This window comes from Juglans regia, chromosome 1 (genome assembly GCF_001411555.2).
Source record: "Juglans regia cultivar Chandler chromosome 1, Walnut 2.0, whole genome shotgun sequence".
NCBI lineage: Eukaryota > Viridiplantae > Streptophyta > Magnoliopsida > Fagales > Juglandaceae > Juglans > Juglans regia.
Window position 1 is genome coordinate 20,643,736 of NC_049901.1, and position 72,089 is coordinate 20,715,824.

The following is a 72,089-nucleotide window of genomic DNA, read 5'->3' on the forward strand; positions in this document are numbered from 1 at the left end:
AAGTCGCATCCTAAGGGGAGCAGAAGTCAGATATATGCGAGTAGAGATGTAGGCGTTGGCCTTTGTGACAGCGGCCAGGAGGTTATGCCCATACTTTCAGGCCCACTCAATCAAAGTGCTCACAGAAAGCTCACTGGCAAAGGGTTGCATAGGTAAGACAGCTCGGGAAGATTAGTCGAGTAGTCTATCAAGCTTAGCAAGTTAGACATCGACTACTTGCCAAGGAAGGTCGTGAAAGGGCAGGTGTTGGTGGATTTTATTGTTGAATTCTCAGGATTCCCACTAGAAATGGTCGCTGCCCCGATAAGAAAATCCTGGATCCTTTTAATGGATGTCTCTTCTTTTCATGCTAACAAAGGGGTATGAGTCCAAATAATCAGCTACGAAGGGTAGGAACATCACTACATGGCAAGGCTCACATTCAAAACCACCAATAATGAAGCAAAATATGAGGCACTCATAGCAGGGCTCTTAGTGGCCGAAACATTGGGGGCAACCGAGGTAGAGGTGAAGTCAGATTCACAGGTAGTAGTCAACCAAGTGTTGGGAACATATGCCACCAAGGGAGAAAAACCGAAGAAATACCTTAGTCAAGTCTGGGAGGTGCGCGACCAACTCTCCTATTTTAGTATAGCATAGGTGCCTAGAAAAAGCAAAGCAGTGGGGGATAGGCTGGCGCGTACAGCCTCAGCGATGGAGGACTCCCCCTGCCCTAGGAAGTCAGGAGAAGAGTAATAGAAGTCTACATGGTAGGTGGCAACGAGCCCGAGTGGGCATGTGACATCATCAAGTATATGGAAGCGGGCAAGCTCCCCGAGGGGAAAGATGAGGCAAGAAAGGTAAGAAGAAGGGTGACTAGGTTCATAAAGGTAGATCCTCTATAAGAGGGGTTTCTCCTCCCCTCTACTACGATGTATCTCACCTCAAGAAGCACAATATGTTTTAGCTAAAATATATAAAGGGATATGTGGAAATCACTCTGGGGGAAAGGCATTGGCCAGAAAAGTAGTAAGGGCAGGATAGTATTGGCTCAATACACTCAGGGACACTAAAGAATTTGCAAAAGGAAAAGCTTGGGGTCGGATAGGTTTAAAATCAGTTTTCGCACTAGCCAATTCTAATGTGCCATGTAGGCACTCTAAAACAACACGGTATGAACCCGTGTCCACCCGATCCCCCTTCGTTTCCTCCGAATCTCTCTCCCTCCCCCATCATCTACACTCAAGTCCAAAAGAGAAAACTCTCTTTCTCTCAATCTCCTACTCGATCTTTCAGATAATCAAGGAGCAACAACGATATGGTGGAGTTCTTTCAGAAACATCTGGTTCTGGGGTGCCAGGTCCAGCATCAGGTGACAATTGCCTAGATTCTGACAATAAGACTAACCCAGCAACCCTTGCCCCAACCTCCGAAGGCCCCCTACAAGCCAAGGCAGCCAAGGAACGTGCCCTTGCTAGCCTTTCCATTGATGAATCTTTCTCATCTCACCATGAACCATTAACTCCAGATTCTGGTTGCCATCTCAGTTCCCCAGCTGAGAGTCCCAAAGGTGAAAGGTTGATTAAAAAGCAAAGAATCCTTGTGGGTGGAGCATATGCTAAACCAGAAATGGTGCTTCCACATCAGATACTTGAGTAGAGTTACATCTCATACCAACAGCAACACTCCATTTTTCTGTCCAAAGAGCAATTCGAACCTTCATTGGGTATATCAATCAAGAATGAAGATCACATGGAAAATTTTGGCCAAATTGATATGTGATGTTGCGCAGGCTAATAACAATTTTCGTTGTCTATAGTTTCTTCAGAGCATATATCTCTAATTTAGTCAAAGAACTCTCTATCGGTTGTTGGTGTTCCTTTTGTTCGTTGTCGTGGGATCGGGCAAGAGATGGAGAGAAAGAGGGTTTTCTCTTTTGAACTCGAGGGCAGATGATGAGGGAGCGAGAGAGATTTGGAGGAAACAAAAGGGGATCGGGTGGATGCGGGTTCATACGATGTTTTTCTGGAGTGCCTATGTGGCACATTAACATTGGCTAGTGCGAAAACTGATTTTAAACCCATTCAGCCCCAAGCTTCTCCCTTTGTAAAAAGGTGTGTCAAATGTCAGGCGTATGCACCAGTATCAAGGAGCTGACGTCCATGACCGCCCCCAAGCCATTTGCCCAGTTAGGGGGGTGGTTGACTTAGTTGGACCCTTCTCGCCTAGGAAAGGTGGAATCAAGTTCATGATCATAGCAGTGGACTACTTTACGAAGTGGGTGGAAGCAGAACCTCTAGCAACCATCACGACTAAAGCCATAACGAAATTCTTGTAGAAGAATATCATTTGTCGGTACAGAATTCTGCAAAGCATAGTCTTGGATAATGGGCGATCGTTTGATTCATAGCACTACCGGGAGTGGTGCGCCGAGCTAAAGATACAGGTCAAACATTCATCGTCAGGACACCCACAGGCGAATGGACAGGCAGAGGCTACGAACAAAGCATTGCTAGGAATTTTGAAGAAGAAACTCATGGGTAAGAAAGGGGAATGGGCGGAGGAACTACCAAGAGCATTGTGGTCATGTAGGACCACAGTAAAGATTCCTACAGGGGAGATCCCATTCACCTTGGCATACGAGAGTGAAGCAGTACCTTCCGTGGAAGTCAGTCTGCCAAGTTATCGAACCTGCCATTTTTTAGCGCCCAAAAATGATGAAACTATGGAAGAGCACCTCGACCGTCTAGAGGAAGAGAGAGAGACGACTGAAGTCAGGATGATACTTGATAAGAAAAAGGTAAAACTCTATTTTGGACCCAGGATATTCAAGATAGGAGATCTGATGCTGAAGGAAAGGGGGATCACCACCAAGGAAGAGGGCAAGCTCGGACCTCGATGGAAAGGACAATACGTGGTAGTGACTAACCATAGGTTTGGGTCGTACCGCTTGAAGGATAGCTAAGGCAAAGAGCTGCAACACCCTTGGAATGCAGAACACTTGAAGAAATTCTACCCATGATTATGCTAATTTCTTGATTTTTTAGAACTCTATTGTTGAATTCTTGATTTTTCGTAGTAAATAAAGCGTATGTTCCAGGCCAGTGCCAATCACCCAAGGAAAAAGGGCACGAAGGTCAACAGACCACGCAATCCTTAAACACCAATAACGAGTAAAAAGACTCGCGGTGCCAAAGAAGAAGTGTGAGGAGGTCAGTAGACCACGCGACCCTTAAACACCAATGATGAGTATAAAGACTCGCAGTGCCAGGAAAAAAGGGCGTGGAGGCCAACAGACCACGCGATCCTTAAACACCAATGACTAGTACAAAGACTCGCAGTGCCAAGAAAAAAAGGCGCGGAGGCCAATAGACCACATGACCCTTAAAATGACGAGTACAAAGACTCACAGTGCCAAGAAAAAAGGACACGGATGCCAACATACCATGCGACCCTTAAATACCAATGACGAGTACAAGGACTCATGGTGCCAAGAAAAAACGGCACAGAGGCCAACAGACCACGTGACTCTTAAACACCAATGACGAGTCCAAAGGCTTGCAGTGCCAAGGAAAGAGGGCGTGATGGTCAACAGACCACACGACCCTTAAACACCAATGACGAGTCTAAAGACTCACGATGCCAAGGTAAAAGGAGCTGAGGTCAATAGACCATGCTACCCTTAAACACTAATGACGAGTCCAAAGACTAGCAGTGCCAAGGAAAAAGGGCGCGAAGGTCAACAGACCACGCGATCCTTAAACACCAATGATGAGTACAAAGACTCGCAATGCCAAGGAAAAAGGATGAAAATGTCAATAGACCACGCCACCTTTAAACACCAATGACAAGTACAAAGACTTGTGGTGCTAAGGAAAAAGGGCATGGAGGCCACAGACGACGCAACCCTTAAACACCAATGACGAGTCTAAAGACTCGCAATGCCAAGGAAAAAGGGCATGAAGGTCAACAGACCACGCGGCCTTTAAACACCAATGACGAGTACAAAGACTCGCGATGCCAAGGAAAAAGGGCGTGGAGACCAACAGACCACGCGACCCTTAAACACCAATGACAAGTCTAAAGACTCCCTGTGCCAAGGAAAAATAGCGCGGAGGTCAGTAGAGTACGCGACCCTTAAATGCCAACGTCGAGTTCAAAGACTCGCAGTTCAAAAGGAAAGGGGCGCGGAAGACAAGAATGACAAGTACAAAAAATAAGCCACTCACAGAGTAAAAAGAAAGAGCCTCGTGAAATCAAAGTAAAGTGCAGCATGAGTACTAGGACCGCTGGAAGATGGAGGTGGACGAGGATTGTTAAAGGCATCAGGTATGGTGTCCATACCAAAGGCGTCAACAAACTGAAGTGAGGCTGCATCAGGTTTAAACATCTCTAAATCTAAATGCCTCAAGTCAGTACAGGGATTGGCCAACAAGTGAGACCTAAGCCGCAGCACGCCAGCCCATACCGATAACCAAAAGCACGATCCCTGAAGCCACGCGCCGACGCCAGGTGAGGATGAAGGTGGACAAGTTCCTTTCTCGTAGCCGCCAAGTCATACTCCAACGTCTTCACCTGCTGGGTCTTTTCCTTCAGTTAGGCATCCTTATGAAGAAGCATTTTGTTAAGCTTCATCTACTGTTTATGCCATTTGATCAGCTCCTCTAGAGCGTTGTGCGCCTCAGAGAGGTCAAGTTTAACTTGCCACTTGCTTTCCTCCGTGGCCGCCAACACCTCCCCCAATTTAGTACAGTGCCGCTAAGAACTAGACAACTCAAGGTAGACAAAGTTTAGCTCCTCCTTGAGAGTGGAGAGCTTAGAACAAGCACGACCCTGCTCTGACTCTAACTCCTCCTGGGCAAGAGAAACTTGAGCTTTAGCAAAATCACGCTTTGACTCCAATAGTCCCAATAAGAAATTGTCCAAGGCCTTCACCTCTCCAACGCGGCGGAGTTCATCGCAAAGGTGGAAAACCTCGTCGCGAAGAATGTCCAAGTCACCTACTAGAGAGTGCGCGTAGCCATCCGCTTGATCGAGTAGGATTTCCAACTTTTTCCTCTCGACCTTCCATCTCTCAAATTCCCTCTTGGCGTAGAAAGAAAAGACACGCCTAGAGTGAACTTCATCCTCAAAGTCAGCACGATCCGCCATGATCCAAGCCGCCAAATCATCGACACCCTACAAAGATAAAACTGAAGAAAGTTAAACAATTGTCTTGAGAAAATGACGGAGAGAAGTGAGGGAAGCAAAGTCAGAGGTACCCCAAAGAGGAAATTCCTAACTCGATTAGCCGTACTGCTGACGGCCTTAGCTCTAGCAGGACTAGAGGAGGTGGGAAGCACCTCCCCATCATACCTCACCTCAGGCCCATAGGGAGGACCGAGGGGGAAAGCCTCAGGAGACGCCATCGCTGAACCCGCTCCAATCCTAGAGACCTTACTCAAATCTCCAACCGAAAGAATAACGTCAGTGCAAACAAGTTTAACATCCCCCAAACTGATGTCCTCACTTGCAAGACCGCCCAGAGGAACAACCTCCTCTAAGGGAGAGGACTCAGTGTCATCCCTAAAGGAGGAGGGAAAATGAGAGGGGATAGAAACTTGGTCGCCGCCAGTCCCCAAGTCAAGTAGAGGAGTCTCCCCCCTAGAGAGGGTCGTGGGTAGAGAGTGGGAAGTTGAACTTTTACTTTCACTCGCTTCTTCATGTTCTTCAAAAATAGGAGCATCGCTGCCCTTCTCTCGGCCCTGAACACCACATTCACCTAAGGCACCATCTTCACTTTTCTGATTTCCCTCGTGGGCCGCCCGATCGGCAAGGCTCAATGAAAAGGCAGCGTCCACATCCACGTTGACATCGTCGCTTTCCCTTGGCAAATCAGAAGCTTCAAATGTAAGGAATTCGAAGGTAGGGCTAGACGCCGAATCAAGCTGTTGAGAAGGAAGATCAAAGTCAAAAGCGGTTGCTAGGTCAGAAAGGGCTCGACCCATCAAGCCCTCAACGTCGTCAAGACCTAGAGAAGGCGCGCATGCTGGTGAGCGATTAGGGGTATAAGGAGGGGTACCTTGAAGCTGGTTAACCACAAAGGAGGCGCCAACACCTGTGCCAACAACCCCTCTTTGTCACAGGAGAAGGTGTATCGGTAGTAGGCTGGCGAGAACGCTTCTGCAAAGCCTTTGGATAAGACTCAGAGGAAGGCTTAGTTGGGGGAGGTGACCCTTAACCTTCGAATGGTTAGGCATTACCAAGAAATGATCAATATTGGCGAGTGTCAAGAGATCCTCAGTCCAAAGGTTGTCCTCATGCTCACTCGCCCAAGCGGCAACCATGTTGACATAGGATTGCTCCCGTTCAGAGAAAGGTTCCAAAGAAGCCCTCAAATCTTTGTCGTCGGGAATTTTACTCTAGGTAGCTCTAATTGCTAATTCCTTACGCATAGCCTCTAAATTGAAAAATTCACAACCTATGCCAGAGATCGAGAAAAACTTCATCGTCTATTGTTTAGCGTTTGAATGACGGCTCTCAAAATGGGCCAACCGCTGGTTCTTAATCCAAAGGCTACAAATGTTGCCTAGAGAGCTTCTCAAAGAATAAAATACTAGGAACTCTCGGGCGGTTAAATCTAGGTATACTTCCCTAGCGGGTCCTAAAACCAAACAAACACAATGCAAGAACAAAGAAGAACCCGCCACGCATGAGAATGAAGCTGCGCAGGGGCTAGCCTAAGAAGATCAAGAAAGTTGCGTATTGGGTGACAGAAAGGGAATCGCAAACCGTGGGTTAGGTTACAGACTGGAAGAGCAACCTTTTCGACGAACGCTTCTTCATTGATGCAGCCACAGCAAGGGAGTTCCAGGAGTATTGAGTCTGGGATCCCGTAGGTGTTGTGTAGATTCGTCAGGTCCTTGGCAATGAGGGTGGAGCGCCACCCTGAAGAAGACTTTGGGATAGTAGGGGTTTGGGATGTGTTTCATTGGGCCATAAGGATGACAAATAAGCAGAGGGAAATGAAGAAATGTGAGAGATTAGGGTCGCAGGTAAAGACATCGAGATAGTGGGTTCTTAAGAACACAAAGAAGAAATCGAGAAGAAATTGAAAAATGAGAAGGAGTAGGAAAATGAATAGAAGGTGATAGCTGCAAATCATCATTACCTAACTAAATGACACGACTGAAAGAGAACGTGGCGACGGTTACTGGGTAACGTACACACGTTCAAGTTTAAAATTCTCATCTCTTGATAAGTGGAAATGATGAGTAAATTAATAAATGGGCCAACTAGGTAGTCCATAGGTCTAAAATCCCCAAAGGGATAATCTAGGGTCCCATGCTTACATATGAGAGGAATTAGTGGGATAACTGGAAGAGTTAATATTGGTCTAGCCCAAACTAGGGCCCCAAAGTCCATCATCCATAAAGGATAACTACTCAAAGGAGTCGTGTAGCTTAACGCAGACCCTAGCCGCCCTGATTATTAGGGATGGATAAATCTTGTATTATGAATATGGATAACGTGGTGGTTAGATAACTCTGATACATTAGGGATAAGCTTTCTAATAGCTAAACATTGTGCAAAATTAATCAGTTTATAGTACTCATTCAATATTCTTCATGCTTATATATAGGTGTAACAAGTAGCCTTCATCCCATCACGATCGGTGGTGGGACACGTCCTTTACAATTATAATTTTTTCAAATTTTTAAATAAAATATAATAAATAATTCAACTTTTTCAAATCTCAAAATAATAATGATGTTAAAAAATAATATTTTATTTAATTTTTATCTCAATTCATCTCATTTCAATTAACTACCCAATCCTCCTAACCTAAATCCCAACCCAAAAGCAATGACGTTTTGTAAATGTAATTAATACGGTTAGTTTTAACAGTGATCCTTGAGAATTGAATTTTACAAAGAGAGAAAACATTATTGCAGTTTTGAGAGAAACGCGCCTTAAATTTGGAAGTGAGAAAAACAAAATGGGATTTTGGATTGAGTTTGGCATCTTTTATTCAGATACAACCACGATGGTTGGTTAAAAGATATCCTCTTCAAATTTTTATTGTTATTTTATTTTAATTAAGGAAGCATTACATTAAAATAGAGATATAAGAGAATGGGATTGGATGGCCCATAATATAATCCCATTATTGGGGGATTGCAACGGCACTGTGTCTGTATGAATTTAGTAGTCGAAGGCGATACATCAAACATTTTATGACCTAATAAAGACAAAAAAGTGAAAAAAGAAAACATGTCTATAAAATATGAAAAAATTTATATAACTTCTTACTATTCACACAACCTCTACACACCATATTTTTTTTTAATTTTTTTTCTTTTATCAAGTATTTAATATATAAATAATGAATAAAAAAATTGAATTAGTTTAAAAAAGAATAAACTCGAAAAAATATTAAAAAAATATTAAAAAATTTAAAAATTTTAAAAAAATATGGTGTGTAGAGATTGAGAAGTTGTATAGTATTACTCATAAAATATAGAGAAAAAAGAGAGATGGAAAGGAGAGGTGGAGGACCTCCCTCAAGCTGGATGGAGGACCTTCCTAAGGAGAAAAAAATTTTAAAGAGAGAGAAAGGAGAGCCAATCTTTCAAACATCCATATTCAAAAGAGTTCTACTAGTACAACAATTGTACTACACACGTCATATAGTTTTCCTTTCTCCAACCAAAATCTCTCTTAGGGTTGGTTGGAATTTATATTTAGAATATTATATTTTTTAATATTAGTAAAATAATTTGGATTCATATGTTTCATTGTGTTTTAAAAAATGAAAGAATAAAAAGTTGAATAAAAATATTATAAAATTAATAAATTATTTGAATATAATTTTTGTTTTGAAATTTAGAAAATTAGTATTATTTTTTATGTTTTATTTAAGAATTTGAAAAAATTGTAATGATTAGATAAAAAAGTTAAAAATTTGAAATTAAAAAATATTTATTTTTTAGTGATATTTGATAATGAAATATCTAATAATATATAAAAATATTTGAGAACAATTGTGTTGCTAATCAGACCCTTAAAATCTCTCTAAAACCCAACTTATATCTATTAAAAGAATAGTGATTCTCTTACTATTCATTTACTATTTATAATATATTTAAAATTTTTTTAAGGGTCCGATTAGCAACACAAATAAAAGCAAGCTACTGCGTTAGACAAATAAAAGTGGTCCATGAAAATTTGGACATTTATCAATAGAAAAATTCTTTCTATTAGTTATTATTTATTATTTTATACTTTACATTTTATAAAAAATATTTATATATTTTATAAAAAATATTTTTATATTTTATTAAAAAAAATATAAATATAAATAATTACTGATACATGAAATTACACTTATCAGTACACACGTGGTTGGCCTTTTTATTTACGCCTAAGCGACCAAGAAAGTTCGAGACCGCTGCATTTTGGCACTATTTTCAATCTTACCCTATTTTCAAACTTACTTAGCACAATTATAGCTATTGAATAGTGATTTTCTCAGTTAACATTCTCTACTCTTTTATTTATTATTGTTAATTAAATATTTATGATAATTAAATTGATTGATTTATTTGTCTAATTGTGATCGATGCATCAGCTAATTATTATATAGTAACTTAATATAATTGGTAGCATTTTCTTTTAAATATGATGTATTATATTAAATCATATTAATTTATAAAATTATTTATTTTTATAAAAATAAACGTTACTCGTAAAGTTTGGAGAGTTTGGGAGTTGGAATTAAAGAGGGAGATAGAGGTAGGTTTGATCTTTTCCTGCCAAATCCCAACAGCCGAAAGCCTTTAATATTAATAAGGTGGTCAAATTTAGGTGGCTGTTGAATGGCGTGCCCAATTTTATTGCTCTCTTCACAAGTTATTTGCTTCTTTCAGTACCCATATCTGTACCTCAAAACCTCTTTAAATTACCAGAAATCTTGGTACCAACTTCCTTGCACAGCTGGATATATCCTTCTTTTTTTGAATCATTGAAGAGCGGTGATATTATCACCCTGAGTAATACTATTTATTATCTTAATTTTTAATATCTTTTCATCATCTTATGATGTAACATTAAATGATTAGAAATTAGTTATTATATTTTATTTATAAACCTATCATCTAATACCATATCATAGAATGATGAAATGATAATAAAAATTAAGATGATGAATAGATTTTTTCTATCACCGTTGAAACCTTTTGCTGAGGCTTCCGTTAATGATTTTGAGATAATTTTTTTTTTATATTTTTTATATGTATTTTTTTAACAAATTTAAATATATTTTAAAAAATAAAAAAATTTATAATATTATTAAAAATTTGTATATATATATTTTTTAAAAATATTTAAAAATGTCTAACGAAAGAAAAAAATAAAAAAACAAAAATATACTTGCTATGAGAGTAGCATTTTTCATGAGATATTCCTACGTTATGATTAGTAAAGTTATCTCTAATTAGCATTTTTTAACCGTTTGCTCATTCTTTTTAAAATAAATAAAAGAATAAATATAGATAGAAGTTATTATTGAGAGTATTCATTTTATATATATATATATATATATGATGTAACATCATTTAGATTACATATTTTTTTAAATGAATATTAAAAATAATTAACTAAAAATAACCACATAATAAGTATAGAATATATACTATTTTAATAATTTCTGTATAGTATTACTCTAATTAAAAAGGACAAAAGGAAGAAGAAAAGGCAGATGTGACACAGATAGACATACATATATTCTCCACCACCTCCAATCAACATTTGTACCAAGAAAGTTAAAAGGGAGTCAGAGAATTGACAGGAGCATTTTCTTTCGGACCTAAAAAAAGTGTGTACCAAGCGTATGGGTTTTAACTTTTATTAGAGCAGATAAAAAAAAAAAATTATTTAACAAGTTGTTTAGATCAATTCAATCAAATTGGATATGACTAATTCGGTTTAAGTCGTATAAATTTAAATAATTTTGTATTTATTATATTTTAAAAATGATCTCTACATCTATAATGAAAATATTTTAAATCATTGGAGAAAACCAAACTCTTAATAGTAAACATATTACATGAACCTTTATGAATATAATCTATAAACTTTATAAAAACCGTTAAGGCCTGTTTTGCACCACTGCCGATGAACTCACTCAACTTGCACTGAAAGTAGTGTGAGAACTTGATGGATAAGTAATACCTCCGATGCCTAAGTCATTGTTTGAGATGGTCAACTATGAATGAAATCGAAGAGGTTGTAAAGAGTTACCTCAAATCATTAGTTGGACTAGTCCATTATGTAGGTGTTTATTGGACCGATAAGGATAGTGTAATTGCATGATTTGACCCGATGATCTTGAAAGTGATGTGTATCACATTCTGGATGACAATAATCTTATAAGGATACATCATTACCGGCGAATATCTTGGACATCTATCCTTAGTAGGAAGGCAAGAGATTCCCTCAACGGTTATATCCTTAATAGGACTTGAATATCTTGGCGGCATTTTTTTAGGATTACACTTCGTGACCCTCCTTACTTCTTGTTCACTAGGCTTATAGTACTTGATTCTTGGGCCCTTGCAAGGTAGTTCGGGCCTAGCCCAATCAGGGAAATATCTCTCCCTCTAAAAATATTAGTAAAAAGTTAAAAGTTAGTTTGTAAAATTTTGTTGATAAAATTATAAAATACAATAAAATAATTTTTCTTATCTAAATGAAGCAGGTTGTGAAAAAACTTGAGCACATTCAAATTCAAACCGTGTTTAAATAAAATTTCAATGAATAAAATGGAGTTTACCCATGGGATACGGTGCCATGATGAGAACTTGTGTAGTTTTTAGTCCTATACCATGTACTGGGTAGCCCGCTTGGAACCCCAAGTTCTCTCTCATTAAGGATTGGTTTAAAAGGTTCTTTTTTGTGTCAGTCGGGGTTGGGAGTTTCCTGCTCGTGAGGCCGCCCATCAAGAATTTTTCGTTCGAGCCATGTGGAGGGTTGTTTCGGACAACAAAGGGTTTTTCCTAAATCTGTCCAACTGGGAGCAGACTCGCCTAAAGACAGTATACTCCTAGGTCGAGGGGCACCAAGAGGAGGTTTGTATGGATGCTCTTTTGACAGGAGTCACCATCGACTAGTTCTTGGTGATGACGGACTAATTGCATGTTAGTGGTCGTCACTTCCTGAGGGAGTTATTCGCCTCTTGTGGCCAGAAGAGGCCTTCTAGCACACTAGAAGATGGGAAGTGGAAAAGACCTAGCACTGAAGGCGAGGTGGTCCATGAGTCGACAGGAGGTAGAAGTAACTCGGGATCCGAGCAGGAAGTTCCCCTTCCATTTAGTGGCTTTGGCCACTTTTTGCGAGCTCCATGATCATCGGGGGCTAGTGGATCGACCCGACGTGAACCACCTAGCCCGGATAGTATTGATGATATCCTGGAACAAGCGGAGGTCGATTTTGGGATGGGGATGGGTTTTGACTATCTCTCACCCGATCTGCGCTCTACTCTGTCACCCTCATTCGTTTTGCACTCTACCCTGCCAGGTGATCGGGGGGCTAGCTGAGGCCTCTAGTCGGGATGAGGAAGAACTTGAGATGGCCTTTTTCTCGGCCTTCCTCAAACCTATTTTGTGAGGTTCTCACGTACATGTTCTGGATGTTCCCTTCGAGGTAGTTGTGGAGGTGCCCATTTCCCTAGATGATGACGTCACGACATGCACGACCACCTCTGGGGTGCTCCCTGGCCTGGCTGCTTCACCGGGTGGTGTTGATGGTGGTTTCCACACTCCTCGCTCTATTCCTTGCACAATTTTTCTGGTGGTGAGACGCTGGCTCTTCCCTTTGCCCTTAGGGGTTTGTCCCAAGAAAATCTCTTGGTCGTGGATTCAAGTGAGGATAGGGTCTCAATACCTTCTTCCCCCTCCTTCAGCACTTCCTCGGAGCTAGAGGTTGCTTCACCTGTGGTAATGGAGGAAACCGTGCCATCAAAGCCACCCGTGGGTGATGCAGAAGCTCTAGGTGTGCATATGACCTATGCACCCGGAGGGCATGGATCTTTCGCCACAGGTTACTTCTCCCCTTCCTTCCTACTAGCTTGAGTAGCTGGGAGGCTTGAGGCTAGCCTCACCTGGAGGAAGGCGTGGCTCCTCAAGATTGCTTGGACCCTTCATATCCCATCCTTCTTGGTCTCGTCCTTCTGGGTCTGGCCTGAGCATTAATAATGCCAGGGCTGAGTCTGTTTGCGACACAGCTGACAAGCTTAAAAGATTCCTGACCTAGGTAAGCTTTCTTGCTGCTCGTCTTCAACCTATTTTCTTTTATCATCCCTTTATTAATTGACTTGTGTTGGTATGTTAGGGGTTTGACTCATTGGCTGCTTGGAATGTTGATAGGAGGGCCGAGCTGGAAGAAGAGGTTCGACTATAGCGGTCTAGGTGCGCTTTGAGAGGAATGAGGCGGAGGCTACCTTTGCCACGTTGACACTTACTCTCGTTCATTAGAGATGAGTGTAAAAGAGGAGATAGTCCGCTGCTACCTCGAGGCCAAGCTGTTGGAGAAAGAGAGGGACACTGGCCGGGATTAGTTTGACTGGCTGGAGGTGGAGCTGGAGGAGACAAAGGAGCAGTGTCGCAGGTATGCGGCTACAGTGGACCGAGCATAGGGATCTTCTACAGACTTGCACATGGATCTCAACCTCTTTAGGGTGAAATGGAAAGTCTCAAGATTCAGCATGGGGTTGCCCAGAGGGGTTGAAGAGGATGGAGGAGAAGTAGGGGTGTAACCAATCCGGTTCAGTCCGGTTTTGGACATATTTTAGAACCGAACTGGTATACACCGGTTTTGTGATTTGAAGAACCGATACCGCAATAGTTCACCCTAAACTGATACTTTTAATTTACCGAATCTAGTCTAGTTTTTTAGGTATATTATATATATAGCATATATAATATGCTATATATAATATAGTATATAATAATATAGTGATAACATATTGTAGTATTTTACTCCATTTGGATTTCCAATGTCTGCTTAACAAAACTTTTCTTCTCCACTTTTCACACGAGTTCTCTCCTCCATGTTTGCTGTTGTAGGTACTACTTCTCTTCCCCATGTCTACCGAAGGTAGCATCTCTTTTGTTGCCTTTCCTTTTATCTCTTCTTTTAACTCTTTGCTTTCCTATTTCATTTCTAGCTCTTGCCTCACAACACCATCCAGCTTGCACGGCTCGCTCTAAAAAGAATCATCATGAAAATGGGTGAAGAAACAAGCCTCGCACCAGCATCCAAATCGCCATGGCTTGCCTTGCTAGATCAATCTTGAGATTGAAATTTATGGATGGTGGAACTCGCACCACCATCCAGATTGAAATACTCTGATCGACCCTTTGACCTTTGACTCCGAATCCAAAGCTCCAATCATAGTCAGAGTCGGATTCCACTCTTGATCGGAGTCGGAGTCGAAACTCAACCTTTTGTTGAAGTCAGAGTTGGGCTTTCTGACTTCGTCGGAGTTAAAGCCTACCCCGAATCCTTGACTTGTGCTTTTTTGTTTTTTGATTATATCTTTTTGTTGTTGAACTGAACAATGTGTGTAAGGGAGTTTTTTCCCGGCCCATAGAATGTCATAGGCCCAGCTATTGATGGGGGACTCACTAGAAAATAAAGTATACGAGAAGGAGAGGGGCCAAGAAGGGACTACAGCAGGGGGTGTCAAGCGGCATGGGAAAGCAATGTTAGCATAGGAAAAGAGGAGAAGTGACATAAAGTGAGGTGTAAGGTATCATGAGAGAAAAAGTATTGAAGTGACTTAAAGCAAGTGAGAGGAAGGTAATAAAATGGAAGGAAAACCTACGGATCTGGGGATCTTCGAGTCTCTCTTAGGGATGACTTCGACTTCTTCAGACTTGGGGACTTATTCTTCAGTCAGAGAGCTTCAGAGAGAACTTCTTCTCCATAAAATAGCTTTACAACTTTCATTGTACAGTGAAAAATGAGAGTCTATAAGAGACTGTAAACAAGCTTATTATAGTGGAATCTCTCATTCCTAGACTCCCGTGGACGTAGGCCTAGTGTCGAACTACTTAAAATATGTGTGTTCATCTCTTTATTTCCTGCATTTAAATACTGTTCATCGATATGGACGTACGAACCGACACCGTACAGCCGCACTGGACCACTGCTGGGGGCTCACACATAACACCGATCGAGGCCCAGTTCTGAAGATCCGAGTTGTCGGGGCTTGGCCCAAGGGTGTGCAAAATACGACATCAACAATGTGGTTTTCTCACTTTATTGGTTCTGCATTACTTTTCCTATTTCCAGTATGTGTCCCTTGCTTTATTTATTTATTTGGGTTTCATCAAGTTAAATGCCCTGGATGGTTTGGACCTTCATGGCTTTGCTTATTCCTCGCCTGATTTGTCTACTTGGGTACAACTGTGCTAGGGGCGAGGAGGGAAACGCTTAAGGAAGCTATTTGCTCCTTTGGTAACTGGGCAAGCGTGGGGCTTAGCTTTGAGAGTTAGGCAGAAGATTGACTCGACCGCGCTAGGAGGCGAGGAGGAAAACGCTTAAGGAAGCTATTTCCTTCGTTGGACGAGTGTGGAGCTCAGCTTTGAGACCTCGACTGGAGATAGACTCGATCACATTAGTGGGTGAGGAGGAAAACACTTAAATAAGTTGTTTCCTTCGCTAGGCAAGCACGAAGTTCGACTTTGAGAGCTAGTTGGAGATAGATTTGATCGCACAAGGTGGCGAGAAGGGAAACACTTAAATGAAGCTATTTCCTTCGCCAAGCGAGCGCAGAGCTTGGTTTTGAGAGCTAGGCGCGAGATAGACTCGACTCCACATGTTCCTTCACGTAACTCTGTTATCACATACTGAACTTCTTTCGGAGAGATACTCCTCAGGAAGGGAGAGGAGAATCCTCATTTGTACAATGTTCCGTCCAGGAGGATAAATCGAGCTGCCTAATTCTTCACTTTCCTTGCCTCTTCTTTTCCACTTGGCAGCTCCTTGGTGGTTAAGAATCGGGTAATCTCATGTGCCCATTTGGGTACTTCCTCCCCCACTTCTAAGACTTCAAGCCTAATGGCAGTGCTGTGTTGTCCATACCAAACGCTGCTGTACTAGTCTATCTACATTCCAATTGCCCTTTAGGGTAACTTGCTCGATGAGGAAGCTCTAGAAATAGTCATTTTCTTCCCATACTAATCGCAAGAATAGTTGGAGCCTTTAACCCTTTGCCACATACTCCCCCTTGATTTGGTTTACCACCACTTGACAACCCACCTTTACTTCCACTTATGTTGCTTTTAGTGCCTTAACCATGGCGAGCCTTGCCATAGAGCTTTGTATTTGGCTTCGTTGTTGGTGGTTTTGAATTTGAGCCCGGCCGAGTAATAGACTTCTTCTCTCGAGCTTGATAATACATATAATCCTATGCCTCCACCCAAGTGGAAAGACGAGCCATCGATATAGACGTGCCAGTGACTCCCGAGGGGTGGGGCGGGTGCATCCATGATAGGATTAGTTAGCTCGACAACAGAATTTGCTAGGGCTTGCCCTTTGATGGCCGTCTGGGAGAGGTAGTTGATGTCGAACTCGCTGGATTTGATTGACCAATTTACTAAACGTCTAGTCATGTCGGGCCATTTCAGGAATTTCTTGAGAGGGGCCTCGATCAAGACCCTTATCATGTGTGCTTGAAAATAAGGTCTTAACAGGTGGGCGGCGACTAACGATGCGAAAGCTAGTAGTTCCATAGGCGAGTATCTAGTTTATGCTCAACTCAATGCTCAGTTGGTGTTGTAAACTGGCATTTGTGCCTTATTTTCTTCTCATACTAGTGCTGTCGACACAACCTCCGTCGTGACGGATAGATACATGTATAAAATCTCTCCTTGCACGGTTTAACTCAGAAGGGGAAGGTTAGATAGGTATTCTTTGAGCCGAGTGAATGCTTCTTCACACTCTTCGTTCCATTCATGAACCTTTCATGTCACTCGGAAAAATGGCAGGCATTTGTTCGTTGACTTGGAAATGAATCTATTGAGCACTGCTATCCTCCCTACTAGTCTTTGTTCCTTATTGGGTGTCTTGGGGGTCTTCATGTTGATAATGGCGTGGATCTTCTCAAGATTGGCCTCAATGCTTCTTTCTAAGACCATGAAGCTGGGGAATTTCCTTGACTCTACCCCAAAGGCGCATTTCGCAGTGTTGAAATTCATTTTGTACTTCTGGAGGACCGTGAAGGCTTTTCATAAGTTGTTGGCGCGTCGTTCTAGCTCTTTGCTCTTGACGAGTAGGTCATCTATATAAACTTCTCGGTACTGAAACTCCTTCATTTTTGTTTAATCTTCTTGGCATCGGGGTCTACGCTTAAATGGTGTTTGATCACACCTCTATCGATCCCGGGCATGTCTTCATGACTTTAAGCGAAGACATATTTATGCTCAACGAGTAGTTGTATCAACTGTGATCGCACCTCGAGCTCCATCCTTGTGCCTATTCTCACCCTCCTCTCCGGGTGAGCATTATACGGTGCTACCAACTCCAGAGGTTCATCGGCCTCGCCCTACTTCAAATTTCGCTCGTCTCTGATTTCCACTTTGCACTCGATGAGCTAAGGAGGTGGGGGCGGAGTCCATGACCTAGTTACGAGCAGTTCTGCCATGAACACATCTTTCCCCTCATCTTTGAGTTCTTGCATGTAGCATTCTCTCGCCAAGACTCGCTTGCCTCACACTTGTCCTACGCTCGCTTCGGTTAGGACTTTCATGTTCAAGTGGTAAGTAGAGGTCACGACCCTCAAGTTGCTTAGGGTCGGCTGCTTGATGATCGCATTATAGGAAAAGTGAGTTTTGACTACTAGGAAGTTTGTCATAGTGATAGTTGCGCATGTTCCTGACTCGGCTGTTACCGGTAGGGTTATGGAAGGAACCCATGGATTGTACCATCTCCCCTAAGTAACCCTTTAGGGGTGTTTGAGATGGGCGCAACTGTCTTTGGTCGATTCTCTTGGTGAACGCTTTTCAGAAAAGTATGTCGGCCTAACTCCCATTATCTATCAGTATCATTCGGGTGGTGAAGTTGGCGACTAGCATGGTCACCACTAAGGCATCTTCGTGGGGGTAGATCACCCCTTCATAATTATTCTCGTCAAAGGAGATGGTTGTGGCCTTCTAGTTCCGTGCATGCTTTGTTGGTATCCCAACACTAAGAATTTTCTCGTACCTCACACTTCTGGCATGCACCTTTCTATTGGATGTAGACGAGCTGCCTCTGGCAAACCCCCCCAAAATGGTTTGGATTTCACCCAAGGGCACGTGTTCAGGGTTCTTGTGTGGGGTATTCTCTACGCTCTTTCTTGTTGTCCTTCTTTTCTTTGGGCTCTCGCTTTTGTGGGGCCTCCGTCCTCTTTTAGGTCTCCTTTCCTCTGCTAGTCTGGGTGGCGAGTAATGCTAGGAAATTAGCTGCCTAAAGGTCTCCATTTTCCCACAATTTTTTTATTCGCTGTTTGAAGTGATGACAGTCCTCTGTCTGATGTCCTTCCGTGTTGTGATATGTGCAATATTTGTGACTCCTTCGGCCGTGATTACTACTACCCCAAGGCTGTTCCTCGGTTCTCGCTTGCATGCTCATGCTCCAGTGTGTTTGCCTGGATGGTGCTCCGTTGTCCTTCCTTCTGTCGTCTTGTCCTTTTCTAGTCCTTGGCTCCTTTTCCCGACTTCTCCCCTCGATGGTTCGCTTGAACCTGCTCTCCGCTTCCTTCAGCTCAGGCTTCCTTAGGGCAGTAAAGGCCCGGAGGGAGTCTTTTGTGTTAACGAAGTCATCGGCCTTGTCCATGAATTCTCTCAGTGTGGTGGGAGTTTTTCTCCCCAATTCCATTATGAAGAGACTCCACCCGCCCAGGAGCGTTGCTAGTGTAATCTTCTTATCTTGGTCATCCGCGGCCATACGCTCTTTGTTGAAACAAGAAAGGTACCTTAAAGCTCTCATCTTCTCGTTATTTTACAATGAGGATATAGGCAGCCAATCACCTTCTTCTCTTACTGGCCATGAGAAGAAGGCGACCTAGTTCCTCGAAGCTGTCAATGATGCGTAGTTGCTAGGCCCCGAGCCGTCCCCTGGCTGGCCCCTTAAGTGTCGAGGGGAAAGCTCAACATGCAATATCGGAATCAGAGGGTAAAGTTGGAGTCAAAGTTGGAGCATAAGTTAAAGTCGGAGTCGGAGTCGGAGTCGATCCAGCAATACCTCCAACTTCGACTCCTATTGGAAAATTAAAAATAAATCCGACTCAAACTCAGATTCCGACTCCGTTTTGTCAAAGTTGGAGCAAAGTTGGATTCAGAGTCAGATTTTCAAATTTTTGTTCAGCCTTATTAATCGGCAAATATCTCATAAATATATCCTAATTAGGAAGGTATGAGATTCCCTCAACAGTTATATCCTTGATAGGACTTGAATATCCTAGCAGCATCTTTTTAGGGCTGCACTTCGTGGCGCTTCTTACTTCTTGTTCACTTGGCTTTTAGTACTTGGTTGTTTGGCCCTTGAGAGATGTAGTTCGGGGCCAGCCAGCCGGGAAAATATTTGTCCCACCAAAAATATTAATAAAAAGTTAAAGTTTCTTTGTAAAATTTTGTTGATAAAATTATAAAGTAAAATAAAATAATTTATCTTATCTCAATGATGCAGGTTGTGAAAAAACTTGAGCTCATTCAAATATGAAATAAATTGTTCGTAAATAATGAAAAGTTCAAATAATTGTTTAAATAAAAGTTGAACAAATAAAAGTTCACCAAGGCAAGTGTCTTCTCGTGAGTAGGGGTGTAACCGGTCCGGTCCGGTCCGGTTTTGGATAAAATCTAGGACCGAACCGGTATGTACCGATTTTGTATTTTTCAAAACCGATTACGTACCGGTTACCCTCCTAAACCGGTACTTTCAGTTTTACCGGTTTCCGGTCCGGTCCGGTCCAATTTTTCAATTTTTTTAAAATGTAAATTTCACAATTTGTCATTAAAAATTTGTTTATAAAAAAAAAATTGATTTAAAAAAAACTGTTTTATACTTTTATTAATATATTGAACTATATAATAGTATTAATATTAGACTATTGGTATAGTTATAAGTTATATATTAGTATTAATTATAAAATTTTAGTTATTTAGTATTAATATTTTATGTAATAATTTATAAATTATAATAAGAAATTATTTCATATATGAATATATATGTTATATATAAAATTTCACATAAAAATTTATAATTATACATTATATATAAAACTTATATATATTAATATTTAATATATATAAAATATTTTGTATAAAACTTATATATAAAAATATTATTTTTTAATCAACCGGTCCGGTCTAAAAAATCCTGGAACCGGAACCGGACCGGAACCGGCTGGTTTTTACATTTTAAAAACCGGTTCCGGACCGGACCGGTTCAAAACCGGTAAAACCGGTCCGGTTCATTCTAGTCCGGTCCGGTTTTCCGGTTTGATTTTACACCCCTACTCGTGAGGAACTTCTTTTCTTTTCTTCTTTATTTTCCAGAGAGGACGATAAAAAAATATTAGAAAAACTTTAGAAACTCCTAAATTCTAACCCTATTTTGATCCAAACTATGATATAATTCTAGAAATCAAATAATAAAATTTTCTGCCTTTTTTAGAGGGAAAAAAAAAGGTGGGTCTCGGTTCATCGCTCTATATATCAAATAATAAAACTGCTTTTTTTTTTTTATTACTCATAACTCAATTATGAGTAATAAAAAAGGGTTTTTTTTTTTTTTTTTATGGTGATATAGTTAGGCAGCAATTAAATAAAAAATAAAAAAATAACTAAAAAGATTATATTACAAGAAAAAATACTAGTTTATTCTCTCATTTTGTCTGACCGTTTATGTATTTTTTTTTCTTTTTTTAATAATTAAAGAAATGATTATTATTATATTTGTGTATTTTTTTAAACTTTAAAAATATTTAAAAATAAAATAAACGTATAATTACACTATAGACCCTCCCGAAGGTACATATGGGTGTGCCAGTAGAAAGGTTCACCTTGCAATTGGACATGGAAATACTGCCATTCTGTCGAGTATTTTGAAGGAAATAAGATACTATCTTATTATTATTTATTTATTATTTTTTTTATATTTATTATTTTTTAAAATTTTTTAATTTTTCTTGATGATTAAGAAAGTATATATTAGTAAATATATATATTTAAATTTTTTTTTTAGTGATTAAGAATGTTAAAAAAATATTTTAAAAAAATGATAAAAAATAAAAAAATTTAAAATATCTTGTACTCTTTATTCATTACCACCGGGAGAAGTAAAGCAAGCAGTCACGGATGGATATCCATCCACTCTGCCTTTTTTTTATTTTTTCTTTATGTCGTTTAGCTTTTCCTTTTGACGACATCTTTCTTCCAATCTTTCTCTTTCCTTCTTTTTCATGTTTGTTTTTAAGTCCAGAGGGATTGATGGATGGGAACAAACCAATCTCCAGCTTTTTTCTCATTGCTTTACAACAAATTATCTAAAATTGTAGAAAGCCCCTTTTTCTTCCACTTTGCTTTGGAGTTTTCTTTTCTCTCTCATCTGCTGCCATTAACGGGAAATGATTATCTCTGAATAATTATTACTGATCATAACGATATGGATTTGACAGAATCCTCTTTTGCTGCAAGCAAGGAATGGTCAAAATTATGCATTACAATGAATCACTTAAAATTCATATCCAAATTATATCGAGCTACTTATATTCAATAAATATTATAAAATTCGTTCCATGTTTTATATTAAAAAATACTCTGATCATAAAGTGATTACGTAAATATAATTTTATAAATTAATATAATTTATTAGATTGTAAAGTTATTTTTAATATAAAGTAGATCTGACGGATTAAATAAAACTACTACAATTTGTAAGATTATTTTTATTTAATTCCTTTGTAGATGTAGTACTTCTCTTTTATATTTTGTATATCACAAGATAGATTTTAAAAAAAATGTTTCAACATATCTTGCGACGAGGACAATTGAATTATAAATTAAGTTTTTTTTTTTTGAATTTGTGTGTACGAAAGTGGTAGGATTTGAGCTTGAGACTCACTTGGATCTCAAAAGAGAGGGAAAATGTCATAAAAGGAACTGGACCATTGACAACCCCCTAGGTGGTTGAGTAAAAAGCCCATGAAGAGCTCTATCGTGGCCTATATATTTGGGTGTTCTCTCACTATAATGGGCTTTCTTATCCCAAGTAACTGAACTTGATGATCTAATGCTTACCCATAAAAAGGTACATCCAATAATGGCTTGATCTCAGCCAAAAATTGGATATTCCAGTCTCTTCTTTTGTAAGCTCAGTGAAATTTGGTGAGAGTAAGACATGAAAGCCCAAGAAAAATAGAAATGAAGCTCGCATCTTTCTCTTGGGCTAGGTCCAATTAAAATCTTATAGCTAGTAGCTACCTATCATCTTAAACATATCCATGTACGTACGTACTGTCAAAGCCCCCCAAATTCGTTTGAAAACAACGAGAGAAATGATAGACCCACAAAAAATTATATTTTTTTTTAATTTTTAATTTTACTTTATAATTGAAGAAGTATTTTTTTAATAATTTTATAATTTTTTTTTAAAATGTTTAAAAGGGTTTAAAAATGGTTGAAGTAAAAAAAAAAAAGAAAAAAAAAGAAAAGGAATTTACTCTATTCGGTACCGAATTTCCTGTGAGAGTAGCAGTACCCTTAAAAAAAATTGGTTAATCAAGGTATTTTTTTTTGAAAAAAAATTTAGATTCATTTGCTGAACTCTAAGTTTACAGTAAAAGAGAAATAAACATATAGAGTGGATTTTATTATATTATTTATTTAGTATTTAAATATCGTCTAAAGAATTTACTGCGACCGTAATAAATACTATAAAATTTACTTTACGTGTCTATTTTTCTTGCTAGAACATCTTAAGATATGAACATCTTCAGATTTTTTTACTTACTCGAAGGCCTTAAACATTAGATATTATTTGATGCTCAAGATTGGACTTAGGAAGTGTGTCCCGTGTCTCTCTATTCCACTAACCACGATGAGAAATCAATGCCGACAAACATGCCGACAGGGAATAAAAATCTTGTGCTTGTTTTTCTTTTACTTGCAGGAAATTCAGGCAAGAAAAAGGTATCGGTATGTATTTTTCCACTCTAAATTCTTGATGATCTCATCTAATTATAAGTTGACCTTTCAACATAGGCCATTAAAAATTTATGTCTTCTCTTAATTATATCTCCTTTCTCTGGGAAGTTGGAACCTAATTTGGAACGTCTGACTTTGGTGGAAGCAACATGAGCAGCCAGCGACCCCTAGGAAACAAGGAAGGATCTCTCTTTTCTCTAATCTGATCTTGCAATGTCGCCTTACAAACCCCACCCTCTAGAGCTCATGATTAATTTAGTACATGGAGATGTTCTAATTGCTACATAATTCAGACCAAGATCTCTTGGAAAAGATAGACCTAGCATGCGTGAAAGGGATAAAAATAGTCTAGATCCAATATGACATTTATGGCCCAGTCTATTGGATGCCTTTTGTCACGAAAAAGAGAAAAAAATGAGAAGAGGGAACAAAAGCCAAGTAAAGGAGGGCAAGATGTCAGAAAGAAGTGACAGAAATGAGGGAAAAAGAGAGAGAAGGGGGCCAGGCATGCAAAAGTGAACAGTGAAATAACTTAAAAACAAATTCTTCTCCAACCGTTGATAGAGACTCAATAAAGAGGATTAGATCGACTGAAAGAGGGGGGAGGGATCTTCTGGACATCTCATGGGCAACTTCACGAGAGAGCTTTTTAACCACCGAACAAGAAATTGCAGCTTTATCAATTGTATAGTGAGATATGAGAGACTGTAAAATACACTGATTATAGTAGATTTCCCCTCCAAATGATTTGTGGACGTATGCTTTGTGTCGAACGACGTAAATTTATGTGTTTCATTCTCCATTTATATTTATTGTATTTATTTTTTTATTTACTGCAATGGACGTACGTATGTGCACAATACTACTCTTCCAAACCACCATTGTGGGCTCCAAATGACACCAACCAAGGCTCGAGTCACCTATGTGGATTGGGAATGACTCTTTCTTCCTTTCGGCCAACTGGTTACAAAACACACCTTAACAGTTGGATTCGTCTGTGGTATTCAATTATTCTCTACACCAGAAGCGAGAGAAGAATGATTTTCCAACATATAAAATCCTCTCTGAACAAGCAGATAAAATTCCTCTCAGATAAGTGTTTTCAACTTTACATATCTTATTTTACAAATACTATTGCTGCAAAATCAAGGTGTACCGTGCACAGTGTGTGGGTAGAGTGTACTGGACATCTACTGTGCACTTAAAGTGTACTGTGCATAGTGCATGTGTAGAGTTAGGACATTCACTGTGCATTTAACTATAGTGTGCACTTAAAGTGCACAGTTCACATGAGAGCATCCCGACCATGCATGGCATGTGTGAGTAGGGGTGTCAAATCGTGTTAACGGGTCGTGTTCGTGTCGTGTCAGAGTATATACATTACAGTTAATGGGTCAATACGAACACGACCCGTTAAGGGTTTCGTGTCAAAATTCTAAACACGAACACGACACGGTTTGATAACGGGTTGACACGACACGACCCGTTATGACACATTAGGAAATAAATTGACACGACACGATTCGACCCGTTTCAACCCGTTTACATTAATGGATTGAACTGACACGATATGACACGATCCGACACGACCCGTTTTATCCCATTATAAATTTTAAATATAAATAATATCTAAAAAAAAAAAACTACAAGTCTAAAGACTAAAATTACAATCCAAACAAATATCCACACACATTGTAACAATATATTAAAATTACATCTCAAATATGATAAACAAAACACACATAGTAAATATATTAATATTACAATCCCAAATATAATAAAAATTAAAAACACAAATCTAAACAAATCTAGAAGATGAAGAATGAGGTGGAGCGTCCTCCAAGCCCTTGCCCTTGTTGTTCTCCAACTCCATTACATCTTCAGTTAACTCGTCCAATTTAACTTCTTCTTGTATTTCTATTAAAAAAAAGACATCAGTAAAGTTTTATATTATTGAAAAATTACAGTCATTTATTTAATAAAATACTATAATATTACCTTGCTCTTCACCATATAACCAATCTCTAGTGCAAACTAATGCTTCAACAATGACAGATAAATAAGAACATCAAGACTTGTATCAAGCCAACTAAAGATGTAATATAATGACAGATAAACAAGGATAGCACGTTATATTAACCATTGTTAATATGATGAAATGAGCACAACTAGAACAGGTCTAATAAACCCAAAAAAAAAAAAATAAAGAAAAATAAAAAGAAAGAGAAATCCCGTGAAAAAACCCCCAACTTTAATTAGAAGCATAAACCATCCATATGTCTCTCTTGTCAAGACCCATTCATGTGTTTCAGTAGCCATGAATATGGCACAAGCCCAATATTTTGGTCAGGTTATACGAACAAAGAAAATATATGTAAAATCCCATACCATGATCCACATGGGCAATAACAGACATATTACGAATGTTGTGTTTGTAGTCCATAATCCTACGGAGCTCATCAGCCGTAAACTTCACCTGCAAGTGTAAACATATTTCTCCACTCAGATCATGCACCGTTAATACAAAGAAAATTTAGAAACCAAACAAACATTATTAAGATAGAAGGCACTTACCATCTTGACTAGTCTTCAAATGACAAACAAAAAACCTTGAATAATCAAATAGCACCTGCCCACCAAAACAATTAAACGTCGCATTAATAAAAATGGCAGAACACTCACTGGGAAACAAGCATCAGAGCAGACATAATAAAGTAGTTTAATTTCTTCATCCATTCCTCAAGAAAAATATGGAACGTAAACTCAGTTAGACATTTGCTCTCGCTGTTTATAATCTTAAAACCGAGATTTTCCATAAATTAGTAGTTTTTAACAAAATCATGAACTTGTTTGAAAAATCATATCCAATTAAAAGCTGTGGTTACTTTGAGGACTACTTATGAAAATCAGGTATCAAATTTACAAAAAAAAAATGGATTGAGTTTAGAAAAAACAATCATTTACCTAATCGCAGAAGTTTATCCTTGTCATCGTAAATTTCAACAAAATAATATTCAACAAACCTCTTCAATTATTGAATTCGTAACTAGGTTCTCCTCAAATCAAATAAAGCATTCAATAAGAAAATATGTAGCAATCAAACAAGTAGCCGGAAACCAAACAATAAAACCTGCGATCACTATTTTCACTACACGACAACTCTCACGTCTAATAAAAATTACCATGAGTCAAAACCACAGCTATAACCGATGCCGAAACTGACATACCACAGCATCTCAAAGAAAAGCATGAAATCTGATCTATAAACATATCATAAGCAAATACAAAAGTCCTCCATTGACCCTAGCGAGAAACAGTTATCCTAAGTAAAGAAAAATTACTCTGCTGAAAATTCATAAAGCTGAATACAAGAATAAAAGTCAAATACTTAACGACCTTCCAAGACAAATCAGATACGCACAAATCGTAGGCTGAGTTTGGCAATCGGGAAAAACTGAGAAATATTTCGCAAAAAAAGAGGTGGAAAAGGAGATAAAAAGTTCCTGATCTAATACAAGAACCGAAGCACTGACCTCAGACAAACAGGGATTTGAGAAAAGAGAAATCTAGAGCAATTGCTTGGAAAATACGCGCAGGCAAGAGCGAGAGAGAGAGTCGCCTCAGCCGTCTACAATAGTGGAGGGCCAGAGGGGGGCGGCGTCACCGTGAGGCGCGAAGACGGAAGCAAACTGGAGTGGAGGGCCTGGAGGCGACGCGACGTCACCGTGAAGATGAGTGGAGCGGCGAGCCAGGGGGGCGGCGTCGTCGTCGCGAGGACTGAGGAGCCGAGGAGTTCGACGATTCGACTTCGACCTTCAGATCGCGTTTCTGAAGAAGGCCGAAAGTGAAACACTGAAAGTTGAAACAGGGGGGGGCGGCTGAATGAATCGGGCTGATAGTTAGGGTTTTTTTTTTAATTAGTTTTTAACTTTTTATACTTTTAGTTATAGCTTTAGGTTATAAGGGTAAAGGGTATAAGGGTAATTTTAACTTTCTTAACGGGTCATAACGGGTTGACCCGTTAGTGACCCGTTAAGGTATCGTGTCTTAACGGGTCAACCCGTTTTGACCCGAACCCGTTAAGCCTAAACCCTAACCCGCTTTTATCGTGTCGTGTTCGTGTTGGGTTAACGGGTCGTGTCACATATTGCCACCCCTATGTGTGAGTGCTATGCAAGGTGCAATATGGGCGCACTTCATCGTGCACCTAAGGAGCATCGTGGGCTAGGCACATAAGCCGGCGGCAACCACATGGACCACCGATGTCTTCTATCGCCACCAAAGTGGTCCCCAACCACGGAGGCGCACCTGTCACAACAATCGTGTACATGTAACATGCACGCGGTCGAAGCCTCCTCGCCCACCAGTCGTGGGATCAGCAAAGTTGCCGGTGACCACCACGTGGAGCGCCAGCGTCTTTTGTCTCCATCGTGGTGGTCCCCAACCACTACAGCTGTGCAAGCCGAGGTCCCGACCATGGAGGCCGTGCATGTAATGTGCACCCAAAAGGCTCATGGAGGCCAACCATGAGCTCGACAAGGATGTTGGCGATCATCACATCGACCGCTAGTGACTTTTGTCGCCATGGAGGTGACGATACAGGCGACGTGTATGAGGAGTGCAACGAGTCCATGTCATCGTACCCGCTAAAGCCTCTCTTCGCAGCGTTCGTGGGTTGACCATTAGCCACCACGAGGAGCAAGTCCGAACTCTCCTGAATGTTGCATAGCCCAAGCAACGTGCCCAACTAGTCACATCGGATTGCTTCCACCGTGGGCTTCCTCACCACCGTGAGCCTGCTACTAGTGTGCTTTCTTGCCACGACAGGAAACTTCCTTGCGTGGGCGAGTTCGTCTCTAGATGCAGCAGCGTGGTCAAGCTCTATCTCCCATCGTAGCAACACGGTCAAACTCCGTCTCCCCCACCATATTGGTTGAGCTATGTCTTCCTTCGTAGTAGAGCGGTCGAGCTTTATCTCCCATCGGAGTAACGTGGTTGAACTTCGTCTCCCGGCCCACCATATAGGTTGAGCTCTGTCTCCCAACACAGCAGCAGGGTTGATCTTTGTCTCCCGTTGCACCAAAGCGCTCGAGCCCTATCTCCCATTGTAGCACCATATTGGTTAAGCTATGTCTCCCGTTGTAGCACTGCAAACAAGCTCCGTCTCCCGCCCCACCAAATCGGTCGAGCTCTTTCTCCGGTTGTAGCATCGTGGTTGAGCTCAGTCTCTTGACGCAATAGTGTGGTTGTGCTTTGTCTCCCATTGTAGAGGTGCGATCGAGCTCCATCTCCCATCATAGTAGCGTAGTCGAGTCCATATCCCGTGCCACCAGATCGATCGAGCTCTGTCTCCCAATCAGTCTAGCTCTGTCTCTCGATGCAGTAGCGTGATCAAGCTTTGTCTCCCATTGTAGCAGCATGGCCGAGCTCCGAGCTCCGTCTTCCGCCATACCAGATTGGTCTAGCTCTGTCTCTCAACATAGAGATCGCTATCGATCTATGTCTCCCGTCGTAATGGCGTAGTTGAGCTCTATCTCTCGATGCAGCAATGCAGTCGTGTTCTGTATCCCAATGCAGCAGCATGGTCGATCTATGTCTCCCGTCATAACAACGTGGTCGAGCATTGTCTCCCACCCCACTAGATCGATCGAGCTTTGTCTCTAGACTTAGCGGCATGATAATGAGCTTTCTCCATTTGTAACGGCGCGGTCGAGATCTGCCTTTCATCGTAGCAACACGATCGAACTTCATTTTCAGGCCCCACCAGATTGGTCGAGCTTTGTTTCCCTACTCAACAGCAAAGTCAAGCTTTATGTCTAGATGCAGCAGTGTAGTCGAGCTCTATCACCTATCGTCGTAGCGCAATGGAGCTCTGTCTCTAATCGCAACAGCTCGCGAGCTTCGTCTTCCGCCATACCAGATCGATCTAGCTCTGTCTCTCTACGTAGCTGCATGGTCGAGCTATTTCTCCCATTGTAATGGCACAGTTGAGCTCTATCTCCCAATGTAGCAATGCGGTCGAGTTCTGTCTCCTGATACAACAGTACGATCGAGCTTTGTCTCCCATCATAGCGATGCGATTGAGCTATGTCTCCCATCGTAGCAGCATGGCTGAGCTCCGTCTTCCCCCATACCAGATTGGTCTAGCTCTGTTTGTCAACACAGAGATCGCTATCGAGCTATGTCTCTCGTCGTACTGGTGCAGTTGAGCTCTATCTCTCGACGCAGCAATGCAGTCGTGTTCTGTCTCTTGATGCAGCAGCATGGTCAAACTATGTCTCCCGTCATAACAGCGTGGTCGAGCACTGTCTCCCGCCCTACTAGATCGATCGAGCTTTGTCTCCAGACTCAACGGTATGATAATGAGCTTTCTTTGTTCGTAACGGCGCGGTCGAGATTTTCCTTTTGTTGTAGCAACATGATTGAACTTCATTTTCTGGCCCCACCAAATCAGTCGAGCTCTGTTTCCCTACTCAACAGCAAAGTCAAGCTCTATGTCTAGATGCAGCAGCGCAGTCGAGCTCTATCACATATCGTTGTAGCGCAATCGAGCTCTATCTCTAATTGCAGCAGCGTGTGAGCTTCGTTTTCCTCCATACCAGATCGATCTAGCTCTGTCTCTCTATGTAGCCGCGTGGTTGAGCTAATCAGTAGCACGGTTGAGCACTGTCTCCCGTCGTAGCAGCGCGGCCAAGATCTGTCTCTCGTCGTAGCATCAACATGGTCATGCTCTGTCTCTAGATGCAATAGTGCAGTTGAGCTCTATCACTGAAGCGTAGTAGAGGTGCAGTTGAGCATTATCTCCCATCATATTAGCGCAGGCAAGTTCGTCTGCCTCCCCTAGATTGGTCAAGCTCTGTCTCTCGACATAACATTGCAATCGAGCTTTCTCTCCTATCGAATTAGCACGGTTGAGATTCGTCTCCTGCCCCACTTGAATGGTTGAGCTCTGTCTACCATCGTAGCAGCATGGTCGAGCTCTATCAACCATTGTAGTAGTGCGGTCGAGCTCCGTCTCCTGCCCACCAAATTGGTTGAGCTTTATCTCCCATTGTAGCAGTGCAATCGAGATCTATCTCTTGTCATAGTAGAGCGGTCGAGCTTTATCTCTCGACACAGTAGCATGGTCGAGCTTTGTCTCCCGATGTAGTAGTGCGGTCGAGCTCTATCTCCCATCATAGCAGTGTGGTTGAGCTCTTTCTCCTGTTGTAGCAACATGTTTGAGCTCCGTCTCTTGGCCCATTAGACCAGTCGAGCTCTTTCTCCCATCATAGCATCGTGGTCAAGCTTTGTCTCTTGATGTAGTAGCGTGGCTAAGCTCTATCTCCGATCATAGCAGCATGGTTGAGGTCTATCTCCTGTCATAGTAGCGCGGTCGAGTCTGTATCCCACGCCACCAGATCGATCGAGCTCTGTCTCTTGACGTAGCTGCGCGAACGAGCTTTGTCTCCTGTCGTGGCACCGCGGTCGAGCTCTATCTCCCACCCCACCATATCGGTCTAGCTCTATCTCCCGATGCAGTAGCACGATCAAGCTATGTCTCTCGTCATAACAGCATGGTCGAGCATTGTCTCCTGCCCCACCAAATCGATTGAGCTTTGTCTCCAAAATCAGCGTGGTCGAGTGCTATCTCCCGTCGTAGCAGCGTGGTTGAGCACTGTCTCTCGTCGTAGCAGCGTGGTCGAGCGCTATCTCTGGTCATAGCAACATGGCTGAGCGCTGTCTCCCATCATAACAACTCGGCCAAGATCTTCCTCTCATCGCAGCAGCACGATCATTTCCCGCCCGTCAAGCTCTGTCTCTAGATGCAGCAACTCAGTCGACTGTCTTCTATCATTGGAGCACAGTCGAGCTCTGTCTCTCATCGATGCAGTATTTTGGTCTAGCTCCATCATTCATTGTAGCGGTGTGCTCGAGCTTGATCTCCCATTGATTGAGCTCCTACCCCTAAGTCGATTGAGCTTTATCTCTCGAAGAAGGGTCAAGCTCTGTCTCTCGACGTAGGGTTGAGCTCTATCTCCCGTCGTAGCAGAGCAGTTGTGCTCCGTCCCCCCTACCGCTGCCGTTAGAATGGTCAAGCTCTGTCTGCCATCGGTCGAGCTCTATCTTTTGACGCAACATTGTGGTCGAACTCTATACAACGGGAGCAGTTGTGTTCTATCTCTCGTCATAGTAGAGTGGTTGAGTCCATTTCCAGTCCCACAAGATTGGTCGAGCTCTATCTCCCATCGTAGCAAAGCGGTTGAGCTCCATCTCCTAACGCAATAGCGTGGTCGAGCTCTCTCTCCCATTGTAGCAGTGCAGTCGAGCTCCGTCTCCTGCCCCACCATATCGGTCTAGCTCTGTCTCTTGACAAAGTAGCGCGATCGAGCACTGTCTCCATTCATAGCGACGCGGTCGAGCTTTGTCTCCAACTGTAGTAGCGTAGTTGAGTCTGGCTCCAGCCCCACAAAATTAGTTGAGCTCTATGTCTCGACGTAACAGCACGATCCAACTTCGTTTCACAACAACGCGATCGTGCACTATCTTTCGTCGCACCCAGGGATTAACAGGAGAGCACCCCTCTCAAGTGTCTCAGTCCCTCCTCGTCTCATCGTATTCAAAACCATCTCTCGCTAAAGTTGATACATTGTGCTCGCACTTGGCGATCAATGGGGGAACACCTCCTCCAAATGTCCCAGTTCCTCAACGCCGTCGAGTCTATCTCTCGCCAAGGTCAATGTTCCGTGCTCGCACCCTGCGATAAATGGAGAACACCTCTCCTAAGTGTCCCAGTTCCCTCTCGCCTCAATGCATTCGAGTCCATCTCCAGCCAAATTCGATGCTTCGCGCTCGCAACCAGTTATCAACGAGGAAACACCTCTCCCAAGTGTCACAATCGCTTCTCGCCTCAATGTGATTGAGTCCATCTCTCGCCAAAGTTGATGCTCCATGCTTGCACTCGGCGATCAACAGGGGAACTCCTCTCTCAAATGTCCTAGTCCCTCATTGCCTTAACCTAGTCGAGTCCATCTCCCGTCAAAGTTGATTCTCTACGCTCGCACCTAGTAATCAATGGGGGAACATCTCTCCCAAGTGTTCCAGTTCCTCCTGGCCTCAACGAGGTCGAGTCCATCTCCTGACAAATTCGATGCTTCGTGCTCGCACTTAGCGATCAATAGGGGAACACCTTTCCCAAGTGTCCTAGCCCCTCCTCGCCTCAACGCGGTCGAGTCCATCTCTTGCCAAAGTCGATGCTACGTGCTTGCACTCGGTAATCAACGGGGGAAATACCCTCCCAAGTGTCCCACTCCCTCATTGCCATAAGCCGATGCTCCACGCTCGCACCACCGCGATCATAGGAGGGAACATCTCTCCCAACTATCCCAGTCCCTCTTCGCCACCAGCGTAGTTGAGCAATTCTCCCGCCTGGCTCAAATCCGAGCTTCGTGCTAGCGTCTGGATAGCAACGTCGGAATAGCATCTCCTACAACAAACGTCGACTGTTAAAATTTTCAAAGTTCATGTTTTCTACTGGTAGCTTGATTTGAAGATTTTTAAGGCCCTCTTGTTGAGTAAGACGACTTTATGAATTGCGCGGCAACTGAAAGATATAAAAATAGCCTAGGCCCAATATGACATTCATGGTATAGTCCATTGGGTGACTTTCATCAGGAAAAAGAGAGAAAAATGAGATGAGAGGAAAAATGCTGAGGAAAGATGGGCAATGTGTCAGAAGGAAATGAAAAAAAGGAGGGAAAAAGAGAGAGAATGGGGGTCAGGCATGCAAAAGTGAACAATGAAATGACATAATGCTCAATTGTTCACCAATCAATGACAGTAGCTCAATAAAAGGGATTAGATTGGCTAAAAGAGGGGGGCAGGTGGGGAGGGGGGGATCTTCTGGACTTCTTCTAGGCAAATTCACGAGAGAGCTTCTTCAACCTCTGGACAACAAACTGTAGTTTTATCATTTGTACAGTGAGATATGAGAGATACAAGATACTGTAAAATACTCTCATTATAGTAGATTTTTCCTCTAAACGATATGTGGATGTAGGCCCTATGCCAAACTAAAATTTGTGTTTCTCATTCTCTATTTATATTTACTGTATTTATTTGTTATTTACTACGGACGTTTGTACGAGCACCGTATTGCTCTCCTGGACTGTTGTCGTGGGTACCAAACAACACCAACCATGACTTGAGTTGCCTGTGTGGGCTTGAAATAATTATTTCTCCCTTTCTGGCCTGGTAGTTACAAAACACACCTTAACAACGCTAGTCTTATGGCATGAAAGATGCCAAACAAACAACAATAAATATTTTTAATTTATATACCGTAAGATCTACACAATATCTATATGTCTCTCTCTATAGAGAACTAATATATACAAGTTCAAATGCATAAGTCTCACCTCTACATCTTATAAAAAAATGGACCGGCCCTATCATGAAAGATCGTGACAAATGCACTTTTTTTTTATTTATTGGTGCCCATATTTGTACAAAAGGTTTGCACAATAGTACTTGTGCATTTAGGGCTTACATAAACCAATTTTCAACAATGTTTTAAAAATATGAAATCTTGTGCAGCCCAGCAAGCTTTAAACATTACCGGCTGATGAGGGCAATATAATCCCATTGATCAAGACTTTCGGAATAGATAGGCAGTTTGAAGGATAAGTTCCAAGAGGTATTAATATTCAAACAAGTGGTCTTACAATATTGTACGTAGGAGATTGTCAAAATTTTTCTATACAAGTGGGCCGTCCTCTAGCTTACTGTTTCATATGTATGTCCTCATACATTTGCTTGAGTTTGACGTGGACAGGGATGGGAGACAGTTTTCTTTTCTTTTTCTTTTTCTTTATTTCTAATTATTTATTAACAAACTAATTAATTAAATTTTCTTTGCATGTAAGCAGAAACCACCATCGGGAAGCCATTAGTAAAGAAAATAAAAAGATTTTAAATACTAATTAGCTTTTTGCTCTAAATGGATAAATATGTCGACACCGCGGGTCTATTATGCATGGGCGGCAAACATGATCAGGAGGACCAATAACCCTAGGTGGTTGAGTAAAAGCCCATGAAGAGCTCTATCATGGCCCATATATTGAGGTGCTCTCTCACTATAACAGGCTTTCTTATCCCAAGTAACTGAACTTGATGATCTAATGCTTGCCCATAAAAAGGTAGATCCAATAATGGGTAGAAATGAAGCTCGCATCTTTCTCTTGGGCTAGGTCCAATTAAAATCTTATAGCTAGTAGCTACCTATCATCTTAAACATATCCATGTACGTACGTACTGTCAAAGCCCCCTTAAATTCGTTTGAAAACAACGAGAGAAATGATAGACCCACAAAAAATTGTATTTTTTTTTTAATTTTTAATTTTACTTTATAATTGAAGAAGTATTTTTTTAATAATTTTATAATTTTTTTTTAAAATGTTTAAAAGGGTTTAAAAATGGTTGAAGTAAAAAAAAAAAAGAAAAAAAAAGAAAAGGAATTTACTCTATTCGGTACCGAATTTCCTGTGAGAGTAGCAGTACCCTTAAAAAAAATTGGTTAATCAAGGTATTTTTTTTTGAAAAAAAATTTAGATTCATTTGCTGAACTCTAAGTTTACAGTAAAAGAGAAATAAACATATAGAGTGGATTTTATTATATTATTTATTTAGTATTTAAATATCGTCTAAAGAATTTACTGCGACCGTAATAAATACTATAAAATTTACTTTACGTGTCTATTTTTCTTGCTAGAACATCTTAAGATATGAACAAAAATACTAAGAGATTCAGATTTTTTTACTTACTCGAAGGCCTTAAACATTAGATATTATTTGATGCTCAAAATTGGACTTAGGAAGTGTGTCCCGTGTCTCTCTATTCCACTAACCACGATGAGAAATCAATGCCGACAAACATGCCGACAGGGAATAAAAATCTTGTGCTTGTTTTTCTTTTACTTGCAGGAAATTCAGGCGAGAAAAAGGTATCGGTATGTATTTTTCCACTCTAAATTCTTGATGATCTCATCTAATTATAAGTTGACCTTTCAACACAGGCCATTAAAAATTTATGTCCTCTCTTAATTATATGTCCTTTCTCTGGGAACCTAATTTGGAACGTCTGACTTTGGTGGAAGCAACATGAGCAGCCAGCGACCCCTAGGAAACAAGGAAGGATCTCTCTTTTCTCTAATCTGATCTTGCAATGTCGCCTTAAAAACCCTACCCTCTAGAGCTCATAATTAATTTAGTACGTGAAGATGTTCTAATTGTGTCTATTGGGTGCCCTTTGTCACAGAAAAGAGAGAAAAATGAAAAGAGGGAACAAAGGCCAAGGAAAGGAGGGCAATATGTCAGAAGGAAGTGACGGAAATGAGGCAAAAAGAGAGAGAAGAGGGTCAGGCATGCAAAAGTGAATAGTGAAGTGACATAAAAATAAATTCTTCTCCAACTGCTGATAGGGACTCAATAAAAAGGATTAGATCGACTGAAAGAGGGGGGGGGGGGGGGATCTTCTGGACTTCTCATGGGCAACTTAACGAGAGAGCTTCTTTAACCTCTGAACGAGAAACTGCAGGTTTATCAATTGTACAGTGAGATATGAGAGACTATAAAATACACTCATTATAGTAGATTTCTCCTCCAAACGATATATGGACGTAGACTTTGTGTCGAATGATGTAAATCTGTGTGTCTCATTCTCCATTTATATTTTTTGTATTTATTTTTCATTTACTGTAATGGACGTATGTACATGCACAATACTACTCTTCCAAACTGCCATTGTGGGCTCCAAATGACACCGACCAAGGCTCGAGTCACCTCTGTGAGTTGGGAATGACTTTTTCTCCATTTTCGGCCAACTGATTACAAAACACACCTTAACAGTTGCATTCATCTGTGGTATTCAATTATTCTCTACACCAGAAGCGGGAGAATGATCATTTTCCAACATATGAAATCGTCTCTGAACAAGCAGATAAAATTCCTCTCAGATAAGTGTTTTCAACTTTACATATCTTATTTTTACAAATACTGTTGCTGCAAAATCAAGGTGTACCGTGCACAGTGTGTGGGTAGAGTGTACTGGACATGTACTGTGCACTTAAAGTGTACTGTGCACAATGCATGTGTAGTGTTAGGACATTCACTGTGCATTTAACTACAATGTGCACTTAAAGTGCACAGTGCACGTGAGAGCATCCCGACCATGCATGCATGGTGCAATACATGCACCCAGGGAGCACCGTGGGCTAGGCACAGAAGCCGGCGGCAACCACATGGACCACCGATGTCTTTTGTCGCCACCAAAGTGGTCCCCAACCACGGAGGCGCACTTGTCACAACAATCGTGCGCATGTAACATGCATGCGGTTGAAGCCTCCTCACCCACCAGCCGTGGGATCAGCAAAGTTGTCGGTGGCCACCACGTGGAGTTCTAGCGTCTTTTGTCTCCATCATGGTGGTCCCCGGCCACTACAACCGTGCATGCCGAGGTCCCAACCATGGATGCCGTGCACGTAATGTGCACCCAAAAGGCTCATGGAGGCCAACCATGAGCCCGACAAGGATATTGGCGGTCATCACATCGACCGTCAGCTACTTTTGTCGCCATGGAGGTGACCGTGACACGGGCGATGTGCAAGAGGAGTGCAATGGGTCCATGTCATCGTACCTGCTAGAGCCTCTCTCACAACGTTCGTGGGTTGACCACCAGCCACCACGAGGAGCAAGTCTGAGCTCTCCTGAATGTTGCATGGCCCAAGCAACATGCCCAACTGGTCACATCGGTTTGCGTCCACCGTGGGCTTCCTCACCACCGTGAGCCTGCTGCTAGTGTGCTTCCTCGCCACGACAGGAAACGTCCTTGCGTGGGCGAGTTCATCTCTAGATGCAGCAGCGTGGTCAAGGTCTATCTCCCATCATAGCAACGCGTTCGAACTCCGTCTCCCCCACCATATCGGTTGAGCTCTATCTCTCGTCGTAGTAGAGCGGTCGAGCTTTATCTCCCATCGGAGTAACGTGGTTGAACTTCATCTCCCGGCCCACCATATCGGTCGAGCTTTGTCTCCCAACACAGAAGCAGGGTTGATCTTTGTCTCCCGTTGCACCAACGTGCTCGAGCCTTATCTCCCATTGTAGCACCATATTGATTAAGCTCTGTCTCCTATTGTAGCACTGCAAACAAGCTCCGTCTCCTGCCCCACCAAATCGGTTGAGCTCTTTCTCTCGTTGTAGCATTGTGGTTGAGCTTTGTCTCTTGACACAATAGTGTGGTTGTGCTTTGTCTCCCATCGTAGAGGTGCGATCGAGCTCTATCTCCCATCATAGTAGCGCAGTCGAGTCCATATCCTGTGCCACCAGATCGATCGAGCTCTGTCTCTCGCCCCACCATATCGGTCTAGCTCTGTCTCCTGATGCAGTAGCGCGATCAAGCTTTGTCTCCCATCGTAGCGACACGGTTGAGCTCTGTCTCCCATCGTAGCATCATGGCCGAGCTCCGTCTTCCGCCATACTAGATCGGTCTAGCTCTGTCTCTCAATGCAGAGATCGCTATCGAGCTATGTCTCCTGTCGTAATGGCGTAGTTGAGCTCTATCTCCCGATGCAGCAATGCAGTCGTGTTCTGTATCCTGACGCAGCAGCACAGTCGAACTATGTCTCCCGTCATAACAACGTGGTCGAGCACTATCTCCCGCCCTACTAGATCGATCTAGCTTTGCGACATGATAATGAGCTTTCTCCGTTTGTAACGGCGCGATCGAGATCTGCCTTTCATCATAGCAACACGATTGAACTTCATTTTCAGGCCCCACCAGATCAGTCGAGCTTTGTTTCCCGACTCAACAGCAAAGTCAAGCTCTGTGTCTAGATGTAGCAGTGCAGTCGAGCTCTATCACCTATCGTTGTAGCGCAATTGAGCTCTGTCTCTAATAGCAACAGCGCGCGAGCTTCATCTTCCGCCATACCAGATCGATCTAGCCCTATCTCTTTACGTAGCCACATGGTCGAGCTATTTGTCCCATTGTAATGGCACAATTGAGCTCTATCTCCCAATGCAGCAATGCGGTCGAGTTCCGTCTCCCGACACAGTAGTGCGATCGAGCTTTGTCTCCCATCGTAGCGACGCAATTGAGCTCTGTCTCCCATCGTAGCAGCATGGCCGACCTCCATCTTCTCCCATACCAGATCGGTCTAGCTCTGTCTCTCAATGCAGAGATCGCTATCGAGCTATGTCTCTCGTCGTAATGACGTAGTTGAGCTCTATCTCCTGACGTAGCAATGCAGTCGTGTTCTGTCTCCCAATGCAGCAGCATGGTCGAACTATGTCTCCCGTCATAACAGCATGGTCTAGCACTGTCTGCCCATTAGATTGACGAGCTTTGTCTCCAGACTCAACGGCATGATAATGAGCTTTCTCCGTTCGTAACGGTGCGGTCGAGATCTGCCTTTCGTCGTAGCAACATGATCGAACTTCATTTTTAGGCCCCACCAGATCAGTCGAGCTCTGTTTCCCGACTCAACAGCAAAGTCAAGCTCTGTGTCTAGATGCAGTAGCGCAATCGAGCTCTATCACCTATTGTTGTGGTGTAATCGAGTTCAGTCTCTAATTGCAGCAATGAGCGAGCTTCGTCTTCCGCCATACCAGATCGATCTAGCTCTGTCTCTCTATGTAGCCGCTTGGTTGAGCTAATCGGTAGCACGATTGAGTGCTGTCTCCAGTCGTAGCAGTGCGGCCAAGATATGCCTCTTGTCGTAGCATCAACATGGTCATGCTCTGTCTCTAGATGCAATAGTACAGTTGAGCTCTATCTCCTGTCGCTGCAGCGTAGTAGCGGTGTGGTTGAGCATTATCTCCCATCAAATCAACGCAGACGAGTTCGTCTGCCTCCCCCCAGCTCGGTCAAGCTCTGTCTCTCGACGTAGCATTGCGATCGAGCTTTGTCTCCTGTTGTATTAGCACGGTTGAGATCCGTCTCTCGCCCCACTTGAATGGTCGAGCTATGTCTACCATCGTAGCAGCATGGTTGAACTCTATCAACCATTGTAGTAGCGCGGTCGAGCTCCGTCTCCTGCCCACCAAATTGGTTGAGCTTTATCGCCCATTGTAGCGGCGCAATTGAGCTCTATCTCCCTTCATAGTAGAGCGATCGAGCTTTATCTCTTGACACAGTAGCATGGTCGAGCTTTGTCTCCCGATGTAGTAGTGTGGTCGAGCTCTATCTCCCGTCATAGCAGCGTGGTTGAGTTCTTTCTCCCATCGTAGCAGCATGTTTGAGCTCTGTCTCTCGACCCATTAGACCAGTCGAGCTCTTTCTCCCATCATAGCATCGTGGTCAAGCTTGGTCTCTTGATGTAGTAGTGTGGTTGAGCTCTATCTCCAATCATAGCGGCACGGTTGAGCTCTATCTCCTGTCACTGTAACACGGTTGAGTCCGTATCCCACGCCACCAGATCGATCGAGCTCTGTCTCTCGACGTAGCTGTGCAAATGAGCTTTATCTCCGGTCGTGGCTCCGCGTTCGAGCTCTGTCTCCCACCCCACCATATTGGTCTAGCTCTATCTCCTGATGTAGTAGCGCGATCAAGCTATGTCTCTCGTCACAACAGCATGGTTGAGCATTGTCTCCCTTCGCACCAGATCGATTGAGCTTTGTCTCCAAAATCAGCATGGTCGAGCACTGTCTCCCGTCGTAGCAACATGGTCGAGCACTGTCTCTCGTCGTAGCAGCGTGGTCGAGCACTGTCTCTCGTTGTAGCAAAGTGGCCGAGCGCTGTCTCCCATCATAACAACTCGGTCAAGATCTTCCTCTCATCGCAGCAGCACCATCATTTCTAGCCTGTCAAACTCTATCTCTAGATGCAGCAATGCAGTCGACTGTCTCCTGTCGTTGGAGTGTAGTCGAGCTCTGTCTCTCGATGCAGTATTTTGGTCTAGCTCTATCTTTCATCGTAGCGGTGTGCTCGAGCTTGATCTCTCGTTGATTGAGCTCTATCTCTTGACGAAGGGTCGAGCTCTGTCTCTCGACGTAGGGTTGAGCTCTATCTCCCGTCATAGTAGAGTAGCTGTGCTCTGTTCCCTCCTCCCCCCAGTTAGAATGGTCGAGCTCTATCTTTTGACGCAACATCGTGGTCGAGCTCTATCTCCCATCGTGGCAGTGTGGTCGAGCTCCGTCTCCTAACGTAATAGCGTGGTCTAGCTCTCTCTCCCATTGTAGCAGCGCGGTCAAGCTCCGTCTCCTACCCCACCATATTGGTCTAGCATTGTCTCTTGACGAAGTAGCGTGTTCGAGCACTGTCTCCATTCATAGCGACGCGATCGAGCTTTGTCTCTAGTTGTAGTAGCGCGGTCGAGTCTGACTCCAGCCCCACAAAATCAGTTGAGCTCTATCTCCTGACGTAACAACACGGTCCAGCTTCGTCTCACAACAATGCGATCGAGCACTATCTTTCGTCGCACTCGGGGATTAACGGGAGAGCACCCCTCTCAAGTGTCTCAGTCCCTCCTCGTCTCATCATCTTCGAACCCATCTCCTGCTAAAGTCGATACATTGTGCTCGCACCCGGCGATCAACGGGGGAACACCTCCCCCAAATGTCCCAGTTCCTCAACGCCGTCGAGTCTATCTCCCGCCAAAGTCGATGTTTCGTGCTCGCACCCTGCGATAAATGCAGAACACCTCTCCTAAGTGTCCCAGTTCCCTTTTGCCATAATGCAGTTGAGTCCATCTCCAACCAAATTCGATGCTCCGCGTTCGCAACCAATTATCAACGGGGAAACACCTCTCCCAAGTGTCGCAGTCCCTTCTCGCCTCAATGTGATCGAGTCCATCTCTCACCAAAGTTGATGCTCCATGCTTACACTTGGTGATCAACAGGGGAACTCCTCTTTCAAATGTCTTAGTCCCTCCTTGCCTTAACCCAGTCGAGTCCATCTCCCGTCAAAGTTGTTGCTCTACGCTCGCACCTAGTAATCAACGGGTGAACATCTCTCCCAAGTGTTCTAGTCCTCCTGGCCTCAACGAGGTCGAGTCCATCTCCTGACAAATTCAATGCTTCGTGCTCGCACTTAGCGATCAGCAGGGGAACACCTTTCCCAAGTGTCCCGGTCCCTCCTCGCCTCAACGCAGTCAAGTCCATCTCCTGCCAAAGTCGATGCTATGTGCTTGCACTAGGTAATCAATGGGGGGAATACCCTCCCAAGTGTCCCACTCCCTCCTTGCCATAAGTCGATGCTCCATGCTCGCATCACCGCGATCATAGGAGGGAACATCTCTCCCAAATGTCCCAGTCCCTCCTCACCACCCAATGCAGTTGAGCAAGCCTCTTGCCTGGCTCAAAGCCGAGCTCTACGCTTGCATCTAGATAGCAACGCCGGCATAACATCTTCTCCAGCAAATGTCGAGTGTTAAAATTTTCAAAGTTCATGTTTTCTAAGGGTAGCTTGATTTGAAGATTTTTAAGGCCCTCTTGTTTAGTAAGACGACTTTAAGAATTGCACGGCAACTAAAAGATATAAAAATAGCCTAGGCCCAATATGACATTCATGGCATAGTCCATTGGATGACTTTCATCACGAAAAAGAGAGAAAAAGGAGATGAGGGGACAAATGCTGAGGAGAGATGGGCAATGTGTCAGAAGGAAATGACAAAAAAGAGGGAAAAAGAGAAAGAATGGGGGTCAAAAGTGGACAATGAAATGACATAATGCTCAATTGTTCACCAATCACTGACAGTAGTTCAATAAAAGGGATTAGATTGGCTAGGGGGGGGGGGATCTTCTGGACTTCTTCTAGGCAAGTTCACGAGAGAGCTTTTTCAACCTCTAGACGACAAACTGTAGCTTTATCATTTGTACAGTGAGATATGAGAGATACAAAATACTGTAAAATAGTCTCATTATAGTGGATTTTCCCTATAAACGATATGTGGATGTAGGCTTTGTGTCAAACTACTTAAATTTGTGTTTTTCATTCTCTATTTATATTTGCTATATTCATTTGTTATTTACTGCGGACGTTTGTACGAGCACCGTATTGCTCTCTTGGACCGCCGTCATGGGCTCCAAACGACACCAACCATGACTTGAGTTGCCTGTGTGGGCCTGGAATAATTATTTCTCCCTTTCTGGCCTGGTAGTTACAAAACACAACGCCAGTCTTATGGCATGAAAGATGCCAAACAAACAACAATAAATATTTTTAATTTATATACCGTAAGATCTACACAATATCTATATGTCTCTCTCTATAGAGAACTAATATATACAAGTTCAAATGCATAAGTCTCACCCCTACGCTTTATAAAAAAATGGACCCTATCATGAAAGAACGTGACAAATGCACTTTTTTTATTTATTGGTGCCCATATTTGTACAAAAGGTTTGCACAATAGTACTTGTGCATTTAGGGCTTACATAAACCAATTTTCAACAATGTTTTAAAAATATGAAATCTTGTGCAGCCCAGCAAGCTTTAAACATTACCGGCTGATGAGGGCAATATAATCCCATTGATCAAGACTTTCGGAATAGATAGGCAGTTTGAAGGATAAGTTCCAAGAGGTATTAATATTCAAACAAGTGGTCTTACAATATTGTACGTAGGAGATTGTCAAAATTTTTCTATACAAGTGGGCCGTCCTCTAGCTTACTGTTTCATATGTATGTCCTCATACATTTGCTTGAGTTTGACGTGGACAGGGATGGGAGACAGTTTTCTTTTCTTTTTCTTTTTCTTTATTTCTAATTATTTATTAACAAACTAATTAATTAAATTTTCTTTGCATGTAAGCAGAAACCACCATCGGGAAGCCATTAGTAAAGAAAATAAAAAGATTTTAAATACTAATTAGCTTTGCTCTAAATGGATAAATATGGTATATATGTCGACACCGCGAGTCTATTATGCATGGGCGGCAAACATGATCAGGAGGACCTAGCTACCTTAATTTTCGGAAATTATGCCAGGAAGAAGATGTCACACGCATGCACAGAAAGAAAGAGATTCGTGACATACTTTTGTACACGTTGCTAATTCTTGACCTGATTAGACGGAAATTTAGAAGATGTATGTGGCCTTTGAGATTTGGCATCCATTCGTGGATAATTACAGAAAGTACATGTCATCGACCTGATCCTGATCTTCTCTCTAGTTTTTCTTGACTTTTTCGGATTAATAGCAATAATAACTAGTACGTACTTAGCTTTTAATTGTATTGATCATCATGATCATGAGTCTTTGGTGCATGCAGGATCATCGACGTCATCGATCGAGGACTTGTAGCATTCATTCGGCCTTATCCTTATGGTCAATGCACACGAAATTAAATCAAATGAGAGATCTGGTGGAAATAGAGTACTGTGCTGCCAAACTCATGAGATCTGCGTGATCATGATGATCTTCAAATACTTATGCAAATAGTAACTTTATTTGGAAGACATCATGGATCGATCCTTTTTCGTTCGATATATCATGCAAAACGCGCGTTCATGGGAATGATTTTCACCAGCTTAAGTTAACAAATATATTTTTGGTGTTGATCATCGTTTATTACCTGCAGCTTACGATAGATCAGAAGATCACGTACGTACGTACAAGGTCAGGTTTAAAGATTTTGACAATTAGGAGGTAGCTAGCGAGATCATGCATATTAATTGCGAGTGGTGCATGCATTAATTAATTTTGTCAACAATATTGTTTTTAATTAAAGCGTAATTGCAAGCGTGCTGCATGTTGATCATGTACAAATAGGAGGAGTATTGTTCTTGTAGGGATCTTCTTCTCCTAAATTAATTGAGTTAATGAGTTCATTCTTCCTTATCTACGGCCTACGATAAATAAAAATAATATTTATAAAATTATTTAAGCTATATATTTCTATATAGAGAACCTTTAAATTAAATGCGGAGGATAAATAACTTTTGAAGAAACTGTCTTTGAAATTAATCGTAATGTGGACCTAATTGGAGGGAGTTGACAAAAGGTTGAATTAATTCATTATTCAATATTGGGATATGCCCCAAGCATATATATATATATATATATATATATATATATATATATATATACACACACACACATATTTTTCTAATTTAAGAAGCGAGAAAATTGTTTATATTTTTTGGGTACTAATTAAAATAGTCTGTTTACGTACAGTCCCTGCTAGCGCGCTCCTGGGCATTATTGTCATTACTCTAAAAAGAATTTAAAATTATAATAATGCCCTTGATAAATTATCTTTGTTCCTTGAAAAATCCCAAGATCCTCTTGGGATCGACTGGTTGAGGAAGAAAGCTGGATTGCAAGGGCCGTGTGCAAATAGATGAATAGGAAGAACAAAGAATAATTGAAAGAAAAAAAAGGTACAGATGAATACTCGAATCATCGAGCATCTTATGTTAGTATTGGGTAGCATTGTCTACTGGAAGCAATAGAGTTCTTGGCCTTGCATATCTTAATCATTGTCCTTCCTACTTGTAGAAGAACAGGTCAAAGAGATTCCCAAAGAGATCTTTGCATCAACCGAACACTCCTCAGTTTCTGGAACACAAACGCATGCTTCAACAAACTCCAAGTCTGTAGGAGTGTAGCTGTCCAATATTCAAATTTTGAATCAACAAGATTGTATCTATTTAAATTTTGAACTCATGAGATGTATATGCAAATATGTAGGATAGCAGTTAGAATGATTTACTATTTAAACTCTCTGTAAATGCACAGATCAATATGATATAGAATATCAAAGTATTTTCGTATTCTTCCTTACAAGTTGAAACTCTTTACATGGTATCACATAGCCACTAAAAGACATACGTCTTATCTTCTCTGATCCTAAATGGCCTCCTCATCCTCCTCAAACTCCACTAATTCCACTAGTGCTACAATCCCAACCCTCTCCAATTTTCCATTTACCATAAATGTTAAACTCAATTCCTCCAACTATCTTGTGTGGAAAGCTCAAGCTTTACCATACTTCCGAGGTCATGACCTTTTTGGCTACCTTGATGGCACAATCCCCATCTCACCCAAGGAAATAGATTTCAATGACTCTAGCACAAGTGCCATTCACAAAATTTTAAATCCTCAATATAATTAGTGGCTTCGTCAGGATTCCTTAGTCCTAGCCACCATCAACTCCTCACTCACTAAAGATGTCCTCACACAAGTCATGTCTTACGCCACATCTCATGAGGTATGGCTTATACTTGAGCGCAACTTCTCTTCTCTTTCTCGTGCTAAAGCGATCCAAATTTAAACCCAATTGGCAAATGCTAGAAAAGGCGCAATGACAGCAAATGCATATTTCCTCTCCATCAAAAGAATGGCCGATGAGCTTGCCCTTGCTGGACAACCTCTCAAAAGTGATGATATAATCACCTATGTTCTTGCAGGACTTGGCCAGGAATATGATTCCTTGGCCTCCACAATTACCTCAAGACCTGATCCTGTCAACTTGGAGGAACTCTACTCCCTACTTCTCATCTATGAATCACGGATAAATCATAATAATCAACCCCTTCGAATTGATGCTTCTGCAAATTTGGTCACCACACAACCTCAACAGCAAACCCGACAAAGTGAAACTTTTCAATCCTCCAATCACAATCGAGGTATCTATCGTGGTAAGGGACGTGGAAGACGTTCTCAATCTCGTGATTCAGGCCAATCAAACTCCTTTATCTGTCAGGTATGCTTCAAACCAGGCCATAGTGCCTGAAAATGCTATCACCGCTTTGATTTATCTTGTCAAGATCAACAAAATTCCAACAATCAACCACAAGCACTGCTTGCTGCCAACTATCCACATGCTGACAAAGAGTGGCATCCCGACAACAGGAGCCACCCATCATCTCACAAATGACATGAACAATATTCATGTTCAAAATGAAGGCTATGATTGCAAGACCGTGTCGAGGTGGCTAATGGTGCAGGTTGGAAAATTGTGCAAAGTGGCACTTCTAAAATCTCGTCTCCCACTAAATCATTTGTTCTTAATCAAATTGTGCTTGTTTTCGATATTCAGAAAAATCTGTTATCTGTTCAGCATTTTTGTTTAGACAATAATGTTTTCTTTGAGTTTTTTGCCTTTTTCTTCGTTGTGAAGGACTACTCGGGGACTGTCCTGCACCGCGGCCCACTCCGTAATGGTCTATACAACTTCTTAGCTTCATTAGCTCATCTTTAGCCGCAAGCTTTCTCTAGTATTCATGTGTCTTCCCAAATATGGCATCGTCGTCTTGGACATGCTTCATTTTCAGTTATCAATAAGGCTACTTCTTTATCTATTCAAAATAAAAATTGCTCCATTTGTTCTAATTGTCAGCTGGCCAAGAGCCATGCTATGCCCTTTACAACTGTGCATGTTAAAGCTTTCAAAACCTTAGATTTAATATATTCGGATGTTTGGGGTCCAACTTCTACGTTATCCACTTCTGGTGCATGATATTACATAAGTTTTTTGGATGATGCTACTAAATTCTTATGGCTTTTTCCCTTAAAACTAAAATCTGAAGCATATCACACCTTTATATGTTTCAGGCTGCTGAAGAACGCCAATTTGACAAAAAAATAAAAGCTCTTCAAACTGATTTGGGGGGGGGGGTGAATACCGTAGCTTAAATACATATCTACAAAATCAAGGAATTAAGCATAGAATAACATGTCCCTATACACATCAACAAGCTGGTGCTATTGAGCGACGTAATAGGCAAATTGTTGAAGTTGGATTAGCCTTGCTTGCTCACTCTAATTTGCCTAAATTATTTTGGGAAGATGCGTTCTTAACTGCGGCTTTTATTATTAATAGACTATCAAATCCAATCTTAAACCAAAAATCACCATATGAAATGGTTCATCATCAAAAACCAGATTATAGTTCTTTACATGCCTTTGGATGTGCATATTGGCCCTATTTACATCCATATAATGGCCATAAGCTTGATTTTCGATCCAAAAACTACATTTTTATTGGGTATAGTATTGGTCATCAAGGTTACAAATGTCTAGATGTCTCTACAGGATAAATCTTTATGTCCCAACACGTTGTCTTTGATGGAAATCTTTATCCATATAAAGAAAACAAGTCAATCGAGCCTTCATCAAAAGCTAATCCAGTTGTTCTACTATCACATCTAAATTTGTGTCCTGCTAGATCTTCTTTTTCTGCAGGTGAACCTCTAACATCTACTGCACCAAGCAATCTGAATATGGTCTCATCATCTGGTCGTCAAAATGATCATGAAGTTGCTTCAGGTTCAACTGCAAGGGATATCACTCGACCTCAGAATGAAGATAGTCCACCACAAGCTCCATTACCTTCTCCACCTGCACAACAAAAATCAGAATTTGCACCCAATGACCACAAGAAAAAAAAATAACATCCATAAGCCCAAATTACCATCTGATTCACATGTCAGATATCCCATTCCTAAAGCCCTTTTGGCCACAATCCAAACACCAGAACATGAACCAACTTGCTACTTAGAAGCTGTTAAAATTCAAAACTGAAGAAATGCTATGAATAAAGAATTCGATGCCTTGTTGAAAAATGAAACTTGGAATCTAGTTCCAAAACCAACTAATGCTAATCTAGTTGGATGCAAGTGAGTGTATCAGATCAAAAGGAAATATGATGGTGATATTGAAAGATTTAAAGCAAGACTCGTAGCCAAAGGGTTCCATCAACAAGAAGGAGTTGATTTTAGCGAGACGTTCAGTCTTGTGGTGAAACCTACAACAATAAGAATGGTTCTGTCACTAGCTATATCTTGTGGTTGGCATCTTCGACAAATCGATGTCCAAAATGCTTTTTTGTATGGTCACTTGCACGAAGATGTTTACATGACTCAACCAACAGGTTTTGTTCATTCTCAATTCCCACACCATGTGTGCAAACTTAAAAAATCTCTCTATGGTCTTCCTCAAGCATCAAGAGCATGGTTTTCATGCTTGGCTGATAAGCTACAGGCCATTGGCTTTATTGGAAGTCAAGCCGATCATTCACTCTATGTTTATCATCAAGGCTCCATTCTTATTTATTTTTTAATTTATTTCGATGGCATAATCTTAATTGGAAGTGACATAAGTTCTATAAACAGAGTGATCAGCTTGATGCAGGATGATTTTGCAGTCAAAGATATGGGTGAACTTAGTTTTTTTCTAGGCATTGAAGCTATCTGAATTGATCATGGTCTCTACCTATCACAGAGACATTATATTCTGGATCTTCTAATGCGCAGCAAAATGGACAAAGCAAAACCATGTGTTACTCCAATGTCAACCTCGCTGCCCTTGACAAAATCTGATGGTGTTCCATTCCACGATCCACATTTGTACCGAAGTGTAGTTGGAGGGTTAAAATACCTTTCATTTACTCGGCCTGAACTTGCCTTTGCAATCCATAAAGTTAGCAAATTTATGCACAATCCCACAAAGATGCATTGGGCAGCTCTTAAACACATATTGCGTTATTTGAAACACACCATTTCTCATTCTTTACTCATACAACCTACGGCAAGTGTTACTTTGCAAACATTTAGTGATGCAGATTGGGCATCCGATCGTGATGATAGACGGTCCATTGGAGCTTACTGTGTATACTTAAAGCAATAATTTGGTTTCATGGAGTTGCAAGCAACAACAAACTGTAGCTCGCAGCAGCACAAAATTCGAATACAAGGCACTTGCAAGTGCTGCAGTAGAAATTCAATGGATAAAATCAGTGCTTAATGATCTTGGTATCCCAATTGTCCATTCTCCCATTCTGTGGTGCGACAACATAGGGGCTACTTACTTAACTAGTAATCTGTTGTTTCATGCTCGCACAAAGCATATTGAAATCGATTTTCATTATGTTCTTGATCAAGTTCTTAGTGGACAGCTTCAAGTTTGTTTTATTTCTGCCAAAGATCGGTATGCAGATGCTCTAACAAAGCCACTTCCTTCTGTTCGATTTCATAATTTATGTGACAATCTCAAGGTTCGGTCATTACCTTTTCGATTGCAGGGGCGTGTAAAAGATCAGGTCAAAGAGATCCCCAAAAGAGCTTTGCATCAACCGAACACTCCACTATTTCTGGAACACAAACGCATGCTTCAACAAACTGCAAGTTTGTAGGAGTGTAGCTGTCCAATATACAAATTTTGAATCAACAAGATTGTATCTATTTAAATTTTGAACTCATGAGATGTATATGCAAATATGTAGGACAACAGTTAGAATGATTTACTATTTGAACTCTCTATAAATGCACAGATCAATATGATATAGAATATCAAAGTATCTTCGTATTCCTCCTTACAAGTTGGAACTCTTTACACTGCTTGAGCAGCCAATGTCTTACCCAGAATCTGACTGGCCTCTTTTAGACTGAATTCTTGGGCTAATAAGTCAAAAGGGATGTTGTGAATTCCAAGTGGACTGACGTGATTATCTTGCTTCCATGCTTTCAATCCAGAGTTGAAAGCCTTCATCCTTCCAGATTCATGCTTCACATCCCTTGACTCCCTCTTCCTTTTTAAGTCCTCTTGGAATTCATCAGGAGAGGAAAAAACCTGGGTTGCAGGATCCCTAACTTTGTCTTTGATAAAGTTTGAAAGTGGATTTGATCTCCTCCTCTTAAAGCCCCAATTGAATTTGAAACAATTGAGGCGAGACTCTGATTCACAGACTATGGAGCAGGATTTGACATACATTAATCTTGTCTGCACTCTAAGTGAGAGGAGGCTTTTGAAAGTCCTCTTCCATGCTTGTATTATTCTCAACCTTGATTTAATCCAACACTTGATCTGAAAACCTTTCAGAAGTTTCTATTGAAAACCCTAAAAAGGAGGAAAACCTTTTAATTTAGTCGGGCCTATTAGACTATTAGTAGCATATAAGCACAGGGATAGGTATTCTTGAAGAAACTAAAGCCTACATCTTCAGAATCTCAAGACTATAGATTAATTTTCCTAAATTTCAATCAAACCCTTTATCTAAAAAATTCTCAGAATTTCCAAATTCCAATATAATTGTTGTTCTTGACTAAACTCAAAGAAAGGAAATGGTAGGGAGGAAGAGGGAAGGGGTTTCAAGACTCAGAAGGAAGGGAGAAGGGGTGTCTGATCAGGCACTTGGTGTTTAGTCATTTTCCATCTAAATGAAACAGTTTGTTTTACTGACTCTACAGGTCACATAGGGCATGCGCGGGGAGTCCCCAAATAGGAGACTACAGAAAGAATTACTGATTAAGATATAAGAGGGGAAGCTTTGCTAGAGAGAACACGCGATTAAAGTTGTTATTAACAAACTTAATTGTTTTTATTTAGTTGCATTTGTATTGAAAGTCATTTGAAATAAATACCAAAAACGAGCGAAATCATAGCAATTATGCAAGGGAATAGATCATATCTAACTATCTCTTCCAAATTGGCTTGTCGGACTAAACAGGATGTTGCTTGCATCCAACATCATGAATTTATTTTGAAATAAGCAATGTTATTTATCATTTTTTAATCATTATTGTCTTTGTCTCTGATGTGACATCAAGTGATTAGATGAAAATGATTTGTAAAAGGGATGATGGTTAAAAAAAGTAAGAAAAGTGATAAATCTTTCTTTTGATCAACTAACAAAATTTTTAGGTTTAACATGTTACATTGTAGAAATTAGTCAAAGTAGGAATGTGGTTAAGGAGATCCATGGAATTAGCTGTTATCCGGTTTCAACTATATATTTGTAAAGAAATTAACCAATTAATGAGTTGTTCATGTTTGCATGTGTTTGAACAAGTTGTTGTCATGTCAAGTCACTTTTTTTTTTTACTGTTTGCATTAATCCTATGGACATGTGAAAAACCAATATTATATATTCTATATTCAAGGTTGGCCATAGGTAATCATGAACTACTAATTAGCTTTTAATTCTTCCTCTTCAACGACTTGCTCGATCTCCTTAATTGACATGCAGCATTATCGATCGGATGAATTGCCATTGTGACAGCTGCAGTTGAAGTTCTACACGTGATCCACCTAATCGGAGTTGATTAGCAGCTAGCTTAAGCTTATTGTGATCTTGGTCATGTTTAGGTTTGAGGGCTCTTTTTTACAAACCTAATAATTTTATAAAACATTTTACCATATATAGAGAGAATAATATTATTTAGAGGCCATACCTTCTTCCTCTAGGGGGGCTTAGGCGACCACCTAATTTGGCTAGCCAGTGGAAGAACCGACCATGATCAAGTAGTACGTACTGAGTAAATCATCAATTCAATTAACACTATATATATATATATATTAAAAAAAATCCATTTTTAATATATACTATTATTGGTTGGAAATATTAATTTTAGGGTGCATTATTGATGCTTCTAGTATATATAGTAAACTAGTACTTCAGTCCTAATTAATTGAAATGGACACCCGACATTAATATATATCGTTTGATTGGTGCCTCAAGAGAAATATTAATAGCTGGGGTTAACCCTCCAACCAGAAGCAGTTGCACATGCCCTTCATTGTTTGACTTTGAACTCGTAAACATCTCAACCACATGCAATAGAAGGATCTAATTCGATTTTAACGCATGAAGACCGAGACATCTCACTTGCTAATGTTCATTTGTTTTGCACATTAATGTTTGATGAATTCTTGTCAAAGCTCGTGCAAAAATGCGTACGTACTGTCGTTGATAATTATATATGGCCCGGATCGAGTCGTTACAGCAGTCGGTGATTGACCTAGACCCACAAAGTCGTCAGACAATTTATGGGTGGTTGGTGCAACATGCATGGCAGATGGACAGTGGTGGCACGTGTGTCTATTAATCTAGCTAAGCTCCTGTTCGAAGAAGCTAGATGCATGTGTCACCTGCATGCAGTATGCAGACTGCAAGTTATAATACACCATGCACCATGTGAGTTTTCACCTGCCTTCATGCATCCATGATTGTTTGAATAGACAAGTACCGGCCTTGTGCTGGCCGGGACATTAATCGATCTCAGACACAATCGTGGTCACTTAATATTAAGTGCAGAAATTTATGTTGTTTTTTAGTAATTCCTTTCCCAATTTTCGGACGAGAGGATTTGATCCGCATCATCTAAAAAATTTCATGTTGGTTTTTAGTTTTCTTTGTTTCTTTTTTCTTTCCTCCTAGCAAATATAGAATTACATATTAATATTATCAACAAAGGGTTAGATATATATATACCTGCAGATAGCGCACTTCAAGAAAATTTTTTATTTATTGTTAGTTATTTTCTAGTTACTAAAATAATTATTTTTTTTTATCAAAATACGTATAATTTTGTCATAAATAGTCATTTTCTTTATAAATTACTCATCGTTCTTTTTTTTTTTTTTTTTTTTTTAGTGACAAAAAAAACCTGGTTGATTGCAAGTATAAGAAGAAGGATTTTAAAAATCAATAAGCCATAACATTCATGTCCCAAAGTAATTTTGGCTGATTAGGTCAAGAAAAGGATAATTAATTACAAGGGCAGTTAATCTTCAGCTGTCCAAAATATTGTATTTGGTCCTCTCACAACATATGGGCATGCACTTTTGTAAGTTGTTTTGGAGAACTTATATAAAAATAAAACTTGCAAGTAAATGTACTCCAATATATAGGGAAAGTAGTAATTAGAATCGCATATAACTCATCATATAATAAATCATTAAACTATGAGATAATTGTTCTCATCGTATAACTCATATGATTTCGATTTTGAAAAAAAATTATTTTAACTAAAAAATATATATATTTTCCATAAAAAAAATTAGAATCCTATTTATATGATGAACCAATATTTTTATTATTTCATGTCCCTTAGTGTGCATGTATATAAACTTTCACATAAAAAATGTTCATATTGTCTTCTTCTCTTTGACTTTTCTAAATAAAGGAGATGAATCTTATTAGCGAGAAAACCTTCAATTTCTCAAGCTTTACACCCATTATCTTATGCCTCCACGACACATTTTAATATACCATCTCTCCACCCAAGAAATAATATCAATAAGTCAATGAGTGACCATCCAACTCCTAAACCTCTAGGAATTCTCACTAAACAATGAGCCTTAAATCAAATTAGGTATAGATTTTGCCAATATCGTATTAAAAGTGCCAAAAACATCTCCTTGCACAATAAATGAGTGATGTTTTAGCAGCTGACTGGCGATATCCCTATTTCTCTCTTACTCAATATTTTTCGTATTTTCCAATCCACAATAGGAGAGAAAAGAAAACTTTGAGAGAAATTATCTTAACCTATCTTGCATCAGTGCAACCACGAGCAACGTTTTTAGGCTTAATTAAGTTATACCTAATTATTCAAACTTTACAGTTACCATGCAAACCTCCAAGGTGCTTGGTATTAAATTACTTTTAAGGGTGCTCCTAAATTCATATATCTGCAAGAACCTATTTGTTCTCGCTAGGGAAAAAGAAAACTTGAGCAAGATTACCAATACTAATACTACAGAGAGGTGCAGTACTGAAAAAACCTTTAAAAATGAATGTGTCAATCAAGAATGTTCTCAACACTCTTGCACACTCAGATTTTAATATCCTTACTTGCATACATACTAGTAAGTTTTTAGACAATATGTGTTTATCTGTGAGTTAATCTAAGTTACTTCAAGATTATAATGCTCAACCTCAATTATAGGAGCAATTAATCTTTGCATTACAAAAATTAACATGCAACTTCGGTTATTACCCACAAAATCCTCAAAGGAAAAATAGTGGTTTAGCTCTATCTGATAGTTGATCCCTTCAACTTCTATGAAAATCGTAGTGCATGTGTCACATGTGCATTTCCAATTTTACTCTAGACCTTTCAGAGATTTTTACAACAATGATTGTCTATCTAACATTCATAAGAATCGTCAACTGCTTCCAACTATTGCTCATTGAGGAGATTAATGTGACAACTAAGTCATATACACAAGCTCTAGGTTTTCTTCTCGGTTATCTCCAAGTTACTAACCTATGTGTTTTTAATTGCACACACATCGAAGAAACTTACCGCATCAATCTAAGTCAGAATTAAAAATAATTAACACATGTTACAAGATCGAAAATTTGCTAAGCTTCCTAATCACCTCTTGCGTCTTAATGCCTAACTATTAATTTCTAACTTAATTTTTGCGTAGATTGATATCATATTGGAGATTAATTTCAAATCAATCTCAACCATACTCCCACTAGAATAAACAATTTACTTAGTTAATCACATGCAAAAATAATTTCTTCCTAGATCAAAGAAACCAGTTTGAGCCAATCATAAGCATGAACTAATCAAAACTTGGGCTACTTAATTCTTTATTTTATCACATTCTAGAAAAAATTTAAAGAATATATTCTAAAATTAGTCTAGCAAATACAAGTGATCATAAAATAAGCTCATACTATGATATGTAAACACAATACATGTGCAAAATTAGTCACATTTCATCCAAATAATTATTATTCACAAAAAAGTAATAATCTAGGCAACTTATGACATAAAATGAAATGCTTAACAAATGTGATAAAATAATATCATGGCAAGTATGTCTTCAATAATAATAATCATGCAAAAAATATTATAAAAAAAATATTCATGTACCCCAATAACATGCTAATTTAAATAAATAAAATCAGCATAGACACTGACAATAAGCTCTGGCCCAATGGTTGAACTTATTTTCCTTATGTGAGTGGTTTTGAGCTGGACCTTTTCTTTTATAACAAAACAAGAACAGATATTGGCCAAATTAAAAAAAAAAAAACCATGTCGGCCAAAAATTGTTTCAGCTGAAATGAAAAGAAAAAGCCCAATAGATTTGCAACCCACAACCCGTATATATGAAACACAAACTGTTCATCTTCTTCCTCATTTGTAAAAAAAAAAAAGATGCATAGAGCCGCCGCCACCGAACCCTTATGCATGAAAGAAAAAATTCTGGCCACCCCTTCAGCATCACTCTGCGGGGCTCCTGCCTTCATGGAAGACTTAGCGCTGCCCCTTGTCATCACTGCCACGTCCTAGCAGTTGGCAAAACTACACCAGTGTACTAGTGCTCGCTGCCACGACCCTTTATTGCCTAAGGCACTTCTGCATGCAGCAGTACCACTTGCTGCTGGGCTTGGTGCGCAGTTCTTCGCACAATAGAGGCAGACACATGGCATTTAGGTGCTATCTGCACCCTGACAATGAGGCACACATCGACATTGGTTGTTGCACCATGCCGATGGGCATCTCTACCTCACGGCAACGTTTTACCAGCATTGGACTGTGGCAGCATTGGACCCACATATTCCACAACCTAAAAGTCAGGACTAGAGAGAACCATATTTAAGAGAGAGATTTTCTATTTGTGTTACACACGTATCTCATCCAAATTAGGGGCTAAGTGTAACCCTCAATTGGCCATTAAGGGCTTGCCATCAAGACTCATGAAGTGACTGGATAGCCACTTCATAACCCTTAAGAGAAGGGGAATGGGTGCCCATTATGAGTACCATTTATTACAACAAGTAATTGCGCTTTGAGTCAATTTCAACTATCTCAGGAAATATTTTGATGTATAACAAAACTTGGAACATTATAAAATATTTTAATTTTGCACAATTCAAATATTATATATGATGGTAAATTTTGAACTATTTAATTTAAATTAATTGATGCATGATTATTGACATTTATAAAAAAATATAAAAATAAAATTACTTCTTTAAAAAACTTTCGAGTCCTGTATCATGTCGATCGTTTCTTGTTGATCTTATACTTAAAAATAGAATTATGCATTCAATTATAGTGTATTGCTATAAATTGCAAGTGCCAGCAAATCACTTGATCAAAATTGTTTACTTTCAAAATTACCAAAATAATTTTCTAAGAGTCAACTTAGATTTATTAGCAATGGCTCTTCTTAAATATCTGCGCGCAAAATCTATCACCACAAATACTTCTCAGATCGAGATTCACCAGTACTCACAAATCAAGCAAGCCTGTAATCCAAGGTAAAGTTTTCGAAGTTCATGTGCATGTATAGGACAAGAAGGTAGCCGTCGGACCATCGTGACCATGTTTTTCTAAGAATTCGACAATTATTCATTGAACCGGTAAATGGTAACATTAATTACTTTCCATGGGCCCTCATCATGTTTAAGCAATACTAACCATGACATCTAGGTTTTAAATGTTGTATATGACTGACAAATTATATATATATATATATATATATATATATAGAACTCCTCTTTCCCCACTACAAGAAAAATGATCTTTTGCAGCGCTCAAAATCGTCGCAAATACCCTTCAGAATCGCTACATTTGATCATTTGCGGCGATTTATAAATCGCTGCAGGTTCGCCAGCCATTTTTGATCAATTGTGGCGATTGGAAAAAATCGTCAGAAAATCTACAATTCCCGGCGATTTTAGTCTGTCGGAAATGTTCAAAAAATCGACAGAAATGGACTTCCGATTTACTTTTAAAATCGCCGAAAATAGTTATTTCCGGAGATATGCATCGCCACAAAAAATTAATGAATCGCCGCAAATAACTTATTATTTTTCTCAACAAATTAAAATTATCGCCATCAGGAAGTATTTCCAGCGGGTCAGTTTCGCCGGAAAAAAGTTATTGTGGCGGTTTCATGTCGCCGCAAATAACTTTCTGCTAAAAAAATTATTTCCGGCGATCAAAACTCGCCGGAAAAGATATTTCACAAAATAAAAAAAAAAATGCACAAAACAATATAGAGAAAATATCATACACATCCAAGTTTTGCAGGCTTCACAATTTTACTTTACACTATGGATTGCCCTAATATTCTTTTTATATACTCAAAAAAGAATCAAAGATCTATAGTAACTATACTAGGAACAAAGTACTTTAAAAAAACACATTTACAGGAAGCAGTATCATTGAAGAGTATCACAGGGAGGTTAGACTAGCCTATGACAGTGATTGCCACTAAGTGTAAACTCACATTACACATCCAGCTGAGATGTAATATAAACATGGTTGTATTGGTGATAGATGCCTAAAAGAGAACAAGAAAAGCTGAATTTTCATTGAAGAAATGTAATTTAAGAAGCCTCAAACACTACAAGAAAAATGGTCTTTTCTAGCGCTCAACCCAAAAATGAAGAAGTTAAAAAATGCATGAAGAAAAAACTAAACACAATAAACTCCCAACATGCAAACCCACAACATATAAGCAAATAACAGACAAAATACAAAAATCGAAAAAACTACACATTGATAAAAAATGCATGTCAACTTGATGAAAAACTTATTGATTAGGAAATGTGTATATTTTGGAAAAGAAGATATTTTCCCCTTATGTAATAAACCATAATTTATCATCATACCCACTCATCATTATATGGTATTAGATGATTGATTAATAAGTGGAAAATAACAAAAACATTTCTCAAACATTTAATATCACCCTATGGAATAATGAGAGGATGATAAATGAATGGAAGATGAAAAAATCAACTGCTCATTTATTTTCAGTTGAAGAATACTTACATTTTATCATATGTAATTAAAACATATAACCAAAAAACTGGTATACAGTGATAAGATAGGAGTATGATCTGTTGCTAACCAAGAAGAAGAAATTTATCTAACTGCAAGGTATCTTCATAATCTGAAACATTGTAACAATGTGATATATAGCATGCAATAAAACCAGCTTCAATCTCATAACCAAAATGTTGTCCCCATTTTATTTTTAATTGTAGCGTTTTCCATAAATAGAGAAATGAGGAATAGGAAATCTACATTAATTAAATGCCTGAATCTTGATTTTGAAATACAGGTATCTAGATTCTTATATAATAGAACCTATTGTCACAAATGAGCATGCATTTTGCACACAAACCTGCTGTTATTTCTCCTTCAGGACCTGCAGTCTTTAAACCTGAATTCTCCTGAACTTCTTTCTCTGTCTGCCCTGGTTTTTCCTTCATTGATTTCAAGCTTCCACCAGTTTGCTGACCACCTGTTTGAAGACTAGTTGCCTGACAAGGAAACAAGATACGCATAATGAGCAAGGCATGGGAAGACCAAAATGACTTCATTAACAAGATATACAGTTCAGGAAAATAAAACAAAATAAACTCAATGTAATTGTTCTACAACAAACATCGGAGGAGATATCCTACTCTGTTTAGTGTTGCCTGCTCTGCCTCTTGCCCCTTTTTTGAAGATTGAGTTTTCAGCTCCTCCTCTCGGCGCTGTCTCTCCATCCTAAGATTTTTTATCACGTAATTGAAGATTTTATTAAAAAAAAAAGGTAAAAGCCTGAGAAAAAAATTAACAGATCATCCTAATAAGCTCCAGATAAATATTGCAAAAGAAAACATACAATTTCAAACCAGATGCTACATAACATGCTTTGGTATGAAACCAAATGTTATTTTCAGGCAAAAAACATGTTAAGAATACCTCCTTTGCACCAAACAGATGAAATGTTGGGGGGGCACAAAGGCTCGCTCCATATCAACTAGTGCAACAACCATTTTCTTTGCCTCATTCTTAAAACCATACCTGGCAGACATACACCAACAAAATGTAATATGATAATTTTTCTATTGATTTGTTTCTCTCTAATAACAACAGAACATATACAGTCAGAAAAAAAAAAACAGAACATATAGTACCTAGAGAGCCCTAGTTCTTTTCTACAATGATAGCTTAGAAAGACAAGAAAGAAATAAAATAAGTAAAAAAAATTTGATTAGGCCAGCGTATTTGGCTCAACAGATTTGAAAAAAAGCTCTAACTATTTTTATTGTTCATTTAACTAATTCGCTGTAGAATATTCTCAACTGGGAAATGGCTAAAATATAGCCAAGCATTAAGCAATCGCTTTACTGAGCCCACTACGAAGGCTCTCAGAACCATAAAGCAAAGCTCCTCCTGGGCCTCAAGTCATCTTCTCTCTACAACATTTTAAAATGTAGCTAGGAATCTAGGATGACTCCAATATGTGTATCCCAAATATGCCTTTAATGTACTTTTTTTTTTCTTTCCAATATTTTTTAAACATGATTAATTATTAAAAAAAATATTATAAATTCACTAATAATCATTTCCATAACCATTTAAGAAAAATTAAAATACATGAAGATGCACATTTGGGATGCACATTGCCACATTTAAGAATCACCCAATCTTGAAATGGGGCTGTCAAAGGTTATACTCGAAGGAGATGTATTGCAAGTGGTCACCATGGCAAACAAGGTTGCTACATACCTAAGTTTAGGTGGTTTACTAATTGAAGATGCTCAAAGTGGTATGTTGTTCATTCAGATAGGAATGCTAATATGGTAGCTCATAGATTGGCAAAAGTTGGTCTTGATCTCGATGAAGACAAGTATGTTTTGGAAGAAATTTCTCAATATATTCAGTCCACTGTTTTAAGTGATTAGATTGGCACCATACCTCTCTCTTGAATGGAGGGTATCTTCCAAGACCTGGTGTAGCATTTGCTGCAGCAGAAACTATTTCAACCAGAACGCAGTGTACCTAATTTATAATTCAGAAATCAATGTATAAGGAATTGATTAGAGCATTTGCACAGATTGATCCCAGTAAATAATATAATGCCTTGCTAGAGCTAGATGTACCTCTTGTATAAAATGCTTATGCCTCAGTTGCCTCATCTGCCCTACTCCCTGCGCCTCCCCCTCATTTGGTCGCAGTGGGTTGCAAACAGAGCAAGAGAGGGTTTCGGGCTGCTGGGCTAGGCGTAGAGGAGAAGGGGCTCCGACGGAAGACTGGAAACGGCGTCGAGGTGTGGGTGGTTGCGAATGGCGCCCCCAGCGACGGCGATTATAGAGAAATCCGAGAGAGAAAGAGAGAGAGAGGGAGAGAGGTGAGGCCAGAAAGAAATTGGCGTGGGGGCTGGGGGAGAAGGAGGGGGTGGCCGTCGAGGTGAGGTCGCGGAGGCGTGCTGGGGCCATTGGCGACGGGCTGTGCGCGGCGGAGGCTTGAGGGAGAAGAGGGACTGGGTAGAGAGAGGGTGAAGGGGGAGAGACGGCTGCAGGAGGGAACGAAATGAGGGGAAAACCTAAGGCGGGGGTTTTAAATTTAATGAGCTTTTCCGGCGCTTTCGACTCGCCGCAAATAAGTTTAAATGGGCGCATTCGTTTTTACAGCGACAATGTTCGCCGCAAATAGTGCATATTGTGGCGATTTTATTTAATCGACGGAAATTTAATGAGCTACAGTTAATAGAACATTGTTGTGACGACAAAAATCGCCGCAATAGGTACAAATTTCGCCGCAAAAAATAATTTGTACATTTTTCCTCCATGATTTCCCATCATCGCATCGAAATTAAGCGGCGACTTAAAAATCGTCAGAAATACTCTATATTTGCGGCGATTTTTTTTGCGACGATTTTAAAATCGCTGGAAAAGGCCAAATTTCTTGTAGTGCCCCTTCAAGTAAGCAAATATTGAAGTTGGAGTTGAATGAAAACAAGGAAATCTAGGCACATTTTATTTAATGATTCGTGCAAGAAGGAATTTCTTAAGATTTTTCAACTGTAGAAAATTTATGGTTTACGGTTTAATAGAGATTAGGAAAAGCTCATATAACACTTCTCTCTCTCTCTCTCTCATTTTACCTCTCTGTATAGAGGTAGATAGGGGTGGAGGAGGAAGGGACGACCCCACTTCGTGTGAGGTGAGAGGTATTCCTCGACTCGTGATCAAACCAGTCCCATGCATGATGGTCGAAATCGATGGAGGGCAACAACAGAGATAGATAGGGGTGGAGGAAGGGATGACCCCAGATCCCATTAGGTGAAAGGTATTCCTCGACTTGTGATCGAATCGGCCCACGAATGATGGTCGAAATTGATGGAGGGCAACAACCACCCCATTCCTCCATGGAGATAAGGGTATGTTTTCTGGATTTGTTTGTTTTGTTTTGTTTTGTTTTTTTTGTTGTTGTTGTTGTTGTTGTGGTTATTCACATGCCGAAGACATGTTTGTTTGAGTGAGGTCCATACCAATAATTTGATGAAAAGAATTACAAAAAAACATGATACATGTCCTACATTTGAGTTGGACCTAAATTGGGGTAAGCACAAAAGGATTTTACTTGATGTTTTTCTATCATTCTCAAATTAATTCATTTCCAACTGTAATGTTAAACAAAGGCCTTAATTAAAAAGCCAGATGGCCCTTAGATTTTAAGGTCTCAATTAAGCTTTCTACTTCACTCTCTCTCTCTCTCTCTCTCTTTGTGAAATTCTGCTTCACTCGTGAATGTGCATATATAGACAACAAGTGTGAAAGCTAACCATAATTTTCAAAGAATTCGGCAAAACTTTTGTAGTGCAGCACTTGGCAGACAATACATTGATTAGATGGGGTGCAAAGTTTAGTGCTATTTTCTGTTTTTGTTTTTGTTTTTGTTTTTTTTGTTTTTGTGCTAACACCATTTCTCCTTTTTATACTTGCTTTACTTTATCATGGTAGTTGATTTTCTTTCAAAGTCATTGAATTTAGGGTAGAGGAGTAGGTCAAATAAATATGGACCCAACGTATAGAACAGATTGGCCCTGTGGAATGGCAAGGTATAGGATAAGTGTATTGATGGTAGGGCCTCTTATCTTTATTGCAAGAACTTGCCAAAGGAAATCTCTAACTGCTTATCTTAAAGGGAAATACTCTAACCACAAAGATATTACACAAAAATAATCTCATAAACTGATGTGACATGATATGGTTCGTCAAATTATAAAGTTACTTTTATTGAAAAGTAGATCTAACGGATCAGATAAAGTCACGTCAATTTGTGAGATTATTTTTGTATAATTTTTTTGTGAATGTAACAGTCCTCTATCTTAAAATGTGACATTTGTACGTCCGTTGAGTTGTTGTTCTGAAGTCGGTGTATAGATTTTATTTATAAAATTTAAAATTTATTTTTTAAATCAAATTATATCATATAAATATTTTATTAGATATTTTTTACACATCAATTTAAGAATATAATTTTTCGACATTAAATGTGCATGTGGAGTAGTTTACACTTTCTTTATGTGGACAACATTAAATATTATAGATTTCACATAATGCGTTTACTTCTTCATAGAATTGAATTATCCAATTCAATTAAATATATTTTTGGGATGAGCAATAGTGAGAAATTGCATGGGATAGTAAAATCATTGCAACTTTGAGGTCCAACAGAGAAATTTGAGACATGATTCCATGAATAACGTACATGACCCACTCCATAGATTTTATACCATTGAGCTTCGGAAATTTGATGTGTTGGAAGATAATTAGAAAAATGTTAAGCATAAATGAAAGAGGGTTAAAGCTTGGGGCCGAATGGGTTTAAAATTGGTTTTCGCACCAGCTAATAATAATGTGCCACATAGACATTCTAGAAAAACACCAGTTGAACTCGTGTCCAGCCGATCCTCATCTTTTCCTCTTAATCTCTCCCTCCCGCACCTCATAATTTGCACGCAAGTTTTTCTCAGAGAAAAAATAAAAACCCTCTTTCTTTGAGTTCTTTTAGGTCTATAAACTCAGATATAGTATTAATCGATACGTAATGAAACTCAAAATTCAAACAAAAAAGTTCGATATGGATAAACCCACAAATTCGACGAGAAACATAAGGAACTAGGAAGTAAGAGATTTTCACACCACTATATTCAGTTTTCTCGAAACGAGAAATTCACAGACCTAAATGTTTCAACTTCGTTCTCTACAAAATAATAACGCCGGCTTCTTGTTCCAGCTCCACGAATGATCCCAACGAAAACTAAATAAAAATCCGACTGATTTGAAGAAAGTGCAGATGTGTTTATGGTTTAAAGCATAAAAGAAAAAGGCAAACACAAGAGATTTTCAAGGTTGGAGGGAGAACCAAAGCTTCTGCAAAAAAAAAAAAAAAAAAGCAAGAGAAAGAGGAAGAAAAAAAAGTACAGAGCGAGAGAGAGGGGTTTGTTTTTTCTTTGAAAGAAGTTTGCGTGCAGATGATGGGTGGAGGAGGGATAGAGATTCGAAAGAAAATAGGGGAATCGGGTGGGCGGATTCAGCTGATGTTTTTCTAAAATGCTTACATGGCTGGCACATTATTATTAGCTGGTGCAAAAATATTTTTTAAACCCATCCGACTCCAAACTTTTCTCGTAAGAAAAAGGGGAGAGAAATGAAAAGTAAAATCTGTCATCAACATTTGCCACCTAAATTGTGGGACCTTAATTAATTTATAGAACTTGATGTACCCAAGATTTGTATCAATTTGGGATCCCGTGTGGATTGAGAAGTAATCTCAACTCAACTCATTTCATTTCATTTCATCATTATAATTTTTTTAAGTTTTCACACAAAATATAATAAACAATTCAATTTTTTCAAATTCTAAAACAATAATAATATTAAAAAATAATATTTTAACAATTTTTTATTCAATTTATTTCATCTCATTTCATCTCATCTCTTAATCTAAACCGGTCTATATGTTAGTTTTCTCCTCTGCATGCATGATATGGATGCCTATGGGGTGAGAATTGCAATAGTTCATGAATCATGGCAATTAATTTGAATCCATAAATGTCATATATATCCTCTTATAGTTTTTAAAAGATTTCCTAAAGTCAAATTCATATATATCCTCTTGTGAGATTATTTTTGTGGATGTAACAGTCCTCTATATATAATCGGTGCACTTTATCCATATCTTCGGGTTCACTATTCTAAATTTCATGTTGTTGGCTACTTCACTAGATTAGATTTACGCCCATTTCGGTTGTAATTTACATTTCACCTGAAATGTTGAGATTTCCTGTCAGCATTTATTTATAACAATCGTCTTGGACACCCACTCATAAACTTTATTAAATGTATGTGTTTTTGAAATAATATAGAAAAAAATTAGTTTTTGGTTTTGTTTTTGCATATAGAATAATGCTAAATATAATTTTAAAGTTCGTAACTTCTGTGTAATTCATTAAAAACAAGTAAAACTTACAATATATATACATATATATATTTTATGTGAACCTCAAATATGCCTATTTTTTTAAAAATATTGTACTAAAATTATATATCCAAAAAGTATACAAGTCAATTGAAAAATACTAACTGTATTTAGAAAAAATTTACAATTTATTTTCTTTTCGAAAAAATGTACAATTTTTTTTTCCGCTATGTGTCAATTATTAATACATTAAAATTTATAAAAATAAAAAATATTTAATAAAATAAATATAAAATTAGAAATAAAATTGTAAAAGTAGTGGTCGAAGTCATTATTTAAATATTAAATTGAGTTGAGTTGAGATGATAAAATATTATTTTTTAATATTATTATTATTTTAAAATTTAAAAAAATTAAATTATTTATTATATTTTATATTAAAATTAAAAAAAATTATAATTATGAAATGAGATGAATTTAAAAAACAAATGAAATAATATCACCCACGAGGAAGCAAGCAAACGATTGGTCAAACAAATTAGGGGGTACAGTTGATTGCGTATATTAATATCTCAAGTTCAACCCCTACAAATCTGCTTGCAATTTGGCTTTTGCGTTTTCAGAAAGACAGAGCAAGGAAGAATCTGTCAAACTCATCCATCTATCTATCTATCCTTCCATGTTTGAAAGAGCAAAGCCAAAAGAGATAACACACGTTTTACGCTGTCGTGTTGTCTATTTCCCGCTACTCTCTCTGTTACGTTCACGCGGTTCGCCATTTCCCACAACCCCTCCCATTCCTTGTCCTCACGGCTACAACAGTTTTGTACAAGTATATTAAAAAAAAACAAAATGCTAATTCATTTTTTAATTGAATTTTTTATGGTCTTTTACTCTTCTACATTCCCTATTCAAAACGCTATCCAATTCAATTTTTTTTATTTTTCATGTTCCATTTACACTTGTTCACATTTACAACTCTTGATATTATTATCACTAATGGGTCGAGATTTCCTATATTATAATTTATTTATTCACAATTTAAACTTTTAAAAATTATGATTGGAGAGATAAAAGAGATTAAAGTCTCCTTTAATTCTCAATTCATCTCATTATTATAACTTTATCAAATTTACATATAAAATATAATAAATAATTTAATTTTTTAAAATTTTTAAATAATAATAATAATATGAAAAATTAATATTATAATAATATTTTATTTAATTTTTAATTAAAATTATTTTATATCACTATTTAAATGGAATTAAATAATTGTTTAAGAATATATATAATATATTTATGTGAATATATATTTTGTTTGTGAAGTTTTTATTGATATTGTTTGTTTGAGGCCCAAGTAAATAGAAAGGCGTGGATAATAAGATTTGAATTGTGAATAAATAAATTATACGCAGTTGAATTCAAACGTCATTGGTGCTACTTTTCTGTGCAAGCCATTAAAGCCGTCCATTTTTTTTATCATAAAAACAAAAGTAGCGACAAAAGGCCAGAGGAATTACTGGAAGAATTAAGACTATAGACGAAAAAAAACATAAAAAAAAAATAAGAATTTTGCAAACTACAAAGTATGTTTCAAAGGGAAGACCCCATGAGAGGGACAGTCTCATAAATGATAAATCTGCCTCGTTTGTGTTTTTTTTTTTTTATAAATTGAGATAAAAATTAAAAATTAAAAAATATATTATTAAAATAAATTTTTTAATATTATTTTTATTTTTAAAATTTTAAAATATTAAATTATTTATTTTATTTTATATAAAAATTAAAAAAAATTATAATAATTAAATAAGATGACAAACGATCCTTGATTATTGTCGGTTTATCATAGTTTCTCTCTCTGTTCTCTACATAATCGTTCTTTCTAGAACCCAGACCTTCGTTCCGAATTGGATATTTGTGTTCTTTCTTTCTCGGTGCCTTTGTTTTTGGCTCTGCTGCTCTTTCCCGAGAAGGTCGATTCTCTCTTCATTTTCCGTTACAAAATACTTTCGATTCAAGCGTTAGTACTCGGACGACCCAACAATCTTTTCTTCCAGAAAACATGGGTTTGTGTTAGCAGAGATCAACTCAACTTGTCTCCCCCAAACTTCCTCTCATTTTTCCCATGCTCCTTCAAAATCTGCCAAATTCAGACATCATTTTCTGTGAATCCCTGAGCTTTGCTTTCTGGGTTTGATTTAGCTTGAAGAGTTAACGTTGAATCGTCTTGACCTTTCGCCATCAGCTTGTTCCTTGAATTTTGAACAAAGCAGAGCTTGAGTTTTCTTTAAGGTTAGTGAAAAAGATAAAAGCTGAGTGAGTGGAAGAGGAAGGGAAAGAACGATTTGTTTCTTACTGTATATCTGTCAGAAAAAGATTCGCTGGAATTTGAGTTCTCCGGTGTACGGAAAGGTCGTGGAATTTGGCAACATTGACAACGAAGCTGTCTGCTGAAGAGAGAGAGGGAGACTCAGAGATTCGGTTCCCGTGAAGTTTGCCGTCAAAACGTCAAAAAATAGTTGTATTTTTAGATAAATTTTGCATTGTCCATTCTCTACAGCTCGCTCACTTTCTCTCTTTCTCTCTCTCTAAAAGGGAAATCAAAATCCGATAAATTCTCTATCCCGCTCTTTCTCATTTCTCTCTCTGCCTCTCCTGAGTTTCTCTCTCTGTTTTCTGGGTTTCCACCGTTTGCAGGGTTGGAGAGAGAAGTGAACCCTCTCTCTCTCTCTCTGTGTTTTCCTTGGTCTCTCTCTCTCTCTAAAGTGCCTCGAAAACCATGATCTGTGATAAAATGTCAATGCAATCAAATCTTGACTGTTTCCTCCAATGCACAACTCCTGTGGTACAATCCCAGTTTCTTCCCAAGGTTTGTCCAATTATGTTTTTCTTGGTTAATCATTATTTTCCTTGGACTGCTCAGTTCTCCTGGAGGTCCTCGAGTAATCAGATTCATTTCCATTTTTAATGTTATATATGTGATCGTTTTTCTCTTGGTTTCAGACTGAGATTAGAAACCTAAATCGCCTATGGCATCCACGGGAGAGAGAAACAGTTGAATATTTCACCTTAGGAAATCTTTGGAATTGTTATGATGAATGGAGTGCATATGGGGCCGGAGTTCCGATCGTGTTGAACAACGGCGAGACCTTAGTTCAGTACTACGTGCCTTACCTCTCTGCAATCCAAATTTTCACAAGCAATTCATCTGTAAACACTTCGAGGTATAAGCTAGATTATCTTTATTTGCAATCTTTGTTTTGCTTTTTGGTTCTATATCTTCCTAGAGATGGAATTATACGAATTAACTTTGAAAGCCAAGGTCGCCTCATTAGATCGACTGTGATGGAATATGCAAATGTTGGATTTGATTAGGTCTAATGCTCTTTAATGACTTGGAAAATTGAAAACTTGGGAACCCAATATGCAATAATGGTTTTGTTGAATAATTGGGTAATTGGCGGAAGAAATCTTCCATTAGTTGTAGAGTTTAAATTCTAAAGGACCCATATGGGTTTGTTTTTTGATTTGGTCTTTAATGTGCTTTTTAAATTCTTGCTGGGACAATCTTACCCGTTAAGTGCTGCAATTATATTGTTTACTACAAGATTAATCGATCGTAATTGTACTTTAATTGTATTTTTAAGTGGCTGTTTTTGACCCAGTAATATATTTCTTTTTGTAATTAGACCAAGTAATGTTAACAATAAGGTTGAATGAGATTTTCAGGGAAGAGACCGAGTCAGGATATTGTGAGACAAGGGATTTCTACAGTGATTCGTGCAGCGACGAGAGCGAGAGCGAGAAGTTATGGAGATGGGATGGATGCTCCTCAGAGGATGGAGGGTCTGAGCAAGAGAATCTTTGCCATCTGAATGATAGATTGGGCTACCTTTATTTTCAGTACTTTGAGAGATCAACTCCTTATGGCAGAGTTCCTCTAATGGATAAGGTATTCTGTCAGTATAATGTTACTCTTGTGCAAACCTTACTTTGCCTTTCTATAATGTTCTGTACTTTATTAGCAGAGTTTTTCTATCCTTTTGTTTTTCTTTAAGGTTAATAAGACTGTTCAAGCATAGGAATGATGAGAACATTTGCGCATTTTTGAGAATCATAGGAAATCTAGTCATGATAGGCATCTAATAAAGATAGAATGAACCTTTTGAGTTGAATATGAAATAGGTTTTTCTTTTCCATGGATAATGTCTTAAATAATACTCTAGTACATTTTTGTGTGTGTGTGTGTTACTACTCTGTCCTCTCTCTCTCTCTCTCCCCCTCGCGTCTTTTAGAATATTTATCATTCTTCATGAGCATATATACATGACTTTGATCTATCATTTGTCCTCCTTTAACCGTACCATTTGGAAGAAGAATACAAGGTTTGAGTTTATAAATTTCTGAATGATTATAATTTATGACCATTGAACTCATTAATTCCTTCAGTCTCTTTAACATATGAAAGGATGCAGATTCCTTGAAAACTTATTTGTTCCGAACTTTCAGATTAATGGATTAGCTCAAAGATACCCTGGCTTGATGTCATTGAGGAGTGTGGATCTTTCCCCAGCTAGCTGGATGGCAATTGCTTGGTCTGTCTCTCTCTCTACTGTATATACACCTTATAATTTTAAAAGAAAAGAAGCATTATGAAGTTTTTATATTTTACTTTGGGCAATCACTTTTAAGTCTCAACAGTCTCCAAATGGTATTTGTATAGGCTATTACTACTATGTTAAAGAGTACAAATAAATGATTATTTCCGCGACCATTAGCTTGGTACGTTTGATATTAACCAAACATATTAGATGATAAAATTTTCTGATATTTATGATTTTCAGGTATCCAATTTATCACATTCCCATGGGAAGAACTATAAAAGATTTGTCCACATGCTTCCTCACTTACCACACGCTTTCATCTTCATTCCAAGGTAGTCTCTACCTCCAACTCAGTTTGTGTGAGGAGTTTGTGCTGTGTCAATGAATTCTTATTGTTGTTAGAGTTGTTTGAATGAACTTTTTGTTTTCGCCTTTATTATTTGCATTCTTAAGAAAGTTACATAAGCGAACAATCTTTGCTTACAAAAGAAGCATTGGGGATATATATATATATATGTGTATGTAGATATGGACCTCGAAGATGACCTTGAGCGTGACGAAAGAAAGAGAAAGGAAGGGGAAGGCATCTCTCTTCCTCCATTTGGTTTGGCCACTTACAAGATGCAAGGAAACGTGTGGGTCTCGGGCAATTGTGGTCGGGACCAGGAGAGACTAGTGTCGCTTTTGAGCGTGGCAGATTCATGGCTAAAGCAATTGAGGGTCCAGCACCATGACTTCGACTACTTTTCAGGGATCAGACATGGCTAAAACCACTACTTCTTTTACATAATCAATCCACTTGAAAGCTGTTGACCATAAAAGGTCCTTTTTGGGATCTTTTGTTTTGTACTGTTGATTTGAGTTATACAGGCCTCGAGTGTTAGGATGGTAAATGATATACTTGTCATCGTTTGAGCTTCATGGCCTGTTGGTCTTCTGTAATATTTAATCGAATGATATAACTTGAGGGTTGAGTTAATAGGCGCTTTGTGTAGAGGAATGAGTGGGGTCTGACTGATCGAGAGGGAGATAGAGGAGTGGCTCTTCATCTATCAACTTACTTTTTATGGATTCTCTATATTACATACTTTTGACCATAATAGAGCTAGTCCTTGGAGATATTTTTATTCATTTCCTTCATATTTCATTCGGTATAACCATTAACGTTATCACATTATTAGTTTTGGGTTTTTTTTTTTTTTTAATTGGTCTTTTAATATTCTTTTGGACAGCTACTAATTTACTTCATTTTACCTTTTATTTAAAATTAAACTTAAGGACAAGGAAGGAAAAATGGGTCGTTCTTATAACTTTCACGCGGAGAGGAAAAAAAAGACAATGGGATGTCAGAAACATATCGATGGGGTAAAATCTAATATATATATATATATATCTTTCAAAATTACATCTTTTAAAAATTAATTTTATATATTAAGAAATATTTATATATTAGATTATATATTTTTAAACTAAATAATAATAAAATATTATTATTTTTTATTTTTTTAAATTATTATTTTTATATATTTTACAATTAAAACCATGTGCTCAAAAATACCAATTTCATATATCAAAATGATAAATTTTATCAATAAATATTAATATGTAGTAAAAAACATTTTGTATCATCAACTTAATACAAATTTCATATATCAAAATCATCTTAATACAAATTTCACAAAATTGATTTTAATTGGTCAGAGAGAAAAAATAATAAAATAACGTTTGTAGAATGAATAATGTTTTTTCAAATTTGATGAAACACTATTTATAGTTATGTAAAATTTTGAAAATACATAATCTAATATAGACCAATTTAGAGAGATATTATGCAAATATAAAGATGAATATGACGATGCATAAACTATTACCAATGCTCTAAGTTTTTATGTATTGAAATTAAAGTTTATTTGGATAGATAAACGATCAAATTTTATCGTTATAATTTTTTTAAAATTTATACATAAAATATAATAAATAATTTTAATTTTTTAAATTTTTAAATAATAATAATATTTTAATAATATTTTATTTAATTAATTTAAAATCATTTCATTTTATTCTATTATCTAAATAATCGTTAATACTTATCCTTATAATTAGAAGGTCTTTGATGTTCAGTGCACGGTAGAAAAATTGTGGATAGGCCAAAAGATTGTCCTTAAAACTCATCAAAATGCTTTCTGGTCCTGTGAATGTTTCGTGACAGCTTTTCATTTTACTTCATCATCAAGTCAAAGCATCTACAATTTGTTTTGGGATTTGGTATATGATAAGACAGAAAGTTAGGGAACTAGAGATTGGATTGATGATGCAATAGGAATTGTGGCAGCTTTGCTTAGGAAAAACTGTGGTAATCATAAAAAGGATTTTAATGCTGGTTAAACACCTCTCTCTCTCTCTCTCTCTCTGGGTAGTCCAAATGTCAAGGTTCTCAGATAAAGTATGGAAAGCTTATCTGAATCGGCAAGGCATGATCATGATGTGCGGCACTCCATGAATGACACACTTTATGAGCCTTGGCTTCCAACATGGCACGTATGCTCATATTTTTTTTTTTCCACTAATCTCAATTAATGAGCTTTACCTGAATTTCAGGGATTTCTCCAACGTTCTCTCTGACAACTAAACAATTGTGAGAAGAGTCGAGCTGTCGATATCCTGATCAAAAGGTACGATCCTAGACGAAATGGTGCCATTTTTCCAATGAATATGAATCCCAAGGAGATTGTAGTTTACTGACAATAATACGAAGGAAATAAAAATTTACTATCATCCTTAAATTATATATTATCCATAATTTTTTTATTTTATTAAATATATAATATATAAATAATAAATAAACGAACTCAATTAATTTAAAAAAAATTAAAATTAATATAATGTATAATATATATAGATGCTGAGTAGTAAAATTTGAAAAAAAAATGATAAAGTCTTTTTTTTTTATTTATTGATTAAGAAAATATTTTTAATAAGTTTTTTTTTTTTTAAAAATATTTCAAAACTTTAAAAAAATATTTGAAATTTTTTTTTTGACTGTTTCGGTGGAGACTCTTTGTAATAATGTACATAAAGAGAGGACAAGTTTTTTTATTTATTTAAATAATAATAAATAAAAATTGTTTGCAGTCCATTTAGGAGGAAAAAAGAAAATCTTAATTTTTTATTTTTATTTTTATTTTGCTTGAGCAATACGAGAATGCCATATTTATTTTAAAGAAGTTGAGCTTTCTCTTACTTTATCATTTAAAACCAACATATTTAATTAATTCAGATAGGTGATAATACACCATTAGTTGTTGAAGATAGAAAGTGTTAAAAAAAAAAAAAA

General features: G+C 38.9%; 2 protein-coding genes, 1 long non-coding RNA gene and 1 other non-coding gene across 6 annotated transcripts; 3 read left to right on the forward strand and 1 right to left on the reverse strand.

Moving 5' to 3' along the window:
- Positions 1 to 25,638: 25,638 nt before the first annotated feature.
- LOC108996842 lies at positions 25,639 to 26,818 on the reverse strand. Of its 3 annotated transcripts, none has more exons than XR_004797751.1 (3): positions 26,741 to 26,818; positions 25,782 to 25,836; positions 25,639 to 25,683 (listed from the first exon to the last, which is right to left on the reverse strand). It is a non-coding gene; the product is annotated as an uncharacterized LOC108996842 (long non-coding RNA). The 3 variants fall into 3 exon arrangements; XR_004797752.1 differs by lacking the exon at positions 26,741 to 26,818 and adding an exon at positions 26,604 to 26,709; XR_004797753.1 differs by lacking the exon at positions 26,741 to 26,818 and adding an exon at positions 26,601 to 26,624.
- Positions 26,819 to 45,487: 18,669 nt separating this feature from the next.
- LOC118348484 lies at positions 45,488 to 47,579 on the forward strand. The gene is made up of 4 exons (XM_035690252.1): positions 45,488 to 45,889; positions 45,954 to 46,133; positions 46,226 to 46,343; positions 47,371 to 47,579. Exons 1-4 carry the CDS (start codon positions 45,488 to 45,490, stop codon positions 47,577 to 47,579), a joined length of 909 nt encoding a protein of 302 aa, XP_035546145.1.
- On the forward strand, positions 45,554 to 45,692 carry LOC118344307. Its single transcript, XR_004798083.1, has one exon. It is a non-coding gene; the product is annotated as a small nucleolar RNA Z247 (small nucleolar RNA).
- Positions 47,580 to 65,998: 18,419 nt separating the features above from the next.
- Positions 65,999 to 69,886, forward strand: LOC108996821. Its single transcript, XM_018972841.2, has 6 exons — positions 65,999 to 67,020; positions 67,155 to 67,375; positions 67,881 to 68,103; positions 68,661 to 68,746; positions 68,996 to 69,087; positions 69,282 to 69,886. The coding sequence occupies exons 1-6, from the start codon at positions 66,931 to 66,933 to the stop codon at positions 69,521 to 69,523; spliced, it is 954 nt and encodes a 317-aa protein (XP_018828386.1). The 5' UTR covers positions 65,999 to 66,930; the 3' UTR covers positions 69,524 to 69,886.
- The last annotated feature ends 2,203 nt before the right edge of the window (positions 69,887 to 72,089 follow it).

Bases quoted from the DNA above. Each gene is read 5' to 3' on its own strand.
- LOC108996821 (XM_018972841.2), top strand. From the start codon at position 66,931: ATGATCTGTGATAAAATGTCAATGCAATCAAATCTTGACTGTTTCCTC. The intron at 67,021-67,154 runs GTTTGTCCAATT...TCTTGGTTTCAG, and splicing joins AATCCCAGTTTCTTCCCAAG to ACTGAGATTAGAAACCTAAA. The intron at 68,104-68,660 runs GTATTCTGTCAG...CCGAACTTTCAG, and splicing joins GAGTTCCTCTAATGGATAAG to ATTAATGGATTAGCTCAAAG.
- LOC118348484 (XM_035690252.1), top strand. From the start codon at position 45,488: ATGACAGCAAATGCATATTTCCTCTCCATCAAAAGAATGGCCGATGAG. The intron at 46,134-46,225 runs GTTGGAAAATTG...TTCGATATTCAG, and splicing joins CGAGGTGGCTAATGGTGCAG to AAAAATCTGTTATCTGTTCA. The intron at 46,344-47,370 runs GTAATGGTCTAT...CTTTTTCTGCAG, and splicing joins CCTGCACCGCGGCCCACTCC to GTGAACCTCTAACATCTACT.